Here is a 72089-nt window from a genome sequence, read left to right on the forward strand (position 1 = left end):
GCAGCCAGGAGGGCAGCGTGAAGAGCGTTGAGTATGTCTCCGACAGTGGGGAAACAGAGGAAGAGTCTAGTGAGGAAGAGGAGGAAGACGAAGAGCAGGACTCGCCGCCCCCGCTGCCAGAGCACCGAACCAAGCGCCGACATGAACCTGCAGTTCCCTCGGCCCCTCCAGCATCCTCGAGTGCTCCGCCCACTGCTCCTGTGGTCCCAAGTGCTCGGAGCACCAAGAGGACCAGGGACGTTGCTGCTGAGCCTGCGGGTCAGCCTTCCAAGGTGGCCAAACCGAGCGGATCTAAACCTCAGAAGGCTTTGCCGCGGATGAGGGTCACTATTCCCGTCACCTCAACGTAAGTGCATTGTTCTTCTTCTGATATTCGATTGAACTCCTGCTTGATGGTCGAATGAATTTCACTCAACAGGGTTGCCACCTCTGCCACCTCTCCGGCGCGCCAGGAGGATGATCCCATGGACGCGGACAACGTCGTTTCGTCTCAGCCAGGTGCGTTGTAGCGATTCCGAGAGTTTTATATTATCGCATCGCGAATTCTGTCTTCGGTCTTGCCCCTTTCTTTTTCTGAGATCTCGCGCCGTTCGGTCTGGAGGGGTGATTTATGTGGATGAGGGTGACCAGGGGAGACCTGAGCAAGCTGCGGAGCCTGTCCTTGAGGTTGTGCCGCCGGTTACTGCTCTCGCCGCGGACGTGCCACCGACTGAGGTGATGCCGCCGACTGAAACGGCGCTGGTGGCTGCTGAACCGACTGGAGCGGGCCTTGGGATGCCCAAGGAGCTTCCGACGATGCCAGGCCCGTCAAATGTCGAGTTCAACGTCCAGCGCCTCCTGGAGGATCAGGTGGGAGCGGCCAAGGGGGCCATGGTGCAGGCGGAGCTGATGGCGGGAGAAGCCAAGAAAGCGTACGACTCCATCGCATCCCTGTACCAGCGAAACTTGGAGCTGCGGGACGATATCCAAGTAAGTGGGCTAGTAAGTATTTACTTTTCTCTTGTAACCCACTGGGTGTGCTCGGATACCGTATGATGTTTGCAATGGGTTCACTCTGAGTGAACCCAGTGGATGTAGTCCCCGAGACTTCTGTCGAGTGCTTGCACCGGCAGTTGTCTTTATGCATATTGTCTTTGACTTGGTCAGATCCATAAATAATGTGGTCGACTGCTAACAGTTGGGGCACTCGGAGTGCACCTACTGTAAGAGTCCCTGAGAGTAATTTTACTAAGGTCGGGTAGTATTAGCCTCAGAAGCTTAACTGTTGTCATGTAGCTCAATAGGGCTGACCTGTTTGAGTTGCATGCGAGTGGGGTCACTCTTAGTGAACCCATCGGGTGTAGTCCCCGAGACCGCTGTCGACTGCTTGCGTCGGCAGGGGTCTGAAGAACTTAGACTTGTTATTGTTGGATTTGTCTGATCGTCTCTTGACGCTGATTGGCAAAAAACTTGCGAGATGGGGACAGCATACGAGACTCTTAGGGCGGAAAAGGTTCAGTTTGCCGGTGAGCTGGATGTGGCACTGATTGCAATGGCTGGTATGAAGGAGGTTCTGGCGGAACGAGAGAAGTCGTTGGAGCAGGCTCGTGAAGCGAACAAGGCAGTGACTGCTGAAGTTGAGAAGATGGGGAAACAAAGGTCCGCTCTGACGGGACAAATGAATGTGCTGAACAAACGGTGTATAGTGCAGGAGAAATACGTCAGTGACTGGGCTCGGCAGATGATGACGCGTCTGGGTGGTAAGTCCTGTTTTTCCGAGTGCTGTTGGTATGAGCATTTCACTCGGCGCTTATTGTTTGCTTGTCCTGTGTTTGCAGATTTTTGCATGGATGCTGAAGCTGAAGCAGCTGGCGTGGAGCGGTCGATTCGCGAGAACATTCCACTCGGCGAGGACGCCAATCGAGATCTGCTCGGAGCGCACATTCGCGTGGGCAAAGTTGATCCTTTCATCGATCGACTGAGAGAAGTCGTCGGCCGGATCGACAAGGAGCTTTGGCCTGAAGATGATTCGCGGCATGAGATGGAAAATTTGATGACTCGACTGGAGGAGGTCCCAAACCGAGTGCAGTCATGGAAGAAATCCGTGGCTCGCTGTGGTGCAGACATTGCTCTGTCCCTGGTCTGAGTGCATTGCAAGGAGGTGCACGAAGAGAAGCTGAAAGCGTTGAAGGTCGCCAACACGAAGAAACTTCGATTCGAAGACTTCATGGAAACCTTCCTTGAGAGTGCCACCCGCATCGCCAATGGGATCGACCTGGACACATTCGTGGAGCCCTCCAGTCTTGGCGCCAATCCGGACGACGCGTAAGAAAACTTTTACCTCGGTATGCCGAGTGTTGGTTGTAAGAAACCTTGGCCACTTCTGTTGGCCGTCACATTCTTGGTTCAGTGCGGGTAAGCTTGATCCGCACCGAGTGAACTATCTTTAGGTGAACTTCGAATTTGAATCAAATCGTTTGCTCTTCTCTTGCAATTTTGGCTCGAGTTTTTGTTTGGCGTTTCTTGGTGAAGCCAATGGCAAACATGCGGAGCATGTAAGTGTCAGTTGTCTTGACATCTACATGTGCCTCTGAGGGTCTTGCGGGGTCTCCGAGTGGATCTGTAGGATACACTCGAAGGCAATAAAGTACTTAGGCGATTCATGATCGCGGCTAAGTCGTCGAGTGCGTCGGACAGGCCTCACTCGAAGCGAGTTGGTACTCATGTAATTGTCAGTGGTCTTGACATCCACATGAGCCTCGATGAGGGTCTGCTACTCATGTAATTGTCAGTGGTCTTGACATCCACATGAGCCTCAATGAGGGTCTGCTGAGTCTCCGAGTGGATCTGTAGGGCACACTCGAAGGTCAAAGAATACTTGGGCAATACGGGATCGCAGCTAGGTTGTCGAGTGCGACTATCAGCTCGCGCTCAGGGCGATTTGTTAGTCATGTAGTTGTCAGTTGTTTTGACATCCACATGAGCCTCAATGAGGGTCTGCTAGTCATGTAGTTATGAGTTGTTTTGACATCCACATGAGCCTCAATGAGGGTCTGCTACTCATGTAGTTAGGCGATTCTGGATCGCAGCTAAGTCCCCGAGTGTGACGTTAAGTGCACACTCGAAGAAAGTTAATACTTAGGCGATTCTGGATCGCAGCTAAGTCCCTGAGTGTGACGTTAAGTGCACACTCGAAGAAGATTAGTACTTAGGCGATTCTTGATCGCAACTAAGTCCCCGAGTGTGACGTTAAGTGCACACTCGAAGCAGATTAGTACTTAGGCGATTCTTGATCGCAGCTAAGTCCCCGAGTGCTACGTTTAGTGCACACTCGGAGAAAGTTATTACTTAGGCGATTCTGGATCGCAGCTAAGTCCCCGAGTGTGACGTTTAGTGCACACTCGGAGGAAGTTAGTACTTAGGCGATTCTTGATCGCAACTAAGTCCCCGAGCGCGACGTTTAGTGCACACTCGTATAAAGTTATTACTTAGGCGATTCTGGATCGCAGCTAAGTCCCCGAGTGCGACGTTTAGTGCACACTCGGAGAAAGTTAATACTTAGGCGATTCTGGATCGCAGCTAAGTCCCCGAGTGTGACGTTTAGTGCATACTCGGAGAAAGTTATTACTTAGGCGATTCCGGATCGCAGCTAAGTTTTTTTTTGAGACCGGAGTCTGCGATCGCGGAAGAATTTTGAATCTGCAAAAGCTCAATCTGCTTTATATTATTTCATCGATACTTGTTCTTTACATTGCTTCAGTCGACGGTCACGTGTAGAAGCGCTTTAGGAGATCTCCGTTCCATGCTCGTGGCTCGTCTGTCTCCCTGTCGATGTTGTAGAGTCTGTATGCTCCGTTGTTCAGCACCTTGGAGATGATGAAGGGTCCTTCCCAAGCAGGAGCCAACTTGTGAGGTCTTTGCTGATCCACTCGGAGCACCAGGTCGCCTGCTTGGAACGTGCGACTCCTGACGTGTCGTGCGTGAAAACGCCGTAGATCTTGTTGATAAATGGTTGAGCGAGTCAGTGTCATCTCGCGCTCCTCCTCTAGAAGGTCCACTCCGTCTTGCCTTGCTTGTTCTCCTTCAGCTTCGGAGAAGAGTTCGACTCGTGGAGCATTATGAAGCAAGTCACTCGGAAGGACTGCTTCTGCTCCGTAAACGAGAAAGAACGGTGATCGTCCTGTAGATCTGTTCGGGGTTGTGCGGAGACCTCAAAGCACTGAAGGTAGCTCGATGACCCATGCGCCAGCGACATGCCCCACCTCTCGCAGGAGTCGGGGCTTCAAACCTTACAGAATAAGTCCATTCGCCTGCTCTGCTTGTCCATTGGATTGAGGATGCGCCACGGAAGCAAAATCCACTCGGATACCTTGGCTTTCACAGAAACCTTTGAATCTGTCCGAGTCAAAGTTTGTCTCGTTGTCCGTGATTATGCTGTGAGGCACACCGAATCTGGAGATGATGTCCCTGACAAACTTGATGGCTGTTAGGGCGTCGAGCTTCTTGATGGGCTTGGCTTCAATCCATTTTGTGAACTTGTCGACTGCCACCAACATATGTGTGTATCCTCCTTGGCCCGTCCTGAATGGACCGACTGTATCTAATCCCCATACTGCAAACGGCCACACCAGAGGGATAGTCTTCAATGCAGATGTTGGCTTGTGGGACTTGTTGGAGTAGAACTGACAGCCCTCACATCGGTCGACCATATCTTTAGCCATTTCGTTTGCCTGCAGCCAGAAGAAACCAGCTCTGAATGCTTTGGCGATGATTGCTCTCGAAGAGGCGTGATGACCGTAGGTTCCCGAGTGAATTTCTTCCAGGATTAGCTGCCCCTCCTCTGGAGAGATGCATCGTTGAAGAACGCCTGAAACGCTTTCCTTGTACAACTGGCCATCAACGACAGTGAATGATTTTGACCTGTGGACTATCTGCCTGGCCTGGACTTCGTCTTCTGGCAATTCCTGCCTCAGGATATATGCAATGATCGGCACAGTCCAATCGGGGATGACAGCAAGAATCTCCATGATCAGATCGACCACAGCAGGTACGTCGACTTCAGTCGGATCTGTCGAACTCTTTGGTTGTACTGGTTCCTCTGTGAAAGGATCTTCTTTGACTGAGGGAAGGTGGAGGTGCTCGAGGCAGACGTCACTCGGGACTGGTCTCCGAGTGGATCCGAGTTTTGCCAACTCATCAGCTTCTTGGTTCTTCAGTCACGGAACATGGTGGAGTTCTAGACCTTCAAACTTCTTCTCGAGCTTCCTCACTGCATTGCAGTATGTGGTCATGGTGGGGTTCCTGACGTCCCACTCTTTCATCACTTGATTAACCACCAAATCTGAATCGCCATAGACCATCAGGCGACGGACGCCGAGTGCGATGGCCATACGCAGTCCATAAAGGAGAGCTTCATACTCTGCCTCATTGTTGGAGGAATCAAAGTGTATCTGCAACACATATTTGAGTTTGTCGCCCTTTGGCGATACGATCACAACGCCAGCGCCGGAGCCATTCAACATCTTGGACCCATCAAAGAACATTGTCCAATGAGCCGAGTAGATGTGGGTCGGTTGCTGTTGTTCTACCCATTCTGCTATGAAGTCAGCCAAGGCTTGAGACTTTACAGCTTTCTTGGCCTCGAACTTGATATCGCAGTACAACATCTCCATTGCCCACTTCGCCACTCGGCCTGATGCGTCCCGATTGTGGAGGATTTCCGACAACGGGGCATCAGAAACAACAGATACCGAGTGGTCTTGGAAATAATGGGCTACCTTCTTCGCAATCATGTAAATTCCATATATGAGTTTTTGATAGTGGGGATACCTCTGCTTGGAAGGAGTCAGGACTTTGAAGACGTAATACACTGGCTGCTGAACTTTGTATGCTTTGCCTCCTTCTTCTTGTTCGACTGTAAGAACAGTGCTGACGACTTGATTTGTAGCCGCGATATACAGAAGAAGGGGATCTTTCCTAAGCGGAGCAGTAAGAACCGGCTGGGTGGAAAGTAGGACTTTGAGGTCGTCGAATGCGACTTGGGCTTCGTCTGTCCACTCGAAAGTATCTGATTTCTTCATGAGTCGGTACAGAGGAAGTGCTTTCTCGCCGAGTCGACTGATGAAGCTGCTCAAAGCCGCTAGGCAACCTGTGAGCCGTTGAACATCGTGTATTCTGACCAGCCTCTCCATTTGGACGATGGTCCCGATCTTTTCGGGGTTGACATCGATCCCTCGTTCGGAAACGAAGAAACCGAGTAACTTTCCGCTGGGAACGCCGAATGAACATTTGGCGGGGTTGAGCTTGATATCGTACCTTCGAAGGTTGGTGAATGTTTCTGCCAAGTCAGTCAGCAGGTCGGAACCTTTGCGTGACTTGACTATGATATCATCCATATACGCCTCCACATTCCGACCGATCTGGTCGAGGAGGCATTTTTGGATCATGCGCATAAAGGTAGCTCCTACATTCTTCAAACCGAATGGCATAGTGATGTAGCAGAAGCACCCGAATGGGGTGATGAAGGCTGTTTTTAATTCATCGGGGCCATACAGACGGATCTGATGATAGCCCGAGTAGGCATCAAGAAATGACAAACGTTCGCAGCCCGCAGTCGAATCGACAATTTGATCGATGCGGGGGAGCGGAAAATGGTCTTTCGGGCAGACCTTATTGAGGTGCTTGAAGTCGATGCACATTCGGAGCGACTTGTCCTTCTTGGGAACCATGACAACATTGGCGAGCCACTCGGAGTGGTGAACCTCGCGAATGAAGTTGGCTGCCAAAAGCTTGGCTACCTCTTCTCCGATTGCCTTCCTCTTGTGCGGGGCGGACCGTCGCAGGCGTTCTCAGACAGGCTGAGCGGTGGGATCCACATGCAGTCGGTGCTCAGCTAACTCCCTGGGTACACCTGGCATGTCAGAGGGTTTCCATGCGAAGATGTCCCAGTTCTCACGGAGGAATTGGGTGAGCTCGACTTCCTATTTAGAATCGAGGGTGGTGGAGATGTTCGTCGGGGCAGCAGTGTCGTCCGTCGGGTGGATGTTGACCTTCTTCGTCTCTCCCGCCGACTGGAATGCAGATTCCGAAGCTGGCTTCTTCGAACGCATCAAGTCATGGGGGTCGACTGTTTTCTTGTACTCGTCAAGCTCGAGGACGGCCATCTGCTGGTCGGCGATTCTTGATCCCTGCTGCAGACACTCTTCGGCCCGCTGTCGATTGCCCGTGATGGTGATCACACCTTTCGGGCCCGGCATCTTCAGCTTCAGGTATACGTAACACGGACGGGCCATGAAACGCGCATACGCTGGGCGGCCCAGAATTGCGTGGCAAGCGCTCTGGAAGTCCAGCACTTCGAACGTAAGCTTTTCCTTGCGGAAGTTCTCGTCGGAGCCGAAAACGACGTCCAACGCGATCTGGCCGAGTGACTTGGCCTTTCGTCGAGGGACGACTCCATGGAACTCCATGCTGCTCTCGCTGAGTTTGGACATCGGAATGCCCATCCCCTTGAGAGTGTCGGCGTACATGATGTTCAAGCCGCTGTCGCCGTCCATGAGGACTTTGCGCAGTCGGACTCCTTCCACCACCGGGCCGACGACCAGAGCCTGTCTCCCTGGGGTGGGTACGTGTGCTGGATGATCCGACTGGTCAAAGGTGATCGCAATCTGAGACCATTTGAGGAACTTGGGGTTGGTAGGGGTGGCCATGTTCACCTCCCTGTTCACCAGCTTCAGTCGATTCTTGCTCTCAACGTCAGCAAAAATCATCAGTGTTGCATGGACTTGGGGGAACGGATCCTCCTTATCCTCCTCATCCTGTTCATTGTCCTTTTCACTCGGTTGTCCTTCGCCGAACCCCTAGATCAGGAGGCGACACTGTCGAGTGGTATGCTTCGGATATATGGGGTTGCCCTCTTCATCCATCTTCGTATGAACCGGACATGGCTGGTCCAGGATGGGATTATTGAACTGCTTCTTCTTGGGGATAAACTGAGCCTTCCCTTTGCCCTTGAACTTGGCATTGGTTACGGCTGCAACTTCTGCCTGCGGAGTGGACGGAGCTTTCTGCTTCTGCTTCCGAGTGTTACTCCCATCTCCATCGCCGACTGTCTTGTGCTTGCCGCTTCGGATGCAGTCCTATTCTTCGCCATTTGCATAGCGTGCTGCTATCTCCATCATCTTGCTCATGGAGATGTCACCTGTTCGGCCGAACTTTAGGTACAGATCCCTGTACCGCACGCCTGCCTTGAAGGCGCAGACTGCTTGATGCTCTGTGACGTTCTCCACCGTGTGGTAGAGAGTTGTCCAACGCTGAATGAAATCACGCAGGGGCTCATTCTGCTTCTGGACGCAATGCTGGAGCTCCACGAGGCCCGCAGGGCGCTTGCACGTCCCTTCGAAGGTCCTGATGAACACTCGGGCCAGATCTGCCCAACTGTAGATGCTTGAGGGGGCCAACTGATTCAGCCACGCTCGCGCCGAACCGTCGAGCATCAGAGGGAGGTGCTTCATGATGACATGGTCGTCTCCTCCTCCGATCTGGACCGCTACTCGGTAATCATGTAATCATCCAGCCACGTTTCTGGCTTGGACTCTCCTGTAAACTTGCTGATTCCCGTCGCCAATCGGAAGTCTTGAGGGATGTCAGCCGAATGGATGGCTCGACTGAAACACTCGGGACGAGAAACGATGGTCCTGCTTCCACTCGGACGGTCAATATTGTAACCATCGCGGTGGGCTCGGCCCCTGTCGACCCTCTGCTGGGCGATACGCCCTCTCGCGTCGGGCCTTGGGTCGTAAGTGTCACCGACTGAACGCCGATCATCATGATGTCGGGGCCCTTAGGGCCCACCCCGCGGAGGGGTGCGTGAACGGCGACGATCTTCGGGATTTATGGAACGGCTGCCTCCCATGTGTCACTGATGAGAACCAGGGTTGTGAACTGACCGATGCGTATTCGCATGGACAGAACTATTGTGGATCCTGTTGTGCGACTGGGAGACAACCTAATTTTGCTGCTGCGCCGTGTGCAACAAGGCACGGATTTGCTCGATCCCCCTGCCAGCCTCTGAATCAGTCGGCTGAAGGGAATCGGCTATCTTGGCAGCCGCAGCCAAGTTGAGGAGGGGTGTGCGGAACAACTCCACGTTGCTCCGCCGAGTGCGCCGACTGGCAGAACGGCGAGGCGGACGACGCGCGCCGGACGTTTCGCCGATCTCGTGCTCGTTCCGGCCAGCTTGACGGGGATCTTCATGGGAGTTGGCCATATGTACTTCTGCTGTAGGCCCGCGATCCGTGTACTCGGAAGGAAACTTAGTCGGAACCGAGTTCGAGCGCTGGGACGGCGGGGCAACCACAACTGACTCTAGAACCGCTACTTGTGAAGACGCATTCTGGCGCGCCTAGGCATGTTGCACCCAACGCTGGAGCCGCGGACGGCGGGACCGCTTGTTGCGGCGCGTGACGGCGGTGTAGGTCGACACCGGAGCCGACTGCTGGAGAAGAAGAATGTCGCGGGCGCCGGCACGGAAGTGCGTAGCCCCGCGGCGGGGAAGCGCCTCGACGTCGAGAGGGGCGTACCGAAGCCATGCCGAATCGTCAACGATGAAGGAGAGAGCGCCGAAGAAGATCTCGTGGCCCATGCTCGAATCTTCACCGGACGACATGACGGAATGAAGTAGTCGCAAACTCGCCGGAAGTCGCTTAGACGCCTGTCCCACGGTGGACGCCAACTGTCGTGGGTATAAGCCTGACAGTAGATGTGTAGGGTACGAAAGGATGGGCAGAGCCTTAGCTACGACGAGGTTGTATGAGTTCAGGCCCCTCTGCGGTGGAGGTAATAGCCCTACGCCTCAGTGCTCTGGGAGCTTGTTGTCGAGTGGAATATGGAATACAATGATTTTCTAACCCCCTGCACCAGTGGGGGAGGGTGGCTTATATAAAGTGTGCTGCCCTCCACAACTGTTCGGTGCACAGGGGTGGAGTAGTGGTGAATAAATGCCTACGTTATAGGTAACGTACGTCTTAAATGCTAATAAAGGCACATGGAAACGTATGACCGTTTCCCTTCAGGGGGGTTACGACGCACAGAGTGGAATCCAGTCGGTTAATTCTAGCTTTCTCCGAATGCTAGTCTCCGACTGGATGGTCGAGGACCTGTTACCGACTGGACGATGGGAACTCCTTAGTTCAGTCGGAACTAACTAAGGGCCTTGTCCCTTATGAGGGGTAGTCCTTGGGTAGGACCTACAGGGCTGGCCTATGACCCTACCCTAGGACTATAACTCCATCACCGAATGAAAATTAAGCTACAACCACTTACTATTGAATCAAGAAACAAGATCAATTAGGTAGATTTAGGTAGCTAGGTTTCAGAGATTGAATCAATCACTGTTGTGTAGTGTTTTTTTTAGTACAGGGTGCAGAGTATTCTTTTAGTAGGAAAGCCTTGAGATATTTTTTGCCCGGTGCAACGCACGGGCATTTGTACTAGTCTTTAAAAAAAATTATATTTAGTAACGGATGGAGTAGCTAATTGTTCTCCATTCATCGCTAATTGTTCTCCATTCATCCTTCCCTTCAATTCATAATATGCACTGTACAGCTCTAACTTTGCTACATGTGCACGAGAAGATAGACAATCATCATTTGTCCTCCCCAAACTCGAACCTTCTGTACGGCTGTTGTGCCCCCATACTAAGACGGCTGGCCATAGGGATTGAGCCCGGATGTGACCGCCTCAGATCCTATGGGTTCACACGACCCGGCCAAAACACCAAGCGGAAGCAAGCCAGCACAGGCAACCGGCGAATCTGCACACAAGCCTTTCGGATGAACAGAAGACAACGTTCATACGACGCCGGGGAGTACGGCGGGGTCGGCTGCGGCGGAGACGACGCGGTGGGTGCAACCGGGGCAGGCGCGACAGGGCAAGGTTGGCTCGGACGCGAGGCGAGGCGAGGCTGGCTCGGACGCGAGGCGAGGCTGGCTCAGACGCAGCGGCGGAGGCGGGCGCAGCTGGGCGCGGCAGGGCGAGGCTGACCCGGACGTGAGACGAGGCAAGGCCGTGGTGTTTGGGGTGGAACCTGTGTAGCACAGCAGCGAGGCGACGAGCGGAGCGGAGGCGGCTCAGCAATGGGCGAACAGAGCTAGGGCGAGACGATGGCGGCTCGAGGCGAGGCGAGGCGAGGATGAGTCTGAGACAGGCAAGGTGCAGCGGACGTGGCGCGGACGGCGGCTCAAGGCGGGGATGGGTGGCTCGCGCGGGCATGGAGCGGGGAGTGTGGCCGCGATGGCGCAATGGCGCACCGAGGCAGGACGAGGCGAGGGCAACTCGGATGCGCGCGGGAGGGTGTAGGTGTGCTGCGAGGGAGTAGGTGCGTGGCGACGTGGAAAGGCCGGCGAGGCGGCCGGCGGCTCGCGCGGATGCGGAGATGACGGAGTGGGCGCAGGGCGACCGCGGCGGGCCGGCTCGATGAGATGGCGGCGGTGGACAGCGGTGAGTCGTGGCGAAGGCACGACGTCTTATGCCATGGCGGAGGCAGCTTGAAGCGAGATGGTATGAGGCGAGGCCAGCTGTGGAGGCTAAGTGAGAGCATCTCCAACACGCGCGCTTCGCCCGGCGTCCAAAAAACTTCGCCCGGCGTCCAAAAAACTTATATATAGTACGTCTATCGTTAGGTTTAGCGCGGCGTGCAGCGCTGGGTCCAGCAACCGCGTTAAAATACAGCGCGTGCGAGCAGCCAGCGCCTCACATTTCTTGTAATTTGGACACAAATTTCACACATTTCCTCAGCACAAAGCTTCTTCCTCGACGCCTTCGAGGTGCCGGAGCCGCCCACCACCTTGTTCTTGTTCGCGGATGTCTTGTCCTTCTTCGGCCGCGCCGCATTTGGGAGGTTTGAGGGCTTCATCACGGCGGGCGCCGGCACCGGCGCGACAGTGCCAGCCGCCAAGGTCATCCGCGGCGACATGAAGAGGCCGCGCGCGAGGCTGATGATCGAAGGAGCTCCGATGGAGGCGGAGGCGAGGCAAACGCTCCCAGCGCTAGGGTTTGCGACAGTGGCGGTGGGTTCGCGGCTGTAGGATGGGGTGATGGGGGAGCCGGCGCGCGCGTCCATCGGGTCAGTTCGCCGGTGCCGGCGCGTGCGGGGACGAAGGTGGAGGGGTGGGAGAGAGTGCGGCGTGAGCGCTCGTGTGTGCCGCGCGCTGAAGCGGACGTCCCAAATACGCAACGCGCGATGGGGATTCGGACCGCGGGCCTAACCCTGTATGCCATGCGCGTGGTTATTACACGTGCGCTTGAGACATTTTTCGGATTGTGCGTGTTAAAATGGATAAATTTGTGGCGCGGCGTTTGTTTAGCACGGATGTTGGAGATGCTCTGAGTCGGTTGATGCTTGCGTCCGTTTCCACCTTGCCATCCTGGTTTGCACGTGAGACTTGAGGATCGTTACCCAGATTTGACAGCTAGATCGTGATCCACCCCAAAGTGATTCAACTCGTATTGGCCTTCCACCGCGTACCCTAGCAGATCGGCCTTCTCGACATGCCTTACAGTGCGTTCATGGAGGGTGGTGTCCATCAGGGTGATGGCGCGCTCGTGAACGACATCCGGTGGGCCGCAGTTTCTGGCGCCGTATGATTGGAGTAGTAGCAAAAAATCATGTCGATCTTGGCTACGCATAATAGCAACCCTAAAAAAGATCTCCTGACAAGTTTCAATAGATTGCGCCGCATCTGGCGTGCCGAGCGGCAAACACTAATTCAGATTGGACAAATCTCCAACTCTTCTTTATCTGAACAATCCTGAGCTCTTTGATCCCTAGAAATCTTCCTTCAATAACACAATGCCACCATGCGATCAGCCCCATGATGGACACCAAATGTCGTGGTTTCTATCATGACATATGTCCTTGAGCAAGGACTTAGGTGTGGAGCCATCGCAACTATGTGGCGGCTTGAGAGGGGTTGATCGGAATCGATAGACACGAGTTTACCCAGGTCCGGCCCCTCCGATGGAGGTAAAAGCCTACGTCGTGCTTGTGTTTCATTGATGAAGATGATGATCTCGATTACAAAGGTGCAGAATCACTACCTCTAATCTCGAGGGTGTCTAATTTGTCTATCTCTAATGACTTGGACCTCTTCCTCTTGGGGAGCCTTACCCCTCCTTAATAAGTGGAAGGGGTAGGTTTACATGTAGAGTCCTACTAGGGCCTTCTCTGTGAGCTGGCCCTCCCATGAGCCGCCTTCTGGGTCGTTGAGTCTTTTAGTTTGTGTGACTCGCCTGCCGGGTCATATATGAGTCGTCTGACGGGTCGCTAACAAGTCGCCAAACTCGTCCGGGTTCCAGTGACTCGCCAAGTCTCAGTCGGGTCATACTTCATGCCGGGTTATATCGTGGGGTATATCCATGGAATTTCTGTCTAGTCATGTTCATCATATTAAGTTAATTCACGTTCACTACTACGATAATTTGATATGTGGGGGACCGGTGCTAAGGTGATGTTCTTACCTGAACAAACAACCAACTTATGATCACCCTCTCTCGCAAGCATCCACAACTGCAAAAGAAGAATTAAGATAAACCTAACCATAGCATTAAACTTGTGGATCCAAATCAGCCCCTCATGAAGCAACGCATAACCTGGGTTTTAAGTTTTTGTCACTCTTGCAACCCATCAACTACTTATTACTCCACAATGACTTCCCTTAGGCTCATAACCTTGTGAAGTGTCATGTAGTCGACGTTCTCATGACACTACTAAGTGAAGTAACAACATACATATAATCAAAATATTGAAGGAATACCAACTTTAAATGACTACTTATAACACGACTTCTCCCATGTCCTCAAGAACAATAGTTACTACTCACACCTCACCAACATGTTCAAGATCAGAGGTGTACTAATAACAATTATTGACTTGAACATAATATCTTCCACCAAGTAATCCAACAAGCATCAACTTCAAGATGTAATTAACACAACTAGTAACCCATAGGTACCAGTCTGAGGGTTGAGACAAATATTGAATACAAGAGATGAAATAGACTTGGATATGAGATGGTGTTGGTGAAGATGTTGATGAAGATTGGTCCTCCCACGAAGGACTAAGAGTTGGTGGTGATAATGGCTTCGATTTCCCCTCTCGGAGGGAAGTTTCCCTGGCAGAATCTCTTTGACGGAGAGCAAAAGGGCCTCTGCCCAACTTTCTGCCTTGAGACGGCGAAGATTCATCCTGAAAGGTTGCTTATGATTTTCTAGGTCAAAACACATCATATAGGAGAAGCGGGACATCAGAGGGCTAGCAGGCACAACACAAGGCATCAGGACGTAGCCAAGGGGGTTCCACGCCCTGTTGCCTTGTGGCCAATAGGTGGCCCTCCTATGGTATATTTTTGTCCCCGTAATTCTTTAATATGCCAGAAAAATGCGTTGAGAAATTTCAGGTCATTTTGATCATGTTGACTTTTGTGCCATTTTCTTGGTTTCTCGGTCCAGAATTCCAGTTAGCCTTAAACTTTGTTCATGCCCATGGAAACTTTGTGAATCTTGATTAAAGAAAATTTTAAATTTTTTTTATCTGCTTGTACAAATCCATTGTATTATAAAAATAATGTGCCAAGTAAAGCCTTTGGGATGATTTGGATAATAGTAGATTTGATCATGTGCAAAAACAGAAACTTTGGCGTCCATTGCAGAATTTCTTTGGTTTTACTGAACATCTTTTTGATATGTATTTTTTTACACAACATTAATATACAAATTCCACAGGTACTCCGAAGTTTTCAGGATTGTTTGAGTTATACAAGTTTGGTATTTGTGCTGATCATTACAGATTGTTCTGTTTTAGACAGATTCTGTCTTTGCTTACATAGTTTGCTTGTTTTGATGATGCTATGGATTGTATCGGTGGGTATAAGCCATTGAGAAGTTATAATACAGTACCTTATGCAATAATTAAATATGAATCAATTTATAGCAGTGCCCAAACTTTATGATTTGCCTATTATACTAACAGATCTCACGAGGTTTCTGTTAAGTTTTATGCGATTGAAGTTTTTACGTTTTGGGTGATATATCTGTCGTGGGTATAAGCCTGACAGTAGATGTGTAGGGTACGAAAAGGATGGGCAGAGTCCTAGCTACGGCGAGGATGTATGAGTTCAGGCCCCTCTGCGGTGGAGGTAATAGCTCTACGTCTCGGTGCTTAGGGAGCTTGTTGTCGAGTGGAATAGGGAGTACAATGAGTTGCTAACCCCTTTACCAGCGGGGGAGGGTGGCTTATATAGAGTGCGCTGCCCTCCACAACGGTTCCGGTACAGGGGTGGAGTAGTGGCGATTGAATGTGTACGTTACAGGTAACGTATGCCCTAAATGCTAATAAATGCACCTGGATACGTACGACCGTTTCCCTCCAGGGGGGTTACGATGTACCGAGTGGTATCTAGTCGGTTAGTTTGATATGCTCCGAATGCTAGTCTCCGACTGTATGATCGAGGGTACGTTACCAACTGGATGACAGGGACTCCTTAATTCAGTCGGAGCTGACTAAGGGTTTAGTCCTTTGCGAGGGGTAGTCCTTGGGTAGGACGTACAGGGCAGGCCTATGACCCTACCCTAGGACTATAACCCCATCATTAGTCCCCGAATGGATTGGGGTTGGAACGACGAAGTGATGTTTGAAGTTTGGATCCGACTGGAACGGACTTGGCTTGGGCGTTGTTTGCCTCGATCCATTTTGACTTTTCTGATTGACGATCCGAGTGGAAGTACTCGTGAAACAGACTGTCGGGAGCCGAGTGCTTCTGCGGCATCTTTTGACGCGACCGGTCAACTGACAGCGGCGGATTTTCCGGGATCCTCAAATTTCGGTTTCCGCACGCTCAGCGGGGATGACGCCATCGCGCTCGAGTAGCACCTGACGCCTCGATTCTCGCGCCTTCAACCTCTCCACTAATATCGCCGCGGTGGGTCGGGGGAATAAGGTTTCGAGGCCACCTGCCAGTGACCCAGTCGGAACCCTATTTAAATCTCGGTGGCGAGGCTTCTTCGTTACGCTTGCCGAATCTCTCGCTCTTGCCTGCTCCGCCCTTCTCGCCACCTCCAGCGCTTCTACACTCCTTCCTTCTCCTTCCTTCCGATGGCTCGTCGTTGCCGCCATGACCAAGGGTCAGACCAGCAAGATGGAGCGAGGAAGAAGAAGGGGAAGGCGGCGGCTCCTGCTCAGCGGCGGCAGCGGCCGCTGCCGGCGGGGTGGATTCAGGGCGACTTCCTCCCCTCCACGGTGACGGAGGGGGATCTGCTGCAGCTGGTGGAGCACGGGATGATCATGCACAAGTCCTGGAGGCTGCCGGCGGAGAATGAGGTTGAGCCGGCGCCCCGGGAGGGGGAGCGCGTCTTGCTGCTCAGCCACGTCCATCGAGGTTTCTCCTTGCCCCCGCATACTTTCTTCAAGGGCATCATGAATCACTTTGGGGCACAACTTCACCACTTTCCCCCGAATGCCATTGCCCATCTCTCTGCCTTTATAGTTCTTTGTGAGTGTTTCATCGGTTGCCCTCCTCACTGGGGGCTGTTCAAGCACATATTTTCCGGTAGATCCCAAACCATCAAACGACTCAGCCAGTCGGATGATAAGACACATCTCCTCTAGCTCTGTGGGGGCTTAGGTTTCCAGAAAAAGAGTCGGAGTAGTTATCCTGCTCTTCAGTTAAGTGAGTCGGTCAGGAACTGGCAGTCGACGTGGTTCTACTGCAAGGATATCGCCTGTCCGAATGCGTCGACTGGGCTGCCTCCCTTTAGTTTAGATCGGCCTAAGCAGCTCGCGCTCACGAAGGCGGAGAAGAACGACATCCAGCCTTTGGTTGAGGCACTCGTAGATGTCGTCAGGAGGGGGGTTACTGGCATAGACTTGCTGGAGGTCTTCCTCGGTCGGCGTATCCAGCCTCTGCAGGCTCGCGACCATGCCATGTGGCATTACACGAGGCCCGAAGACTCCACTCGGACCAACGTGGTGGGCGTGACTGAGGAGAAGGTGACCTCGTGGGTACTCCAGATCACAGACCCCTGCGAGAATCCCAAAGGATCTCGGCGAGTGAAGCCTTACTGCGCGGATCATCCTCCTCCGAATCAGGTGAGTAACACTTGTCGAGTGCACTTAACTGTCTTAATTTCTGTCGTTTGTTTGAATCTCTGCGTGATGTCTGATGTTGCCGACTGAAATTTATGCAGAAGTGGACCAACTGGTTCTCCCCCGTCTCGAACGGGAATCCGGCCGAGGAGGAGGAGGAAGGCAGCCAGGAGGGCAGCATGGAGAGCTCTGAGTATGTCTCCGACAGCGGGGAATCGGAGGAGGAGACTAGCGAGGAGGAGGAGGAATACGAAGAACAGGACTCGTCGCCTCCGCAATTAGAGCATCGGACCAAACGCCGACACGACCCCGCCGTTCGCTCGGCTCCTCCTGCGTCTTCGAGTGCTCCGCCCACTGTTCCGGTGGTCCTGAGTGTTCGAAGTGCTAAGAGGGCCAGGGACGCCGCTGCTGAGCCTGCGGGTCAGTCTTCTAAGGCGGCCAAACCGAGTGGGCCTAAGCCTCGGAAGGCTCTACCGCAAATGAGGGTTGCTGTCCCTGTCACCTCCACGTAAGTGTATCCATCTTCCAATTCCTTCTGATATCCGAGTGAACTCCTGTTTACTGGTCGAATGGATTTTACTCAACAGAGTCGCTACTTCTGCCACCTCTCCGGCACGCCAGGAAGATGATCCCATGGACACGGACAACGTCGTCTCGTCCCAGCCAGGTGCGTTGTAGTGACGCCGAGTGTTTTATACTATCGCGTCTCGAATTCTATCATAGGTCCTGCTTCTTTCTTTTTCTGAGACCTTGTGTCATTCGGCCTGTCAGGGGCGATTTGCCTGGACGAGGGCGATCAGGGGAGAGCCGAACCAGCTGCGGAGCCTGTTCTTGAGGCTGCTCCACCTGCTGCTGCTCTCGCCGCCGACGTGCTGCCGACTGAGGCGCTGCCACAGACTGAACCGGTGCTGGTGGATGAGGAGTCGACTAGAGCGGACCTTGGGATGCCTCGGGAACTTCTGACGCTGCCAGGCTCGTCGAATGTCGAGTTCAACATCCAGCATCTCCCGGAGGAGCAGGTGGGAGCGTCCAAGGGAGCTATGGTGCAGGCGGAGCTGATGGCTGGAGAAGCCAAGAGGGCCTACGACTCCGTTGCGTCCTTGTACCAGCGGAGCTTGGAGCTGCGGGATGATATCCGAGTAAGTGGGCTAGTAAGTAATTACTTTTCTCTTGTAACCCACTCGGTGTTCTTGGATAGCATCGGTTGTTTGCAATGGGTTCACTCTGAGTGAACCCAGTGGGTGTAGTCCCCGAGACTTCTGTCGAGTGCTTGCACCGACAGTTGTCTTTATACATATTGTCTTTACTTTGGTCGGGTCTGTAAATAATATAACCGACTGCGAGCAGTTGTGGCACTCGGAGTGCACTTACTGTAAGAGTCCCCGAGAGTAAGTTGTACTCAGGTCGGGTAGTATTGGCCTCGTAGGCGTAGGTGAAAACATGCATCTCAATAGGGCGGGCCTGCTTGAGTTGCATGCCAGTGGGGTCACTCTTAGTGAACCCACTGGATGTAGTCGCCGAGACCGCTGTCGACTGCTTGCGTCGGCAGGGCTCTGAAGAACTTAGACTTTTATTCGTTGAACTTTCTAATTGTCCCTTGGTGTTTGTTGGCAGAAAACCTGTGAAATGGGGACGACCTATGAGACTCTCAGGGCGGAGAGGAATCAGTTCGCTGGTGAGCTTGATTCGGCCATGCTCGCAATGGCTGGCATGAAGGATGCTCTGGAGGGACGAGAGAAGTCATTGGAGCAGGCTCGTGAAGCGAACAAGGTGTTGACTGAGGAAGTGGAAAATATGGGGAAACAGAGGACTGCTCTCATGGGTCAGATGGACGTGCTGAATAAACGATGCATAGCTCACGAGAAGTATGTCAGGGACTGGGCTCGGCAGATGATGACGCGTCTGGCTGGTAAGTCCTGTTTTTTGCCGAGTGTTTGTCCTATGTACGTCACACTCGGCGCTTATTGCTTGCTTGTCCTTGTGTTGCAGATTTTTGCGTTGATGCTGAAGTTGAAGCAGCGGACGCGGAGCGATCGATCCGCGACAACGTGCCACTCGGCGAGGACGCCAATCAGGATTTGCTCCGGGCGCACATCCGCGTGGGCAAAGTTGGCCCTTTCATCGGTCGACTGAGAGAAGTCGTCGGCCGAATCGACAAGGAGCTTTGGCCAGAAGATGAGTCGCGGCAGGAGATGGAGAACCTGATGGCACGACTGGAGGAGATTCCGAACCGAGTGCAGTCGTGGAAGAAATCTGCAGCTCGTTGTGGTGCAGATGTTGCTCTGTCCTTGGTCCGAGTCCATTGCAAGTAGGTGCGCGAGGAGAAGCTGAAGACATTGAAGGTCACCAATACGAAGAAACTTTCCTTGAGAGCGTTACCCGCATCGCCGACGGTATTGATCTCGACACGTTCGTAGAGCCCTCCAGTCCTGGCGTTAATTCGGATGATGCGTAAGAACACTTTTATCCTCGGTATGCCGAGTGTTTATCTGTAAGGTACTTTGGCCACTGCTGTTAGCCGTCACATTCTTAGATCGGTGCGGGTAAGCTTGATCCGCATCGAGTGAGCTATCTTTGCTAGAACTTTTGAATCTGAATCAAAGCGTTTGCTCTTGTGTTGCAATGTTGTTTCGAGTGCGACATTTAGTGCACACTCGGAGAAAACGATTACTTAGGTGATCCTTGATCATAGCGAAGTCCTCGAGTGCGACGTCTAGTGCACACTCGGAGGAAGTTATTACTTAGGTGATTCTTGATCACAGCTAAGTCCCCGAGTGCGGCGTTTAGCGCACACTCGAAGGAAGTTATTACTTAGGTGATCCTTGATCACAACTAAGTCCTCGAGTGCGACGTTTAGTGCACACTCGGAGGAAGTTATTACTTAGGTGATCCTTGATCACAGCTAAGTCCCCGAGTGCGGCATTTAGCGCACACTCGGAGGAAGTTATTACTTAGGTGATCCTTGATCACAGCTAAGTCTCCGAGTGCGACGTTTTAGTGCACAGTCGGAGGAAGTTATTACTTAGGTGATCCTTGATCACACCTAAGTCCCCGAGTGCGGCGTTTAGCGCACACTCGGATGAAGTTATTACTTAGGTGATTCTTGATCACAACTAAGTTCCCGAGTGCGACGCTTAGTGCACACTCGGAGGAAGTTATTACTTAGGTGATTCTTGATCACGGCTAAGTCCCCGAGTGCAACGCTTAGTGCACACTCGGAGGAAGTTATTACTTAGGTGATTCTTGATCACACCTAAGTCCCCGAGTGCGACGTTTAGCGCACACTCGGAGAAAGTTATTACTTAGGTGATTCTTGATCACAGCCAAGTCCCCGAGTGCGACGTTTAGCGCACACTCGGAGAAAGTTATTACTTAGGTGATTCTTGATCACAGCTAAGTCCCCGAGTGCGACGTTTAGTGCACACTCGGAGAAAGATATTACTTAGGTGATTCTTGATCACAGCTAAGTCCCCGAGTGCGACATTTAGTGCACACTCGGAGAAAGTTATTACTTAGGTGATTCTTGATCACAGCTAAGTCCCCGAGTGCGACGTTTAGTGCACACTCGGAGAAAGTTAGAACTTAGGCGATTCTGGATCGCAACTAAGTTTTTTTTGTGTGACCGGAGTCTGTGACCGCGGAAGAACTCTGAATCTGCAAAAACTGAATCTGCTTTATATTATTTCATCAATACTTGTTCTTTACACTGCTTCAGTCGACGATCACGTGTAGAAGCGCTTCAGAAGGTCCACTCCATCTTGCCTTGCTTGTTCTGCTTCAGCTTCGGAGAAGAGTTCGACTCGTGGCGCATTATGAAGCAAGTCACTCGGAAGGACCGCTTCTGCTCCAGGAACGAGGAAGAATGGTGATCGCCCTGTAGATCTGTTCGGGGTTGTGCGAAGACCCCAAAGTACTGAAGGTAACTCGGTGACCCTTGCGCCAGTGGCGTGTCCCACCTCTCGCAGGAGTCGGGGCTTCAAACCTTGAAGAATAAGCCCATTCGCCCGCTCTGCTTGTCCATTGGATTGAGGATGTGCTACGGAAGCAAAATCTACTCGGATACCTTGGCTTGCACAGAAACTTTTGAATCTGTCTGAGTCGAAGTTTGTCCCGTTATCCGTGATTATGCTGTGAGGTACACCGAATCTGGAGATGATGTCCCTGACAAACTTGACGGCTATTGAGGCGTCGAGTTTCTTGATGGGCTTAGCATCGATCCATTTCGTGAACTTGTCCACTGCCACCAACAGATGTGTGTATCCCCCTGGCCTGTCTTGAATGGTCCGACTATGTCTAATCCCCAAACCGCAAACGGCCACACGAGCGGGACTGTCTTCAACGCAGATGTCGGCTTGTGGGACTTGTTGGAGTAGAACTGACAGCCCTCACATCGGTCGACCATATCTTTAGCCATCTCGTTCACCTGCAGCCAGAAAAAACCAGCCCTGAATGCCTTGGCGACGATTGCTCTCGAAGAGGCGTGATGACCTCAGGTCCTCGAGTGAATATCTTCCAGGATCAACTGCCCCTCCTCTAGGGAGATGCAACGTTGGAGAACGCCTGAAACGCTTTCCTTATACAATTGGCCATCAATGACAGTGAACGACTTCGATCGGCGGACTATCTGCCTGGCCTGGACTTCGTCTTGTGGTAGTTCCTGTCTCAGGATATATGCAATGATCGGCACAGTCCAATCGGGGATGACAGTAAGAATCTCCACGACCAGATCAACCACAGCAGGTACGTCGACTTCAGTCGGATCTGTTGAACTCTTGGGTTGTACTGGTTCTTCTGTAAAAGGATCTTCTTTGACCGAAGGGAGGTGAAGGTGCTCGAGGCAGACGTCACTCGGGACTGGTCTCCGAGTGGATCCGAGTTTCGCCAATTCATCTGCTGCTTGGTTTTTCAGCCGCGGAACATGGTGGAGTTCCAGACCTTCAAACTTTTTCTCGAGCTTACTCACTGCATTGCAGTATGTGGTCATGGTGGGGTTCCTGACATTCCACTCTTTCATCACTTGATTGACCACCAAATCCGAATCACCGTAGACCATCAGGCGACAGACACCGAGTGAGATGGCCATGCGCAATCCGTAGAGGAGAGCTTCATACTCTGCCTCATTGTTGGAGGAATCGAAGTGTATCTGCAGCACGTACTTGAGTTTGTCGCCCTTTGGCGATATGATCACAACGCCAGCGCAGGAGCCATTCAACATCTTGGACCCATCAAAGAACATTGTCCAATGGGCCGAGTAGATGTGGGTCGATTGCTGTTGTTCTACCCATTCTGCTATGAAGTCAGCCAGGGCTTGAGACTTAATATCTTTCTTGGCCTCAAACTTGATATCACAGTACAACATCTCCATTGCCCACTTCGCCACTCGGCCTGACGCGTCTCGATTGTGGAGAATTTCCGACAACGGAGCATCAGAAACGACAGACACTGAGTGGTCTTGGAAATAATGAGCCACCTTCTTCGCAGTCATGTAAATCCCGTAGATAAGTTTTTGATAGTGGGGATACCTCTGCTTGGAAGGAGTCAGGACCTCGGAGACGTAGTACACTGGCCGCTGAACTTTGTATGCTTTGCCTTCTTCTTCTCGTTCGACTGTAAGAACAGTACTGACGACTTGATTTGTAGCCGCGATATACAGAAGAAGGGGCTCTATACTGAGCGGAGCAGTAAGAACCGACTGGGTGGAAAGTAGGACTTTGAGGTCGTCGAATGCGACTTGGGCTTCGTCTGTCCACTCGAAAGTATCTGATTTCTTCATGACTCGGTAGAGAGGAAGTTCTTTCTCGCCGAGTCGACTGATAAACCTCCTCAAAGCCGCTAGGCAACCTGTGAGCTGTTGAACATCGTGTATTCTGACCGGCCTCTCCATTCGAACGATGGTCCCGATCTTTTCGGGGTTGACATCGATCCCTCGTTCGGAAACGAAGAAACCGAGTAACTTTCCGATGGGAACGCCGAATGAACATTTGGCGGGGTTGAGCTTGATATTGTACCTACGAAGGTTGGTGAATGTTTCTGCCAAGTCAGTCAGCAGGTCGGAACCTTTGCGTGACTTGACCATTATATCATCCATATATGCCTCCACATTCCGACCGATCTGGTCGAGAAGGCATTTTTGGATCATGCGCATAAAGGTAGCTCCTGCATTCTTCAAACCAAATGGCATAGTGATGTAGCAGAAGCACCCGGATGGGGTGATAAAGGCTGTCTTTATTTCATCGGGACCATACAGACGGATCTGATGATAGCCCGAGTAGGCATCAAGAAATGACAAACGTTCGCACCCCGCAGTCGAATCGACAATTTGATCTATGCGGGGGAGCGGAAAATGGTCCTTCGGGCAGACCTTATAGAGGTGCTTGAAGTCGATGCACATTCGGAGTGACTTGTCCTTCTTGGGCACCATGACGACATTGGCGAGCCACTCGGAGTGGTGAACCTCACGAATGAAATTGGCCACGAGCAGCTTGGCCACCTCCTCTCCAATTGCTTTCCTCTTGTGCGCGGCGGACCGGCGCAAGCGCTCTCGGACGGGCCGAGCGACAGGGTCCACATGCAGTCGGTGCTCAGCCAACTCCCTGGGTACACCTGGCATGTCAGAGGGTTTCCATGCAAAGATGTCCCAGTTCTCACGGAGGAATTGGGTGAGCTCGGCTTCCTATTTAGGATCGAGGGTGGTGGAGATGTTCATCGGGGCAGCAGTGTCGTCCGTCGGGTGGATGCTGACCTTCTTCGTCTCTCATGCCGACTGGAATGCGGATTCTGAAGCTGGCTTCTTCGAGCGCATCAGGTCGGCGGGGTCGACTGTTTTCTTGTACTCGTCGAGCTCGAGGACGGCCATCTGCTGGTCGGGGATTCTCGATCCTTGCTGCAAGCACTCTTCGGCTCGCTGCCGATTGCCTGTGATGGTGATCACGCCTTTTGGGCCTGGCATCTTCAGCTTCAAGTATACGTAGCATGGACGGGCTATGAAACTCACATACGCTGGGCGGCCCAGGATTGCGTGGTAAGCGCTCTGGAAATCCACCACCTCAAATGTGAGCTTTTCCTTGCGAAAGTTCTTGTCGGAGCCGAAAACGACGTCCATCGCGATCTGGCCGAGTGACTTGGCCTTCCGTCCAGGGACGACTCCATGGAACTGCATACTGCTCTCGCTGAGTTTGGACATCGGAATGCCCATCCCCTTGAGAGTGTCAGCGTACATGATGTTCAAACCGCTGCCGCCGTCCATAAGGACTTTGCGCAGTCGGACTCCTTCCACCACCGGGTCGACGACCAGAGCTTGTCTTCTGGGGTGGGAACATGCGCTGGATGATCCGACTGGTCAAAGGTGATCGCAGTCTGAGACCATTTAAGGAACTTGGGGCTGGTTGGAGTGGCCATGTTAACCTCCCTGTTCACCAGCTTCAGTCGACTCTTGCTTTCGACGTGAGCAAAAATCATGAGTGTCGCATGGACTTGGGGGAACGGATCCTCCTTATCCTCCTCATCTTGTTCATTGACCTTCTCACTCGGTTGCCCTTCGCCGAACCCCTGGATCAGGAGGCGGCACTGCCGACTGGTATGCTTCGGATATATGGGGTTGCCCTCTTCGTCCATCTTCGTATGAACCGGGCATGGTTGGTCCAGGATGGGATTATTGAACGGCTTCTTCTTGGGGATAAACTGCGCCTTCCCTTTGCCCTTGAACTTGGCATTGGTCACGACTGCAGCTTCTGCCTACGGAGTGGATGGAGCTTTTTTGCTTTTGCTTCCGAGTGTTGCTTCCATCTCCGTCGTCGACTGTCTTGTGCTTGCCGCTTCGGATGCGGTCCTCTTCTTCACCATTTGCGTAATGAGCTGCTATGTCCATCATCTTGCTCATGGAGATGTCACCTGTTCGACTGAACTTCAGTACAACTCTCTGTACCGCACGCCTGCCTTGAAGGCGCAGACTGCTTGATGCTCGGTGACGTTCTCCACCGTGTGGTAGAGAGTTGTCCAACGCTGGATGAAGTCGTGCAGGGGCTCATTCGGCTTCTGGACGCAATGCTCGAGCTCCACGAGGCCCGCAGGGCGCTTGCACGTCCCTTCGAAGGTCCTGATGAACACTCGGGCCAGATCCGCCCAACTGTAGATGCTCGAGGGGGCCAACTGATTCAGCCACGCTCGCGCCGAGCCGTCGAGCATCAGAGGGAGGTGCTTCATGGCGACATGGTCGTCCCCTCCTCCGATCTGGATTGCCACTCGGTAGTCATCTAGCCATGTTTCCGGCTTGGACTCTCCTGTAAACTTACTGATTCCCGCCGCCAATCGAAAGTTGGGCGGGATGTCAGCCGAGCGGATGGCTCGACTAAAACAATCGGGACCAGACACGATAGTCCTGCTTCCACTTGGACGGTCCATATCGTGACCATCACGATGGGCTCAGCCCGTGTCGACTCTTCGCTGGGCGATACGCCCTCTTGCGTCGGGTCTTGGGTCGTAAGTGTCACCGACTGAACGCCGATCATCATGATGCCGGGACCCATAGGGCCCACCCCGCGGAGGGGTGCGTGAGCGGCGGCGATCTTCGTGATTCGTGGAACGACTGCCTCCCCTGCGGCGCTGATGAGAACTAGGGCTATGAACCGACCGATGCGTATTCGCATGAACGGAACTGTTATGGATCCTGTTGTGTGACTGGGAGACCGCCGAATTCTGCTGCTGCGCCGTGTGCAACAGGGCTCGGATCTGCTCGATCCCTCTTCCTGCCTCTGAATCAGTCGGCTGGAGGGAATCGGCTATCTTGGCAGCCGCAGCCAAGTTGAGGAGGGGTGTGCAGAACAACTCTACGTTGCTCCGCCGAGTGTGCCGACTAGCAGAACGGCGAGGTGGACAGTGCGCGCCGGACGTTTCGCCGACCTCGCGCTCGCTTCGGCCAGCTTGACGGGGATCTTCATGGGAGTTGGCCATGTATACTTCTGCTGCGGGCCCGCGGCCCGCATACTCGGAAGGAAACTCAGTCGGAACCGAGTCCGAGTGCTGGGACAACGGGGCAACCACAACGGACTCTAGAACCGCCACTTGTGAAGATGCGTTCTGGTGCGCCTGGGCGTGTTGCACCCAACGCTGGAGCCGCGGACGGCGAGACCGCTTGCTGTGGCGCGTGACGGCGGTGCGGGTCGACACCGAAGTCGACTGTTGGAGAAGAAGAATGCCGCGGGCGCCGGCATGGAAGTGCGTAGCCCCACGACGGGGAAGCGCCTCGACGTCGAGAGGAGCATCCCGTAGCCACGCCGAATCGTCGACGATGAAGGAGAGAGCGCCGAAGAAGATCTGGTGAGCCATGCTCGAACCTCCACCGGACAACATGACGAAAGGAAGTAGTCGCAAACTCGCCGGAAGTCGCTTAGACGCCTGCCCCACGGTGGGCGCCAACTGTCGGGAAGTATTTGTGAAACGAACTATCGGGAACCGAGTGCTTCCGTGGTATCTTCTGATGTGACCAGTCAACTGACAGCGGCGGATTTTCCGGGATCCTCAAATTTCGGTTGTCGCGCGCTCAGCGGGGATGACGACATCGCACTCGAGTAGTACCTGACGCCTCGATTCCCGCGCCTTCATCTTCTCCACTGATATCGCTGCGACCGGTCGGGGGATAAGATTTCGGGGCCACTTGCCAGTGACCCAGTCGGAACCTTATTTAAACCTCAGCGGCGAGGGTTTTTTCGTTACACTCGCCGGATATCTTGCACTTGCCCCGCTTCTCTCGCCATCTCCTGCGCATCCCAAGCTCCTTCCTTCTTCTTCTCCCTCGCGGATCCGCAACCTCCGCCATGACAAAGGGGCAGACTAGCAAGCTAGAGGCGAAGAAGAAGAAGGGGAAGGCGGCGGCTCCTGCTCAGCGGCGGCAGCGAACGCTACCGGCGGGGTGGATCCAGGGGGATTTCCTCCCCTCCACGGTGACGGAGGAGAACCTGCTGGAGTTGGTGGAGCATGGGATGATTGCGCACAAGTCGTGCAGGTTGCCGTCGGAAGGCGAGACCGAGCCGGCGCCCCGGGAGGGGGAGCGCGTCTTGCTGCTGAGCCACGTGCACCGAGGTTTCTCTCTGCCTCCTCATCCCTTCTTCAATGGTATCCTGAACCACTTCGCGGCGCAGCTCCACCATTTTCCTCCCAATGACATAGCTCATCTCTCTGCCTTCATCGTGTTGTGCGAGTGTTTCATCGGTTGTCCTCCCCATTGGGGGCTTTTCAAACACATCTTCTCTGCTAGATCCCAGACCATCAAACGACTTAGCCAGTCGGATGACAAAACCCACCTTCTCCAGCTCTGCGGAGGCTTAGGCTTCCAAAAGAAAAGTAAAAGTAGCTATCCTGCTCTTCAGCTGAGTGAATCTGTTAGGAACTGGCAGTCGACATGGTTCTACTGCCAGGACGTTGCCTGCCCGAATGCCACAACATGATTGCCCCCTTTTAGCTTAGACCGACCGGCTCCGCCTAAGAAGCTCGTGCTCACGAAGGCGGAGAAGATCCATATCCAGCCTCTGGTCGACGCACTCGTAGATGTCGTCCGAAGGGGAGTCACCGACATAGATTTGCTCGAGGTTTTCCTGGGCCGACGCATCCAGCCTCTGCAGGCTTGACACCACGCCATGTGGCACTACACGGGGCCTGAGGACTCCACTCGGACCAACGTCGAGTGCGTGACCGGGGAGACGGTGGCGTCGTGGGTCCTCAACATCACAGGCGCCTGCGAAAACCCCAGAGGGGCCCGGCGAGTGAAGGCCTTCCGCGCGGACAACCCTCCTCCGAATGAGGTGAGTACAACTTGTCGAGTGCACGCGACTGTCTTAGATTTATCGCTTTCTTGAATCACTGTCTGACGTCTGATGTTGTCGACTGTATCTTGTGCAGGCGTGGACTAACTGGTTTTCTCCTGTCTCGAACGGGAATCCGGCCGAGGAGGAGGAAGGCAGCCAGGAGGGCAGCGTGGAGAGCGTCGAGTACGTCTCCGACAGTGGGGAGACGGATGAGGAGGAGTCCGCAGAAGAAGAAGAGGCAGACAAGGAGCAGAACTCGCCACCTCCACCACCAGATCTTCGAACTAAGCGCCGTCACGAACCTGCGGCTCCTTCGGCCCCTCCAGCATCCTCGAGTGCGCCGCCAGCTGCTCCTGTGGTACTAAGTGCCTCGCCAGCCATTCCCGTGGCTCCGAGTGCTCGGAGCACAAAGAGGACCAGGGACTCTGCTGCTGAGCCTGCGGGTCAGCCCTCTAAGGTGGCCAAACCGAGTGGATCTAAGCCTCGGAAGGCTTTACCGCGGATGAGGGTCACAGTTCCCGTCACCTCCACGTAAGTGCATTGTTCTTCTATCTTCTTTCAGTATTTGATTGAACTCCTGCTTATTGGTTGAATGAATTTTACTCAACAGAGTTGCCACCTCTGCTACCTCTCCGACATGCCTGGGGGACGATCCCATGGACATGGACAACGTTTCCACATCCCAGCCAGGTGCGTCGTAGCGACTCCGAGAGTCTATGTTATTGCGTCACGAATTCTGTCTTTGGTCTTGCCTTTTTCCTGTGGTCTCACGCCGTTTGGTCGGGTTTCCCTCAGGGGTGATTTATGTGGAGGAGGAAGACCAGGGGAGGTCTGAGCAAGCTGCGGTGCCTGTCCTTGAGGCTGTTCCGCCGGTTACTACTCTCGCTATGGACGCGCCGCCGACTGAGGCGATGCCGTCGACTGAAACGACGCTGATCGCTGCTGAACTGACTGGAGCAGGCCTTGGGATGTCCAAGGAGCCTTCTACGATGCCAGACCCGTCGACTGTGGAGTACAACATCCAGCGCCTCCCAGAAGATCAGGTGGGAGCTGCCAAGGGGGCCATGGTGCAGGCGGAGCTGATGGCGGGAGAGGCCAAGAAAGCGTACGACTCCATCACGTCCGTGTACAAGCGAAGATTGGAACTGCGGGACGATATCCGAGTAAGTGGGCAAGTAAGTATTTACTTTCCTCTTGTAACCCACTGGGTGTTTGAGCAATGCACTCGGATATTTTACGATTATTTTGCAGTGGGTTCACTCTTAGTGAACCCAATGGGTGTAGTCCCCGAGACTTCTGTCGAGTGCTTGCACCGGCAGTTGTCTTTATGCTTTTTGTTTAACTTGATCAGATCAAAAACTAATCTGCTCGAATGTTAGCAGTGGGGGCACTCCGAGTGCGCCTACTGGATGAGTCCTCGAGAGTAATTTTACTCAGGTCAGGTAGAGGTAACCTCATAGGCTTGTTTTTTGTCATGTACCTCAATAGGGCGGACCTGTTTGAGGTTCATGCCAGTGGGGTCACTCTTAGTGAACCCACTGGGTGTAGTCCCCGAGACCGCTGTCGATTGCTTGCGTCGGCAGGGGTCTGAAGAACTTAGGTTTTTTATTGTTGTCCTTGTTGAATCTGTCTGATCATCTCTTGGCACTGACTTGCAGAAAACTTGCGAGATGGGAGCAGCGTACGAGACTCTGAGGGCTGAAAAGGGTTAGTTTGCTGGGGAACTGGATGCAGCAATGGTTGCAATGGCTGGTATGAAGGATGTTCTGGCGGAACGAGAAAAGTCCTTGGAGCAGGCCCGTGAGGCAAACAAGGCATTGACTGCTGAAGTGGAGAAAATGGGGAAACAAGGGACCGAGCCGATGGGACAGATGAAAGTGTTGAACAGGCGGTGCATAGCACAGGAAAATTACGTCAGTGACTGGGCCCGGAAGATGATATCGCTTCTCTATGGTAAGTTCTGTTTTTCCGAGTGCTTGTGGGCTGTGCATTTCATTCTGCGCTTATTGTTTGCTCGTCCTGTCGTTGCAGATCTTTGCATGGACGCTGAGGTTGAAGCAACTGACGTTGAGCGGTCGATTCTTGAGAACGTTCCACTCGGCGAGGACGCCAATCGAGATCTGCTCCGAGCTCACATTCGCCTGGGCAAAGTTGGACCTTTCATTGGTCGACTGAGAGAGGTCGTCGGCCGAATCGACAAGGAGCTTTGGCCTGGAGATGAGTCTCGACACGAGATGGAAGGCTTGATGACTCGGCTGGAGGAGGTCCCGAACCGAGTGCAGGCGTGGAAGAAGTCTGCGGCTCGCTGTGGTGCGGACGTTGCTCTGTCTCTGGTCCGAGTGCAATGCAAGGAGGCTCGCGAAGAGAAGCTGAAGACGTTGCAGGTCGCAAACACGAAAAAGCTTTGATTCGAAGACTTCATGGATACCTTCCTTGAGAGCGCCACTCGAATCGCCGACGGGATCGACCTCGACACATTCATGGAGCGTGCTAGTCCCAGTGCCAGTCCTGACGACGTTTAAGAAAACTGTTACCTCGGTATGCCGAGTGTTGGTTGTAATAAACTTTGGCCACTGATGTTGGCCGTCACATTCGTGGTTCGGTGTGGATAAGCTTGATCTACACCGAGCCAACTATCTTTAGGCGAACTTTGAATTTGAATCGAATCTTTTTCTCTTCTTTTGCCAAAGAGTTGTTGATACGATTTTTGCTCGTGGTGTTTGTTTGGCGTTTCTTGGTGAAGCCAATGGCAAACATGCGGAGCATGTAATTGTCAGTTGTCTTGACATCTGCATGAGCCTCAATGAGGGTCTGCTGAGTCTCCGAGTGGATCTGTAGGATACACTCGAAGGCAATAGAGTACCTAGGCGATTTGGGACCGCGGCTAAGTCTTCGAGTGCGACTGTCAGGTCGTACTCGGAGCGAGTTGTTACTCATGTAATTGTCAGTGCTCTTGACATCTACATGAGCCTCAATGAGGTTCTTCAACTCATGTAATTGTCAGTGGTCTTGACATCTACATGAGCCTCAATGAGGGTCTGCTAAGCCTCCGAGTGGATCTGTGGGGTACACTCGAAGGCAATAGATTACTTAGGCGATTCGGGATCGCGGCTAAGTCTTCGAGTGCGACTGTCAGGTCGTACTCGGAGCGAGTTGTTACTCAGGTAATTGTCAGTGGTCTTGACATCTACATGAGCCTCAATGAGGTTCTTCTACTCATGTAATTGTCAGTGGTCTTGACATCTACATGAGCCTCAATGAGGGTCTGCTAAGCCTCCGAGTGGATCTGTGAGATACACTCGAAGGAAGCTTTCTATTTAAGTGATTCTTGATCACAGACAAGCCCCCGAGTGCGACGTTAAGTGCACACTCGGAGAAATTGTGTAGTTAGGCGATTCGTGATCGCAGCTAAGTCCCCGAGTGCGACGCTTAGTGCACACTCGGAGAAAGTTTGTACTTAGGCGATTCTTGATCGCAGCTAAGTCCCCGAGTGCGACGTTTAGTGCACACTCGGAGATAATTAGTACTTAGGCAATTCTGGATCGCAGCTAAGTCCCCGAGTGCGACGTTTAATGCACGCTCGAAGATAGTTTGTACTTAGGCGATTCTTGATCACAGCTAAGTCCCCGAGTGCGACGTTAAGTGCACACTCGGAGAAAGTTAGTACTTAGGCGAGTCTGGATCGCAGCTAAGTCCCCGAGTGCGACGTTTAGTGCACACTCGGAGATAATTAGTACTTAGGCGATTCTGGATCGCAGCTAAGTCCCCGAGTGCGATGTTAAGTGCACACTCGGAGAAAATTAGTACTTAGGCGATTCTGGATCGCAGCTAAGTCGCCGAGTGCGACGTTAAGTGCACACTCAGAGAAAGTTAGTACTTAGGCGATTCTGGATCGCAGCTAAGTCCCCGAGTGCAACGTTAATTGCACACTCTGAGAAAGTTAGTACTTAGGCGATTCTGGATCGCAGCTAAGTTTTTTTTTTGAGACCGGAGTCTACGACCGCGGAAGAATTTTGAATCTGCAAAAACTCAATCTGCTTTGTATTATTTCACCAATACTTGTTCTTTACATTGCTTCAGTCGACGGTCACGTGTAGAAGCGCTTCAGGAGATCTCCGTTCGATGCTCGCGGCTGGTCCGTTTCCCTATCGATGTTGTAGAGTTTGTATGCTCCGTTGTTCAGCACCTTGGAGATGATGAAGGGTCCTTCCCAGGCGGGAGCCAACTTGTGAGGTCTTTGCTGATCCACTCGGAGCACCAGGTCACCTGCTTGGAATGTACGACTCCTGACGTGTCGCGCGTGAAAATGCAGCAGATCTTGTTGATAAATGGTTGAGCGAGTCAGTGCCATCTCGCGCTCCTCCTCTAGAAGGTCCACTCCATATTGCCTTGCTTGTTCAGCTTCAGCTTCGGAGAAGAGTTCAACTCGTGGAGCGTTGTGAAGCAAGTCACTCGGAAGGACCGCTTCTGATCCGTAAACGAGGAAGAACGGGGATCGCCCTGTAGATCTATTCGGGGTTGTGCGGAGACCCCAAAGCACCGAAGGTAGCTCGGTGACCCATGCGCCAGCGGCATGTCCCACCTCTCGCAGGAGTCGAGGCTTCAAACCTTGCAGAATAAGTCCGTTCGCCCGCTCTGCTTGTCCGTTTGTTTGGGGATGCGCCACAGATGCAAAATCCACTCGGATACCTTGGCCTGCACAGAAACCTTTGAATCTGTCCGAGTCAAAGTTTGTTCCGTTGTACGTGATTATGCTGTGAGGTACCCCGAATCTGGAGATGATGTCCCTGACAAACTTGATGGCCGTTAGGGCGTCGAGCTTCTTGATGGGCTTGGCTTCAATCCATTTTGTGAACTTGTCGACTGCCACCAACAGATGTGTGTACCCCCTTGGCCTGTCCTGAATGGACCGACTGTATCTAATCCCCATACTGCAAACGGCCAAACAAGAGGGATTGTCTTCAACGCAGATGTTGGCTTGTGGGACTTGTTGGAGTAGAACTGACAGCCTTCACATCGGTCGACCATATCTTTAGCTATTGCATTCGCCTGCAGCCAGAAGAAGCCAGCTCTGAATGCTTTGGCGACGATTGCTCTTGAAGAGGCGTGATGACCGCAGGTTCCTGAGTGAATTTCTTCCAGGATTAACTGTCCCTCCTCAGGGCAGATGCATCGTTGAAGAACGCCTGAAATGCTTTCCTTGTACAACTGGCCATCAATGACAGTGAACGACTTTGACCCGCGGACGATCTGTCTGGCTTGGACTTCGTCTTCTGGTAATTCTTGCCTCAGGATGTATGCAATGATCGACACAGTCCAATCGGGGATGACAGCAAGAATCTCCATGATCGAATCAAGCACAGCAGGTACGTCGACTTCAGTCGGATCTGTCGAGCTCTTTGGTTGTACTGGTTCCTTTGTGAAAGGATCTTCTTTAACTGAGGGAAGGTGGAGGTGCGCGAGGCAAACGTCACTCGGGACTGGTCTCTGAGTGGATCCGAGTTTTGCCAACTCATCAGCTGCTTGGTTCTTCAGTCTCGGAACATGGTGGAGTTCTAGACCTTCAAACTTTTTCTCGAGCTTCCTCACTGCATTACAGTATGTGGTCATGGAGGGATCCTGACGTCCCACTCCTTCATCACTTGATTAACTACCAAATCTGAATCGCCATAGACCATCAGGCGACGGACGCCGAGTGCGATGGCCATGCGCAGTCCATAAAGGAGAGCTTCATACTCTGCCTCATTGTTGGAGGAATCAAAGTGTATCTGTAGCACATACTTGAGTTTGTCGCCCTTTGGCGATACGATCACAACGCCAGCGCCGGAGCCATTCAACATCTTGGACCCATCGAAGAACATTGTCCAATGAGCCGAGTAGATGTGGGTCGGTTGCTGTTGTTCTACCCATTCTGCTATGAAGTCAGCCAGAGCTTGAGACTTTATAGCTTTCTTGGCCTCGAACTTGATGTCGCAGTACAACATCTCCATTGCCCACTTCGCCACTCAGCCCGATGCGTCCCGATTGTGGAGGATTTCTGACAACGGACCATCAGAAACGACAGACACCGAGTGGTCTTGGAAATAATGAGCCACCTTCTTCGCAGTCATGTAAATACCGTAGATAAGTTTTTGATAGTGGGGATACCTCTGCTTGGAAGGAGTCAGGACTTCGGAGACGTAATACACTGGCCGCTGAACTTTGTATGCTTTGCCTTCTTCTTCTCGTTCGACTGTGAGAACAATGCTGACGACTTGATTTGTAGCCGCGATGTACAGAAGAAGGGCTCTTTACTGAGCGGAGCAGCAAGAACCGGCTGGGTGGAAAGTAGGACTTTGAGGTTGTCGAATGCAACTTGGGCTTCGTCTGTCCACTCGAAAGTATCTAATTTCTTCATGAGTCGGTACAGAGGAAGTTCTTTCTCGCCGAGTCGACTTATAAACCTGCTCAAAGCCGCTAGGCAACCTGTGAGCCTTTGAACATCGTGTATTCTGACCGGCCGCTCCATTCGGACGATCGTCCCGATCTTTTCGGGGTTGACATCGATCCCTCGTTCGGAAACGAAGAAACCGAGTAACTTTCCGCTGGGAACGCCGAATGAACACTTGGCGGGGTTGAGCTTGATATCGTACCTACGAAGGTTGGCGAATGTTTCTGCCAAGTCAGTCAGCAGGTCGGAACCTTTGCGTGACTTGACTACGATATCATCCATATACGCCTCCACATTCCGATCGATCTGGTCGAGGAGGCATTTTTGGATCATGCGCATAAAGGTTGCTCCTGCATTCTTCAAACCAAATGGTATAGTGATGTAGCAGAAGCACCCGAATGGGGTGATGAAGGCGGTTTTTAATTCATGAGGGCCATACAGACGGATCTGATGATAGCCTGAGTAGGCATCGAGAAATGACAAACGCTCGCAACCTGCAGTCGAATCGACAATTTGATCGATGCGGGGGAGCGGAAAATGGTCTTTTGGGCAGACCTTATTGAGATGCTTGAAGTCGATGCACATTCGGAGCGACTTGTCCTTCTTGGGCACCATGACAACATTGGCGAGCCACTCGAAGTGGTGTACCTCACGAATGAAGTTGGCTGCCAGAAGCTTGGCCACTTCTTCTCCGATTGCCTTCCTCTTGTGCGCGGCGGACCGACATAGGCGTTCTCGGACAGGACGAGCGGTGGGATCCACATGCAGTCGGTGCTCAACCAACTCCCTGGGTGAGCTCGGCTTCCTATTTAGGATCGAGGGTGGTGGAGATGTTCGTCGGGGCAGCGGTGTCGTCCGTCGGGTGGATGCTGACCTTCTTCGTCTCTCCCGCCGACTGGAATGCAGACTCTGAAGCTGGCTTCTTCGCACGCATCAAGTCAGCAGGGTCGACTGTTTTCTTGTACTCGTCAAGCTCGAGGACAACCATCTGCTGATCGGCGATCCTTGATCCCTGCTGCAGACACTCTTCGGCCCGCTGTCGATTGCCTATGATAGTGATCACACCTTTTGGGCCTGGCATCTTTAGCTTCAGGTACACGTAACATGGACGGGCCGTGAAACGTGCATACGCCGGGCGGCCCAGAAGTGCGTGGTACGCGCTCTGGAAGTCCAGCACCTCGAACATCAGCTTTTCCTTGCAGAAGTTCTTGTCGGAGCCGAAAACGACGTCCAATGCGATCTGGCCGAGTGACTTGGCCTTTCGTCCAGGGACGACTCCATGGAACTGCATGCTGCTCTAGCTGAGTTTGGACATCGGAATGCCCATCCCCTTGAGAGTGTCGACGTACATGATGTTCAAGCCACTGTCGCCGTCCATGAGGACTTTGCGCAGTCGGACTCCTTCCACCACCGGGTCGACGACCAGAGCCTATCTCCCTGGGGTGGGTACGTGTGCTGGATGATCCGACTGGTCAAAGGTGATCGCAGTCTGAGACCATTTGAGGAACTTGGGGTTGGTAGGCGTGGCCATGTTCACCTCCCTGTTCACCAGCTTCAGTCGACTCTTGCTCTCAACGTCAGCAAAAATCATCAGTGTTGCATGGACTTGGGGGAACGGATCCTCCTTGTCCTCCTCATCCTGTTCATTGCCCTTGTCACTCGGTTGCCCTTCGCCAAACCCCTGGAGCAGGAGGCGACATTGCCGAGTGGTATGCTTCGGATATATGGCGTTTCCCTCTTCATCGATCTTCGTGTGAATCGGACATGGCTGGTCCAGGATGAGGTTGTTGAACTGCTTCTTCTTGGGGGTGAACTCACCCTTCCCCTTGCCCTTGAACTTGGCATTGGTAACAGCTGCGGCTTCTGCCTGCGGAGTGGACGGAGCTTTCTGCTTCTGCTTCCGAGTGTTATTCCCATCCCCATCGGCGACTGTTTTGTGTTTGCCACTATGGATGCGGTCCTCTTCTTCGACATTTGCATAGCGTGCCGCTATCTCCATCATCTTGCTCATGGAGATGTCGCCTGTTCGACCGAACTTCAGGTACAGATCTCTGTAACGCACGCCTGCCTTGAAGGTGCACACTGCTTGGTGCTCTGTGACGTTCTCCACCGAGTGGTAGAGGGCCATCCAATGCTGAATGAAATCGCGCAGGGGCTCATTCTGCTTCTGGACACAGTGCTGGAGCTCCACGAGGCCAGCAGGGCACTTGCAGGTTCCTTCGAAGGTCCTGATGAACATTCGGGCCAGATCTGCCCAGCTGTAGATGCTTGAGGGGGCCAATTGGTTCAACCACGCTCGCGCCGAGCCGTCGAGCATCAGAGGGAGGTGCTTCATGGCGACGTGGTCGTCCCCTCCTCCGATATGGACTGCCACTCGGTAGTCATCCAACAACGTTTCTGGCTTGGACTCTCCTGTAAACTTGCTGGTCCCCGTCGCCAATCGGAAGTTGGGAGGTATGTCAGCCGAACGGATGGCTCGACTGAAACACTCGGGACGAGAAACGATGGTCCTGCTTCCACTCGGACGGTCAATATCGTGACCATCGCGGTGGGCTCGGCCCCTATCAACCCTCCCCTCGGTGATATGCCCTCTCGCGTCGGGCCTTGGATCGTAAGTGTCACCGACTGAACGCCGATCATCATGATGTCGGGGCCCGTAGGGCCCACCCCGCGGAGGGGTGCGTGAACGGCGACGTTCTTCAGGATTTATGGAGCGGCTGCCTCCCCTATGTCGCTGATGAGAACCAGGGCTGTGAACTGACTGATGCGTGTTCGCATGAACATAACTATTGTGGATCCTGTTGTGCGACTGGGAGACCGCCAAATTTTGCTGCTGTGCCATGTGCAGCAGGGCGCGGATTTGCTCGATCCCTCTGCCAGCCTTTGAATCAGTCGGCTGAAGGGAATCGGCTATCTTGGCGGCGGCAGCCAAGTTGAGGATGGGTGTGCGGAACAACTCCACGTTGCTCCGTCGGGTGTGCCGACTGGCAGAACGGCGAGGTGGACGGCGAGCGCCGGATGTTTCACCAATCTCGTGCTCGTTCCGGCCAGTTTGGCGGGGACTTTCATGGGAGTTGGCCATGTGTACTTCTGCTGCAGGCCCGCGACCCAAGTACTTGGAAGGAAACTTAGTCGGAACCGAGTCCGAGCGCTGGGACGGCGGGGCAACCACAACCGACTCTAGGACCGCCACTTGTGAAGACGCGTTCTGGCGCGCCAAGGCGTGTTGCACCCAGTGCTGGAGCCACGGACGGCGGGACCGCTTGTTGCGGCGCGTGACGGCGGTGTAGGTCGACACCGGAGCCGACTGCTGGAGAAGAAGAATGCCGCGGGCGCCGGCACGGAAGTGCCTAGCTCCGTGACGGGGGAGCGCCTCGACGTCGAGAGGGGCGTCCCGAAGCCATGCCGAATCGTCGACGATGAAGGAGAGAGCGCCGAAGAGGATCTCGTGACCCATGCTCGAATCTCCACCGGATGACATGACGAAAAGATGTAGTCGCAAACTCGCCGGGAGTCGCTTAGACGCGTGCCCCACGGTGGGCGCCAACTATCGTGGGTATAAGTCTGACATTAGATGTGTAGGGTACGAAAGGATGGGCAGAACCTTAGCTCCGGCGAGGTTGTATGAGTTCAGGCCCCTCTACGGTGGAGGTAATAGCCCTACGTCTCAGTGCTCTGGGAGCTTGTTGTCGAGTGGAATATGGATTACAGTGAATTGCTAACCCTTGCACCAGTGGGGAAGGGCGGCTTATATAGAGTGCGCTACCCTCCACAACGGTTCGGTGCACAGGGGTGGAGTAGTGGCGAATAAATGCCTACGTTACAGGTAACGTATGTCTTAAATACTAATAAAGGCACATGGAAACGTACGACCGTTTTCCTCCACGGGGGTTAAGATGCATAGAGTGGAATCCAGTCGTTTAGTTCGATACACTCCGAATGCTCATATCCGACTGGATGGTGGAGGATTCGTTACCGACTGGATGATGGGAAGTCCTTAATTCAGTCGGAACTGACTAAGGGTCTTATCCCTTATGAAGGGTAGTCCTTGGGTAGGACTTATAGGGCAGGCCTATGACCCTATCCTAGGACTATAACCCCATCAATCGGTATATCTTACTTGGAGCTATATTTTTATTCATCACATAATATGTGTTCTTCTTGGAGAATCATTTTATTTTGCTTTTATTTGTTATATGTTATTCATAATCTTGTTTTTCAACAAAAAAATCCAAGAATTACCTTTAGGATGTATGAATTGCTTGTTTGTATGTGATGTGCAAAAACAGAAACTTTGGGTCTAGTGTTTGATTTTTAATATTTTACTGGAACATAAAGAAAATATGAAATTTTTACAAAATACTGTAATATAAATTATTAATCACGTAATAATTTTTCAGAATTTTTAAAGTTACAGAAGTACACGTTTCATCTGCATCTTTCCAGACTGTCCTGTTTTTGACAGATTGTTGTTATAATTGCTTTGCGTGCTTATGTTCTGAATTCTTGTTGAACCCCATTGACTTGGGAGACATAGAATTATGATAGTATATAGTGGGTAATGTTACATTATAATCATACAATATTTTCTGGCAGTACATGATGAGATTTGATGTTATATGAACTAACCTCTCTAATAAAAGTTCTGTCAAGTTTTGTGTGTATGAAGTGTTCGAAAATCGAGGATGTATTGATATGAGAAGAATAAGGAAATTCAAGAGCTCAAGCTTGGGGATGCCCAAGGCACCCCAAGTAATTATTCAAGGAGACTCAAGCGTCTAAGCTTGGGGATGCCCCGGAAGGCATCCCATCTTTCTTCTTCAACAACTATCGGTATGTTTCGGTTTTTGTTTTGTTCACATGATATGCGTAAATTCTTGGAGCGCCATGTGTCTTTTGTTTTCCTTTTATAAATGCACCATGATGTTTTGGAAAATTCCATGGTTGATTTATAGAATGATCTTTGCACTTCACTTATATCTTTTGAGTATGGCTTTATAAAATGCTTCATGTGCTTCACTGATATCGTTTGAAGTTGGATGCTTGTTTCTGTACATATAGAAAACTATTATTTGTAGAATGCTCCTTTGCAGCACTTATATTTATTAGAGCATGTACAATTATTTTTGGAAAGAATGAAACTCTCGTTCTTCACTTATATTTCTCTGAAAGTTAATAAACAACGACGATAATTTGCATGGGTTATAAGGCTAGTCCAAAAATAATAGGTATTCAAGGAGTGATAATCAAAACCTTCATGTAGCACATTAAGAGAAATTATGGATCTATGATATTGATTTGGTAATGTAAAAGGGTGTGAGTGCATCATTGTTTATTCGTAGAAGTGTCGGTATTAAGAGGTGTTGAACTTCTTGTTCATCTAAAAGTTGAAAGGGCATGGTGATGATGTGTGAGCATTTCTATTGTTCGTTGAAATTCTGGTGTTGTTTCGAGTCAGAGTGGCGCGATGGTTAATTCCTTCCAACCCTATCCCTCGGGGCATGCGACTAGAACTTTGATTTGTGATAAAACTAATAAAACTTTGCAATAAGTATATGAGTTTTTTATGACTAATGTTACACCATGGACATACGCAATCTCACATCCTCATATTTGCTAGCCTCTTCAGTACCGTGCATTGCCTATTCTCACCTCGAGGATTGGTGCAACTTTCTCGGGTGCATTCAAACCTCGTGACATGATATGCTCTGTTGCACATAAGCCTCATTCTATCTTCCTCAAAACAGCCACCATACCTACCTATCATGGCATTTCCATGGTCATTCCAAGATATATTGTCATGCAACTTCGAGTGTCACTTCATATGACATGTACTTCCATTGTCATATTTCGTTGCATGATCTTGAGATATCTAGAATGATACTTACATGGCTTGTCCGTTTTTAATATCTTTTGCTACAGTAGATCATTGTACATCCTAATACATTGCGAGAGGCATTCATATAGAGTTATATCATCCTATCAGTTTTTCATATCGAGTTGTAAGTAAACAAAATGTGATGATCATCATTATTAGAGCATTGTACCAGTGAGGAAATAAAAACGGGGGAGGCCAAATGAGCCCACCTTAAAAAATAAAACATAAACGGAGGAGGCAAAAAAGGAAAAAAGCCCACCATGAAAAAAAATAATAAAAAAATAAATGAGAGAAAAAGAGAGAAGGGACTTTGCTACTATCCTTTGCCACACATGTGCCTCAAAGTGGCACCATGTTCTTCATATAGAGAGTCTCTTGTTTTGTCACTTCCATATGCTAGTGGGAATTTTTCATTATAGAACTTGGCTTGTATATTCCAATGACGGGCGTCCTCAAATGCCCGAGTTCTTCATGAGCAAGCAAGTTGGATGCACACCCACTTAGCTTCAGTCGAGCTCTCATACACTTATATCTCTAGTGCATCTGTTGCATGGCAATCCCTACTCCTCGCATTGATATATATTGATGGTCATATCCATAGCCCGTTGATACACCGAGTTGATGCGAGACTTTCTTCTCCACCTTTACCCCTTTGAAACCTACCACCATATTCTATTCCACCTTTATACTATGTCCATGGTTCACCCTCATGTATTGCGCGAAGAATAAAAAGTTGATGCATATAAAAAAAGTATGATCCAATTGCTTGACTTGGGCACCGTGGTGCTTGATATTTGTATTAATGTGGTGAAGATGGAGCCATGCCTTGCTAATATAATAACATGAATGGGGGTAAACATTCTTTGAGGATCGTATACTATGTAAATGTTTGTTAATTCATCGTTTTGTTGCTTGTGCTTATAAGTATTACTATGTAAATGTTTGTTAATTCATCGTTTCTCAATGAGCATACATGCAAAATATTACATATTGGGTAGCATGTCACATCAAACAATCTGTTTTTATCATTTACCTACTCGAGGACGAGCATGAATTAAGCTTGGGGATGCTTGATATGTCTCCAAAGTATCTATACTTTTTTATTGTCCCCTGCTATTATGATATCATTCTAGGATACTTTTTATGTAACTATTTACCAATTTATATATTTTAGAGCACTAACCTATTGACCCAGTGCCTAGTGTCATTTCCTGTCTTCTGTTTATTTTTTACTCACAAAAACTCCATATCAAACGGACTCCAAACGCGATAAAAATTTAAGGAGATTTTTTTGTAATATATGTGAATTTCTGGAGTAGAAATGAACGCAAGACAGTGCCCGAGGGCCCCACAAGCCAACAGGACAGGGCTAGGGGGTGGGGTCGCGTCCTGATGGCTTGTGGCCAACCCTTAAGTCGGTTGGAGCTCTCATTTTGAAACAAAAAGATAATTTCCCGATAAAAATCCCCTCAAAATCTTAGCCCGATCGGAGTTCTGGATCTTCGAATGTTTAAGAAATGGCGAAGGGCCAGAAAACAGGTCATGAAAACATGAGAGAAAGAGAGAGAGATCCAATTCCGAAGGGGCTACTGCCCTCGGGTTCCATGGCGGCCATGGACCAGAGGAGAAACCCTCCTGCCACCTAGGGAGGAGGCCAAGGAAGAAGAAGGAGGGGGGCTCTCTCCCCCTCTCTTTCGGTGGCGCCGGTGAGCCACCGGGGCAACCATTGTGAGGGCGATCTACACCAACAACTTCGCCGCCGTCACGACCAAGTCTCTCCTTCTCTATGCAACAGTGTAAAATCTCTCTTCCCCGCTGCAATCTCTACTTGAACATGGTGCTTAATGCTATATATTACAATGATGTGTGGCTATCCGATGATGTTTGAGTAGATTTCTTTTGTCCTACGACTTAACTGTGATATGATGTTATTGATATGAATTGTGTGTTGATATGGTGTTGCCCTAAGGTGCCTTCAGGTGAGGCGCACACGTGAAAGATTAACACTGGAGGGTTTGCAATATGTTCATGATTCGCTTATAGTGGGAGGCTAGAGTGACAGAAGCTTAGAACCGAGTAAGGGAGTTGTGTGCGTATGTGAGTAAAGAGGATTTGATGTTTAATGCTACGGTTTGGTTTACCATAATAATTTCTAGTAGTTGTGGATGCTTGGTACAGGTCCAATCATAAGTGCATATGATCCAAGTATGTAAAGTGTGTTAGCGTATGCCTCTCCCTCATTGCATATGATAAGTATCTACCATGTTATATTCAATTACCTATGGACAATGTTTCTCTTGCCTTACAAAAAAAACTTTCTACTAAACAACCCCTAACTTTTATTTCCACGCTCTTTATTTTCTTGCAAAATAGCAACTAACTTTTATTTCCACGCTCTTCATTTTTTTGCAAAATATCAACTAACTTTTATTTCCATGCTCTTTATTTTTTTGCAAAACTATCTATTACACCTACTAAGTACTTCTAGTTCACTACCCGCAAGATAGTTTCATACTTGTTCTAGGTAAAGTAAGCGTTGTATCGGTGGTCGATAGAACTTGAGGGAATATTAATTCTACCTTTAACTCCTTGTTGGGTTGGACACTGTTTCTTATCGAAAAATGCTAGAAATGATCCCCTACACTTGTGGGTTGTCGACAGCCACTGTTCATCATTATGTACATGTTATGCTAGATCATTGCACATCCTGGTACATTGCAGAGGCATTCATATAGATTCATGTTGTTTAGTAGTTTTTCATATCGAGTTGTAAGTAGATAGAAGTGTGATGTTTATCATTATTAGAGCACTATCTCAGTGAGGAAAGGATGATGGAGACTATGATACCCCCACAAGTCGGCATGAGACTCCGGACAAAAAATAAAGAAAAAGAAAGAAAGAAAGAAAACGAATAAAAAATAAAAAAGGAAATAAATGAGAAAAAAGAGAAGGGTCAGTGCTACCACCTTTTTCCACACTTGTGCTAAGTGAAAGCACCATGTTTTTCATATCAAGAGTCTCATGTTTTGTCATTTTCATATGCTAATGGGAATTTTTCATTATAGAACTTGGCTTCTATAGTCTGATGATGGGTCCCTCAAATGCCTGAGGTTTTGATGAGCAAGCAAGTTGGATGCATATACACTTAGCTTTTGTTGAGCTTTCTTACACTTATAGTTGTAATGCATCTGTTGCATGGCAATCCCTACTCCTCACATTGATATCGATTGATCGGCATCTCCATAGCCGGCTGGTATGCCTAGTTGATGCAAGACTTTTTTCTCCACTTTTACTCCTTTGATATCTACCACTATATTCTTCTCCAACTATATACTATATCCATGGTTCACGCTCATGTATTGAGTGAGGTTTAAAATGTTGAAGCTCATTAAGAAGTACTATCCAATTGTCTGGATTAACACCATGGTGCTTGGAATTTGTATTTATGTGGTGAAGACGGAGCCCTGCCATGCTAATATGATAAAATGAATAGGGGAGTAACATTCTTTTGGGATTGTATATTTTTGACAATTGATTATTGTGTTATTTATGTTCATGGATATTACTATGTTGATGTTTATTTGTTCATATTTTCTCAACGATCATACCTAAAAAAGATAACATATTAGGTAGCATGCCACATAAAAAGTCCTATTTTTATCATTTACCTCCTCAAGGACAGGCAGGAATTAAACTTGGGGATGCTCATACGTCTCCAACGTACCTATACTTTTTTACTGTTCCATGCAATTATATTATCATTCCTGTATGCTTTATATGCTTTTTTATATAATTTTTGGAAACTAACCTATTGACCCAGTGCGAGTTGCATTTTTTTGTGTGTTTTTAGCTTTTCAGGAAATCAGTATCAAACAAAGTTCAAATGCAACGAATTTTTTTGATGATTTTTTAAATAAAAAAGACATGGAAGCTTCGAAGGGAGACTGGACGCCACACGAGGTGGCGCCAAGCCAACAGGGCGCGCCTGGGGGGTGGCCGCGCCTTGATGGCTTGGAACCACCTCTCAACGCCTATTCACCTAACTCCGCTCCTGTAAATCCTAATATTTTAGGAAAACACCAGAGAGCCATCCGGAACACTTTTTCCACCGTCGTAAGCTTCTACTCCGCCGTGATCCCATATGGAGCCCCTTTCCGGTGTCTTGCCGGAGGGGGGATCAATCACACATGGCCTCTACATTCACCTTGCTTCTCCCATGGTGATGTGTGAGTAGTCTACCACAGACCTACGGGTCCATAATTAGTATCTAAATGGTTATCTCTCTCTCTCTCTATCTTCTTCAATGCAAAGATCACTGCGATTCGCTCGGTGATCTATCCTATGTAATCCTCTTTATGGTGTGTTTGTTGGGATCCTATGAATTGTGGATCTGTGTTCATTTTATTCATGAAAACTATTTTAGTCATCTCTGAATTCTTATATGCATGATTATGATAGCTTTGTATTTCTCACCGATCTATCGGTTTGGTTTGGCCAACTAGATTCATTTATCTTCAGTGGGAGTGGTGCGTTGTGATGGGTTCAATCTTGTGGTGCTCAATCCGAGTGACAGAATGGGACACGACACGTATTGTATTGCTGCCATTAAGGGTAAAACGATGTGGTTTATTCATATTAGTTGAGTTTACTTTGTCTACATCATGTCATCTTGCTTCAATCATTACTCTGTTTTTACTTAATACTCTAGATGCATGTTGGATAACGGTCAATGAGTGGAGTAATAATAGTAGATGCAAGCAGGAGTGTGTCTACTTACTTATGGATGTGATGCCTATATGTGTGATCATTGCCGTGAATAAATATTACATAACTATGCGTTTTTCTATTAGTTGCCCAACATTAATTTGTTTACCCACCGTATGCTATCTTCGAGAGAGAAACCTCTCGCAAAAACTATGGGCCTTATGGTCCTCACAAATTGATATTAGTAAAATCCTAAAAGTATTGCAACACTTGTATTTCTATTATTTTATTTTATATTTATATTATCTATCTATTATTACTTAATACTTGCAAGTAACGAGTTTAAGGGGCTTAACAATCCTCTTGCCCACTTTGGGTGGAAGTGTTTGCTATTTTGTGTGTGGGTGCCGACGACGAGCATTTGTGTGTTCCTCGTATTGGTTCGATAACCATGGTTCTCACCAAAGAAAATACTTATCTCTACTGTGTAGCATCTCCTCTCCTCTTCGAGGAAAAAATCCAACGTAGTTTGCGAGTAGCACCACACCACAGGATTGAACCTACTACTATGCACCACTTCCTTTGAAGATGTACTCATCAACTGGCCAAAGTAACCCTATAGATCGAAAGGCATACATAGCTATTTGAAATTACACATAATAAATCTCAAAATAGACTAATTAATTTTAATGAATAATCTGATCATAAACTCACATTCATCGGATCACAACAAATACACCGCAAAGATTACATCGAATAGGTCTTCGAAGAGATCATTTTATTGAAGATCAAATGAGAGAGAGAGAGAGGGAGCCATCTATCTACTGCTATGGACCCATAGGTCTTGGTGAAACTACTCACACATCACTGGGGTCCCCCTCTGACAGAGTATGAGAAAAGACCTCCTCCTGGAATCACGGAAGAATAGAGGCTTGCGGCGGTGGAAAATTTATTTCTAGAGCTCCTCGAAAGGTTTCTCAATGTATGTGAATTTATAGGCCAGCGAATGGGGCGAAAGGAGCCACGTGGGCCTCAAAAGGGGACACGACGCACCTACGCCCCAGGATGCACCCTACTTTGTTGTTGTTGCCTCGTCCGGCATCTAGAGTCATCTCGAAGCTTTCAGGAACCTCTTTGGTCCAGAAAAAATCGTAAAAAAATTTCATCGTGTTTGGTACAATTTTTCTAGAAAAACAAAAGTAAGCAAAAAACATGGGGGATCTACGATTATCGGCCAGGACCACGAGCGACCACGACCTCGGGAGCAATCCTATCGTCGTTGAGGTCGATGTTGTCCGCATGGGCGTTGTAGTCATCGGCCAGGACCAGTGTCGACGCGGTGGTGCTAGACTTGGCATGCAATAACTCGCCATCACCGCGCACATGGGCGTAGGCTTGGGTCCATGCACCTGGGGCATGTTGGTAGACTCTATTAGGCTCAGCGTGACCCGCTGGATGCAATTTTGGGACGTTTGGTTGCCTGAGTTCCATCGAAATCTTGGCCCACCCGAACCTTAAATCATCTATGGGCATGGCTCTAATTTGATATATCAATGATTGGACTTTAATTTGATATGTTGTTGATTATGTGTGTTGTGATTCGGGAAAGTTTAAATTATCATGTCATGTTTTAATATGTATGCAATTGTGAAGCAAAAAATGCCAAAAATTTAGGACACTAGCTTTTACATCATGTGTTAAGGCAGAAAACTTTCTCGTGCCCAAAAGATTTAATCCTTAAAAAATGTATGCCTAGTAGTTTCTCTCCCGAGCACTAAAATTCACATCATTCATTGAATTGGAGATGCTCTAAGACTTATTTAGAACTAATTCTCATTAAGGACAGTAAAACTGCACCTAATCCCTTCCCTCACAGTGATTTGCATTCTCGGCCGTCCGTTTTCATGATTGAAGAGTTTTTGGCCGTCAGATTTAGTGTCTAAGATGATCTGTTTAGCAATCTCTTTAAACTGGCCCAACTGTCCTTTGATGGCTGCTCCAGGGGCTAAAACGGAGGCCTCTCGTGCATTGGGCCTTCGTGAGCCGCCAACCCAGTTGAATGAGGGAGGCCTACGAGCGACCGCGTTGGCCACTCGCGAACCCTAATCTAATCCCGATGGAGGCTAAGCCGATGAGAGGAGCGAGACCGCATCGACTCCACGAAGCAGAATCCATCGGAGTTGCGGGCGCGCGTTGGGATCGAATGGGGGCACATGATCCTGGTCCAGCCTAGGGCGCGACGCGGGATACAGAGGAGCGAGCGGTTTGTGTCGATCGAGTGGAGGCACCGGATCCAGCTGAGGCGCTTGAGCAGGGAGGCACGGGAGGACGATGCCCTTCCCTTTGTGCCCCCACTCCCGGCGTCGCCGCCGCCGGCCACATATAGCCGCCACCGAACTCCTGGCCCCCACGTTGCTTGAGCTGCTCGGTAAGACCAATCCACTTTTGTTTGTTCCAGAGGTCCACGTTGCATTGTAGTGATTCTTTATTTTAAGATCATGTCGCCATTCCCGTGCGTCTACAGGTCAAAACTAACGACACCTCCGAATTGGAGCTCAAGCGTCGTCCCCATGTACATCTCGATCCCCGTCGCCAGGTTGCTGCGCTTGCTCCACACCACCACTACCGGAGGGGATCCAAACACACTTGATGCGAGGCGACGCAAGCAGTCTACGAGGGGATCCAGCCAACGAGGGTGACGTGGGCTATAGGTTTTCTGAGCGGATCCAGCCGGCGCGCTCGAGGGGATCCATCTTCTTTAAACAAGAACCCTATTTTAGTCTAGAGAGATTTGCCCGACAGTTTGATGTTTGTACCACTTAATTAACAAACAAGTCAGAGGAGTTTGTTTTCTTAAGAAAGAAAGGAAAACTGCAAACATCAAGATTTCCTTCTCCCATGAAGATAAAATAGTAAAACCTTTAAGCTTGTGATTTTTAAATCCCTCTAATGCAGCATGTAGACGTCCCCATCCCTTCAGCAAGAGGAATGAGGCCCTGTTGAAACTACAAGATGCAACCATCAATCCAGTTGACCGAAAGATACAAAAAGGGGACTTGCGACCTTTTATCCCAGGTAACTAACCTAATTCATAGTGTCACTGTGTGGATGCTAGACATTTTCTATCAATCATGAGTTTTTTCTGCAGATCTTCTATGTAGAGAGCAAAATAGCACCAAGGATATCTTTCAACCTTGCTATGTTATGAGAAGGTTATTTAATCATGGTTGTCTTTCGGTCTTGCTATGTTATTTTGTTCTTCACCTTTAACAACTATCTAGGATGTCTCTTGCATGATAATTAGCTTATGGTAAAGATAGTGTGCGCCGTGTGTGTGTATTGCTCAATTCGTCAAACAACTTGTTGATGGCTGAATCTTTACTGCGCCTTTTCCTGCAGTGTCTGATGTTGCACGAGTAGTTGTTGATGTTGGTCCTAGAGCGAAAGTTCTCACAGCGGGTGGTCGCCATGTTGAACTATTTTGTGAGTGAACCTCACTCACGACAACATATTTCCATTGTTGTCATCTTCATACTTAGAAAAGAAGATTATTTCAGAACAAATCCTCTTATTTTTTGCTGTAAGCTCATGGATGTGACAATATATTTGCTGCTACAGAAGGGAGGTGGACTCTCAAAAGGCCAGCTGAGGTTTCTGCAGCTGAGGGTGATGGGCTTCCCATTGCTGCATGCACAACACTACATGCATTGAGGTCCATTGGTGCCAAGTTTACCGGCATCGGCAAGCCATTAAACGTGTTGGTCACCACTGCTTCTCGCGGCGTAGGCCTATATGCGGTGCAGCCTGCAAAGCTAGCAACCTTCATGATACCGCCACCTGCAACGCCCGCAACATAACTACGCCTCTCACTACCCGAAGCCAAAGTCTTCGTTGATTTCGTTTCAGAAGAAAAGTCTCCCTGGATACCCTCATTGCTCTAATTAGAGACCACCGAGGTCGGGAATGACTCTCCATGGAACCAAGTGGTGAGTCGATTGGACACCTTCCTCTCCTCAATTTTGTGCTCCTTCTCTGGTCTGTGCCCACCTCTTTTTTGCCTCCTGTATTCCCCAGCTGGAAGCATGATTCGTGCATATCCTTTCTTATTCTGATTGATATTGTCCATGTTGTCCTGCTACTACTGATATTTTGTAATATTACAAAGAACATATGTAAGCCTATTTGTATTGCTCAAAAGTGCCACTGGATGACAACCAATTACTCATCAGAAAAACAAACACGGAAAGCAAATGATTTCTTAATGTGATATTCTAACCGTATTGGTGAATTAATTCATATATTTGCACTTAAATATTTGGCATTAGGGTTTTATGAATTATACAATGTTTGACGCCATGCCCTCCCTTAGGCATTGATCAAAGTATGTGTTTTGGTATATAACCTTTTTATTTGGTTATGTCGTTATCACTCGAATGTTCCTGATCTTTCTTGAACAATGCTATTAATATACAATTTTTCGTGCATGCGTAGATTTAATTTGCACACTGCACCAAATTTCATATTTAATTTTAATTGTACTGTGCACTAAATAACAACAAAATTTCTATCATTCGATACAATTCTACGGGCGCGGCAACGCGCGTCTGTCACGATCTAGTTTAGGTGACATCATGCATGTATTTCTTCTGTCTGAAAATACTTGTCGTAACAATGGATATATTTAGGTATATATTTTTTCTAGATACATTCATTTATATCCATTTTTATGACAAGTAATTCCAGACAGAAGGATTTTTTTAAACAAGTGGAAGGATTAGTTATGTATGACCTCCAGTTGGATTGGTAGCCAGCAATCGCATACCCGAGTAAACATTACACTAGCTACACACACATATACGGGCCAACCCAAGTAAGCATTTCGGGTAAACTCCTTAGTCCGGTTTTAGGAAGGTTCAAGTACCTTCCCAGATCTGGGTTTTCCTGTGATGTTTCTGTTTTTTTATTTTTCTTTGTTATTTGTTCTTTTTTTTCTTTCCGTTTCATGAATTGTTTTTTCAAATTGACGAACATTTTTCCAGCCATAGGCATCAATTTAAAAAAAAATCATCGAATTCAGAAAATGTTAATTGTTTCAAAATTTGTTCATCAAATACAAAAAACTACCAGCATATTAAAAATGTTCATGACTTTCCAAAAGTATTCCTCATATTCAGCAATATTCATCCATTTCAAAACACATTTATCCAATTCAAAAACTATCCATGAATTCAAAATTTGATCATCAAATTTCAAAAAAATGTTTACCTAATAAAAAATGTTCATGTTTTGAAATTGTGAACATTGTTTGAGATTCATAACTTTTTTGAAATCTCAGACATTTGTTTGTAAAAAATTTATTTGTGAACATTTTTTTGAAGTTAAAAAAGCAAAAAAAAATGTAAAACAAGGAAAACAAGGGCAACCTGCCCTGCATTTGGGATGGCCGAATGTACGCTGCGAGAAGGTGGTGGTGCGTGTTTGGGTGTTTTCCTACTCGTACGACGTTGAATATGAGATATGCGTTCTTTTAACACAGTATAGACGCAAGCGTTTATATACATACATACATTTATCACTATAAACATACACATGCACATTCTGTTTTTATGAGTATCTCCAAAAGACTGAGTCGGTATATCATCTTGAGATTGATGAATTCTTCATAGACGCCTCGTAGTCGACGGGAATGCCTCTTCTTACTGAATCCGCTTCATCAAAAATTCTGAAATTAATTCAATTATTATTTTTGAAACGGAGGTAAAACATTTGCCTTATATATTAATTAAGAGAGGTGGAATGTTTGTTACACACGGATAACATATGCACGGCATGCGGGGACTACTCGCGGTGAAAAGGATGTCCACTTTTTTTGCCCGTGCACTAATCCAGAGATTTGGCTCATGATCAACGTCGTTGAAAGGAGGGAGGTGGGCACTCTTGTGATGGAAGACCCAAGCATTTCTCTCATTTCACGCTGTTCATGAGACAAGCACGACGAGAGAAGACATTGCCTTCCTGTTGGGGACTCCCGAGCCGGTCCTACGAACCCACCCAGTTCAGCATAGAAAGCATTTCTCTCATTTCACGCTGTTCATGAGACAAGCACGACGAGAGAAGACATTGCCTTCCTGTTGGGGACTCCCGAGCCGGTCCTACGAACCCACCCAGTTCAGCATAGAATCCTCGAGGTGCCAGGTCGAGATATCAAGGTGATGGAGACCAAACTTCTGCCTGACCAGGTTCCGAAGCCTCGGTGTGTAGCAACATTTGAAGAGTAGGTGTGGACCACGTTCTTGCTCATGCTTGCAAAGGATGCAGAGTCCACAGTTTGCTCAACCCTTTTTGGCCAGTCTGTCCGCGGTTCAAATACGATCCTGGATAGCCAGCCACGCGAAGAACTTGGCTTTCGGTGGCGCCCAACCCTCCACACCATATTCTCCATGGGGGAGAAGACCAAGCCAAGGAATTGTGTTGGGGAACATAGTAATTTCAAAAAAAATCCTACGCCAAATAAGGATATATCTATGGAGAAACCAACAACTAGTAATGGGGTAGAGCATCTTCATACCTTTGAAGATCGCTAAGCGGAAGCGTTACTAGACGCGATGGATGGAGTCGTACTCGCAACGATTCAGATCGCGGTCTGATTCCGATATACGTGCAGAACCACGGCACCCCCGCGTTCAACACACGTACAGCCCGGCGACGTCTCCCGCACCTTGATCCAGCAAGGGGGAGGGAGAGGTTGAAGGAGAGCTCCAGCAGATCATCGGCGCGGTGGCGGTGGAGCTACGAGGGATTCCGGCGGAGCTTCTCCAAGCCGCGCAGAAGAGGAGGAAGAACTGGGCTGCGTGGAGAGGGAGGAAACGATTTCTGTGTGTGCTCCAAAGGCCAAAACCCTCCACTATATATAGGGGGAGAGGGAAGGGGGTACCCCCTTTAGGGTTCCCACCCCCAAGGGGTGCGGGAGCCCCATCTAGGGCTGGTGGTGGCGGACAGGAAGGGAGGAGGGGGTGTGGCGCACCCCACATGGGCCTTGGGCCCATCTACTTTAGGGTTCCCCCCCTTCCCTCTCAACCTGCGCCTTGGGCCTTGGTGGGAGGCGCACCAGCCCACTCTCGGCTGGTTCCCTTCCACCTTTTGGTCCATGTCACCCTTTGGGGCTGGTGGCCCCTCCCGGTGGACCCCCGGAACCCTTCCGGTGGTCCCAACACGTTACCGGTGACGCTCAAAACATTTCCGGTGTCCAAAACCCCTCATCCTATATATCAATCTTCACCTCTGGACCATTCTGGAGCTCCTCGTGACATCTGGGATCTCATACGGGACTCCGAACAACCTTCGGTAACCTCGTACACTATTCCCATATTACCCTAGCGTCATCGAACCTTAAGTGTGTAGACCCTACGGGTTCGGGAAGCAGGCAGACATGACCGAGACAGTCTCCGGTCAATAACCAACAACGGGGTCTGGATATCCATGTTGGTTCCCACATTTTCCACGATGATTTCATCAGATGAACCACGATGTCAAGGATTCACTTAATCCTGTATGCAGTTCCCTTTGTCTATCGGTATGATACTTCCCCGAGATTCTATCGTCGGTATCCCCATACCTTGTTCAATCTCGTTACCAGCAAGTCTCTTTACTCGTTCCGTAGCACATCATCTCGTGGCTAACTCCTTAGTCACACTGAGCTCATTATGATGATGTTCTACCGAGTGGGCCAGAGATACCTCTCCGTTCACACGGAGTGACAAATCCCGCTCTCGATTTGTGCCAACCCAACAGACACTTTCGGAGATACCCGTAGTGCACCTTTATGGTCACCCAGTTATGTTGTGACGTTTGATACACCCAAAGCACTCCTACAGTATCCGGGAGTTGCACAATCTTACGGTCTAAGCAAAAGATCCTTGACATTAGAAAAGCTTTAGCATACGAACAACATGATCTGGTGCTATGCTTAGGGTTGGGTCTTGTCCATCACATCATTCTCTTAATGATGTGATCCCGTTATCAATGACATCCAATGTCCATGATCAGGAAACCATGAACATCCATTGATCAACGAGCTAGCCAACTAGAGGCTCACTAGGGACACATTGTGATCTATGTATTCACACATGTATTACGGTTTCTGGTTAATACACTTATAGCATGAATAACAAACAATTATCATGAACTAGAAATATAATAATAACCATTTTATTATTGCCTCTAGGGCACATTTCCAACAGTCTCCCACTTGCACTAGAGTCAATAATGTAGTTCACATCACTATGTGATTGCAATGAATCCAACACCCATACAGTTCTAGGGTTCGATCATGTCTTGCTTGTGAGAGAGGTTTATTAGTCAATGGGCATGAACCTTTCAGATCCATGTGTGCTTTACAAATCTCTATGTCTCCATATAGATACTGCTACCATGTACCATTTGGAAGTATTCCAAATGACTGCTCCACTATACGAATCCAGTTTACTACTCAGAGTCATCTGGATTAGTGACAAAGCTTGCATCGACCTAACTCCTTTACGACGAACTCTTTAATCACCTCCATAATTGAGAAAAATTCCTTAGTCCATTAGTTACTAAGGATAACTTTGACTGCTGTCCAGTGATCCATTCCTGGATCACTCTTGTACCCTTTGACCGACTCATGGCAAGGCACACTTTAGGTGCGGTACACATCATAGCATACTTATAGATCCTACGGCTGATGCATAGGGGACGACATTCGTCCTTTCTCTTTCTTCTATCGTGGTCAGGCTTTTGAGTCTTACTGAAAATTCACACCTTATAACACAGCCAAGAACTCCTTCTTTTGCCGATCAATTTTGAACACTTTCAAAAACATGTCAAGGCGTGCATTTTGTTGAAAGTTCTATTAAGCACTTTGATCTATCTCCATAGATCTTGATGCTCACTGTTCAAGTTTATTATCCAGGTTTTTTCCTTTGAAAAACTACTTTAAAACAACCCTTTTATGCTTTCCAGAAATTCTACATTATTTTCGATCAACAATATGTCAACCACATATATTCATCATAAAGTCTACAGTACCCCACTCACTTCTTTGGAAATACAAGTTTCTCATAAACTTTGTATAAAACCAAAAACTTTGATCATCTCATCAAAGTGTATATTCCAACTCCGAGATGCTTGCTTCAGTCCATAGAAGGATCACTGGAGCTTTGCATACTTCTTAGCACCCTTTAAGATCGACAAAATCTTCTGGTTGTATCACATACAACCTTTCCTCAAGGAAACCGTCGAGGAAACAATATTTTGACATCCTATCTGCAAGATTTCATAAATGATGCAACAGCTGGTAACATAATTCCAACAGACTTTCAGCATCGCTACGAGTGAGAAAGTCTCATCGTAGTCAACTCTTTGAACTTTGTCGAAAACATCTTTGCGACAAGTCAAACTTTCTTAATGGTGACTTTTCACCATCATTGTGTGTCTTCCTTTTAGAGACCCATCCATAGTTAATAGTCTTACGACCATCAAGTAGTTCTTCCAAAGTCTACACTTTGTTTTCATACATGGATCCTCCTCTCAGATTTCATGACTCCAGCCATTTGTCGGAATCTCGGCCCACCATCGCTTCTCCATTGCTCGTAGGTTCATTGTTGTACAACAACATGACCTCTAAGACAGGGTTGTCGTACCACTCTGTAGCAGCAGTACGTGACCTTGTCGACCTACGAGGTTTGTAGTGACTTCATCCGAAGTTGCATGATCGCTATCATTAGCTTCCACTTCAATTGATGTAGGCTCACACAGGAATAACTTCCTGCGCCATGCTACACACACTAGTTGAAGTGATGGTTCAATAACATCATGAAGTCTCCACCATACTCCCACTCAATTCTTTCGAGAGAAACTTTTCCTCGAGAAAGGACCCGTTTCTATAAACAAACACATTTGCTTCCGGATCTGAGATAGAGGTATACCCAACAGTTTTTGGTGTCCTATGAAGACGTGTTCATCCGCTTTGGGTTCGAGCTTATCAGGCTGAGACTCTTTCACATAAGCATCACAGACCCAAAATTTTAAGAAACGACAGCTTACGTTTCTCTAAACCATAATTCATATGGTGTCATCTCAATGGATTTAAGTGGTGCCATGTTTTAAAGTGAATGCGGTTGTCTCTAATGCCTAACCCATAAATGATAGTGGTAATTTGATAAGAGATATCATAGTATGCACCATATCTAATAGGGCACGACTATGACATATGGACACACCATCAGACTATGGTTTTCCAGGTGGCATGAGTTGTGAAACAATTTTCACGTGAAACAATTTTCACATTGTCTTAAATGTTTACCAAACTCGTAACTCAGATATATATGTTTACCTCCACGATCACATCGTAGACATATTAATCTTTTTGTCAGGATGATCTTCAACTTCACTATGAAATTACTTGAACCTTTCAATAATCCAGACTTGTATTTCATCAAGTAAATACACTAGTATCTACACAAATTATCTGTGAAGTAAGAACATAATGATATCCACTGCGTGCCTCAACACTCATTGGACTGCATACGTAAAAATGTATTACTTCCAACAAGTTACTTTCTTGTTCCATATCACTGGAAAACGAGGTCTTCAGTCATCTTGCCCATGTGGTATGATTTGCATGTCTCAAGTGATTCAAAAAATCAAGTGAGTCCAAATGATCCATCCGCATGGAGTTTCTTCATGCGTTTATACCATCACGCATGGTTTGCATGTCTCAAACGTTTAACAAAATGAGTGAGTACAAAGATCCATCAGCATGGAGCTTCTTCATGCATTTTATACCAATATGACTTAAGTAGTAGCACCACAAGTAAGTGGTACTATCATTACTACTTTGTATCTTTTGGCACAATATTATGAACATGTGCACCACTATGATCGAGATTCAATAAACCATTCATTTTAGGTGCAAGACCATTGAAGGTATTATTCAAGTAAACATAATAACCATTATTCCTTTAAATGAATAACCGTGTTGCAATAAGCATAATCTAATCATGTCTATACTCAATGAAAACACCAAATAACAATTATTTAGGTTTAACTCTAATCCCCATGGCAGAGAGAGCGTGCGACGTTTGATCACATCAACCTTGAAAACACTTCCAACACTTATCGCCACCTCGCCTTTAGCTAGTCTCCGTTTATTCTATAGCTTTTATTTCGAGTTACTAACACTTAGCAACTGAACCGGTATCTAATACCCTGGTGCTACTAGGAGTACTAGTAAAGTACACATAAATATCATGTATATCCAATATACTTGTGTTGACTTTGCCAGCCTTCTCATCTACCAAGTATCTAGGGTAGTTTCACTTCAGTGATTGTTCCCCTCATTACAAAAGCACTTAGTCTCGGGTTTGGGTTCAACCTTGCGTCTCTTCACTAGAGCAGCAACTGGTTTGCTATTTCATGAAGTATCCCTTCTTGCCCTTGCCCTTCTTGAGACTAGTGGTTTTAGGAACCATCAACAATTGATGTTCCTTTTGATTTCTACTTTCGCAGTGTCAAACATTCGAATAACTCAAGGATCATCATATGCATCCCTGATATTTTTAAGTTTCATCACGAAGCTCTAGCAGCTTGGTGACAGTGACTCTAGAGAACTATCACCATCTCATCTCGAAGATCAACTCCCACTCGATTCAAGCGATTGTAGTACTCAGACAATCTGTGTTGGGGAACGTTGCATGGGAAACAAAAAATTCCTACGCACACGAAGACCTATCATGGGATGCTCATGTATGAGAGGGAGATTGGATCCACATACCCTTGTAGACCTCTAAGCGGGAAGCATTAAGAAACGTGGTTGAGGTAGTGGTACAGCTTCGTGATTCAAATCACCGTCGTCCCACGATCCGTCCCGATCTAGCGCCGAACGTACGACACCTCCGCGTTCAGCACACGTACAATTCGATGACGATCTCCGGCTTCTTGATCCAGCAAGAGAGATGGGAAAGTAGATGAGTTCTCCAGTAGCGTGACGACGTACTGGTGATGGTGATGATCTATTCTTGCAGGGCTCCGCCCGAGCTCCGCAGAAAACTGATCTAGAGGAAGAACTATGAAGTAGAGGTTTAGGGTTGCAAGTGGCAAAGTTGTGTCTAAAAACCCTAAAACCTCTAGTATATATATAGGAGGAGGGGAGGGGCTAGCCTTGGGGCTCAAGAGAGCCCCGAGGGCACCGACCAAGAGAGGAGGAGGAGGACTCCAACTCCAATTCGGTTTGGAGAGGAGGAGTCCCCTCTTTCCTTCCCACCTCCTTCTTTTTTTGTTATTCCTTTGTTTTTTTCTTAGCCGACATAGCCCACTTGGGCTGGCCTCACCAGATCACTAAGGGATGGTGCGCTGATACGTCTCCAACGTATCTATAATTTTTGATGGTTTCATGCTATTATCTTGTCAAACTTTGGATGTTTTGTATGCCTTTTATATCTTTTTTGAGAATAACTTATTAACTCAGTGCCAAGTGCCAGTTCCTGTTTTTTTTCATGTTTTTGACCCCTTACAGAGGAGGATTTTAAACGCAGTCCAAACGGAACGAAACTGCTAAAAAGATTTTTTCTGAAACATAAAAAGATCGGGAAGCCTGAGAATCAGGGCAGGGGCCCACTAGGGACCCCACAAGCCCCCCAGCCGCGGCCAGGGGGCCCGCGCCTCCCAGGCTTGTGGGCTCCCTAGGCCACCTCTGCCCTAGGTCTTTTGCCTATAAATTCCCTAAAATCCCAGAAAAATCAGGAGATCATTGAAAGTACTTTTCCACCGCCGCAAGATTCTGTCTCCGCAAGATCCCATCTGGGGCATGTTCTGGTGCCCTGCCGGAGGGGGTATTCGGATACGGAGGGCTTCTTCATCAACACCATGACCTCTTCGATGATGCGTGAGTATTTCACCATAGACCTACGGGTCCATAGCTAGTAGCTAGATGGCTTCTTCTCTCTCTTGGATCTTCAATACAAAGTTCTCCATGATATTCATGGAGATCTATCCAATGTAATCTTCTTTTGCGGTGTGTTTGTGGAGATCCATGAATTGTGGATTTATGATTAGATTATCTATGAATCTTATTTGAGTTTCTTTTGATCTCTCTTATGCATGATTTCATATCCTTGTAATTCTCTTTGAGTTGTGGGTTTTGTTTTGCCAACTAGATCTATGATTCTTGCAATGGGAGAAGTGCTTGGTTTTGGGTTCATACCGTGCGGTGACCTCACCCAGTGATAGAAGGGGTAGTGAGGCACGCATCGTGTTGTTGCCATCAAGGGTAAAAAGATGGGGTTTTCATCATTGGTTTGAGTTTATCCCTCTACATCATGTCATCTTGCTTAAGGCGTTACTCTGTTCGTCATGAACCCAATACACTAGATGCATGCTAGATAGCGGTCGATGAGTGGAGTAATAGTAGTAGATGCAGAAAATATCGGTCTACTTGTCTCGGACGTGATGCCTATATGTATGATCATTGCCTTAGATATCGTCATGACTTTGCGCGGTTCTATCAATTGCTCGATAGTAATTTTTTCACCCACCGTAATATTTGCTATTTTGAGAGAAGCCTCTAGTGAACACTATGGCCCCCGGGTCTACTCCACACCATATTTTCAGCCTTACTCTTTTTCTTCGTTGCACTTTCCGCCTTCAGATCTCACTTGACAATCAATCTTGAAGGGATTGACAACCCCTTTATAGCGGTCGGTGCAAGCTCTTGTGTTTGCGCAGGTACTGTGGACTTGACGCGATTCTCCTACTGGATTGATACCTTGGTTCTCAAACTGAGGGAAATACTTACTGCTCCTATGCTGCATCGCCCTTTCCTCTTCAAGGGAAAAACCAACGCAAGCTCTAGAGACGATAGAAGGATTTCTGTCGCCGTAGCAGAAGAATTTCTGGCACCGTTGCCTGGGAGGATCTAGTCAAGAACTCATCCAAGTAAGTGTCGCAAACTCATCTCTTGCATTTACTTTTTTGCCTCTCTTTTTCCTCTCCCCCACTTCTAAAAAACAAAAATTTACAAAAAAATCTTTGCCTTTTTCTTTTGCCTTTTCGTTCACCCTTTTTCTCGCTTGCTCTTTGTTCGCTTGTGTGCTTTCTTGCTTGCCGAAGTCACCATGACTGAAAACACCAAACTTTGTGACTTCTCGAATACTAATAATAATGATTTTATTAGTACTTCGATTGCTCCCGCCACTAGTGCGGAGTCATACGAAATCAATGCCGCTTTGCTGAATGTTTTTATGAAAGAGCAATTTTCCGGCCTTCCTAGTTAAGATGCCGCATCCCATCTTAATACCTTAATAGAGCTTTGCGATATGCAAAAGAAGAAATATGTGGATAATGATGTGATTAAGTTGAAGCTTTTTTCCTTTCTCGTTGCGAGATCGAGCAAAAACTTGGTTTTCGTCTTTGCCCAAAAATAGTATCGATTCTTGGGATAAGTGCAAAGATGCTTATATATCCAAGTATTTTCCGCCGGCGAAGATTATCTCTGTCTGTAATGATATCATGAATTTTAAGCAACTTGATCTTGAACATGTTTCACAATCTTGGGAGAGAATGAAATTGATGATTAGAAATTGTCCCGCTCATGGCTTGAGTCTTTGGATGATTATACAAATCTTGTACCCTAGCTTGAATTTCGCTTCTAGAAATATCTTGGACTCCGCCTCAGGTGGAACGTTCATGGGAATCACGTTAGGGGAAGCCACAAAAGTCCTAGACAATATCATGACGAACTACTCTCCGTGGTACACTGAAAGGTAACCTACTAGTAAGAAGGTACACACTATAGAAGAAATTAACTCTTTGAGTGCTAAGATGGATGAGTTAATGAATTTGGTTGCTAGTAGAAGTGTTCCTTTAGATACTAATGATATGCCCTTGTCTTTTTTGATTGAGAGTAGCAACGCTAGCTTGGACGTTAATTTTGTTGGTAGGAATAATTTTGGCAACAACAATGCTTTTAGAGGAAACTATGTTCCTAGGCCTTTTCCTAGTAACTCCTCTAATAAGTTTGGCAACTCCTACAACAATACCCATGGAAATTACAATAGATTACCCTCTGATCTAGAGAGTAATATCAAAGAGTTTATCAACTCGCAAAAAAAATTCAATGCGTCCATAGAGGAAAAACTACTCAAAATTGACGATTTGGCTAAGAGCGTTGATAGAATGTCTAGTGATATTGATGCTTTGAAAGTTAGATGTGCTCCTCCCAAGATCAATATGTATGGAACTTTGAAAGCTATGCGTGTTTCCATGATTGAGAGCAAAGAAAGAACTGTCCAAATTCGTGCTAGACATGAATGGCTTAAAAAGGCATGTTCTCGTGATAAGAATCACGAAGATCTTAAAGTGCTTGGTGTGACTCCCATTGAATCTTTGTTTTCTTGTGTCAAACCTAATGATGATGGGGCTGGATATGAATCCACTTTGGTTGAAAAACGCCCCAATGATTCGGAGTCCATCTATCTTGATGCTAAAAGCATTGAAAGTGGAGTAGAAGATATTAAAACTTTGAGTAGTAATGAAATTACTACCTTGGATTTCAAGGAATTCTATTATTATAGTTGCTCCTTGATTGAATGCATTTCCTTGATGCAATCCATGCTAAACTCTCCACATGCTTATAGCCAAAACAAGGCCTTCACCGATCATATCGTCGAAGCTATGATAAAATCTCTTGAAGAGAAACTTGAATTGGAAGCCTCTATCCCTAGAAAGCTTCATGATGAGTGGGAACCTACTATCAAAATCAAAATCAAAAACTATGAGTGCAATGCTTTGTGTGATTTGGGTGCTAGTGTTTCCGCGATTCCAAACTCTTTATGTGATGTTCTGGGTTTTAATGATATTGAAGAGTGTTCTCTTAATTTGCATTTCGCGGATTCTACTGTCAAGAAACCCATGGGAAGGATCAATGATGTTCTTATTATTGCAAATAGGAACTATGTACCCATGGATTTCATTGTGCTTGACATTGATTGCAACCCTACATGCCCTATTATTCTTGGTAGACCTTTCCTAAGGACTATCGGTGCTATCATCGATATGAAGGAAGGGAATATTAGATTTCAATTTGCTTTAAAGAAGGGCATGGAGCACTTTCCTAGAAAGCAAATAAGATTGCGTTATGAATCCATGATGAGGGCCACTTATGGTTTGAGTACCAAAGACGACGATACGTGATTTTATCGCCTTATGCCTAGCTAAGGGCGTTAAACAATAGCGCTTGTTGGGAGGCAACCGAATGAATTTATCTTTTGCTTTCTGTTTTGTTGCGTCCACACCGTTATAATTCTGTTATGATTGTGTTTTTTGTGTTTCTTTTTGTGTTTGAGCCAAGCAAAACCTTTATGACTAGTCTTGGTAATGGTTGTTTGATCTTGCTGGAAAAAGACAGAAACTTTTCGCTCACGAGATGATTTTTCATTTTTATTCAGAAAGAGCTTTTGAGTTGATTCTTTTTGCTGCTGGTTGATATGCCTTTTTCCCAGGAAGTCGTAATTGTTCATAATTTTTGATGTACCTGAAGTATACGAAGTATACAGGTTGCTACAGTCTGGTATGTTTTTGACAGATTCTGTTTTTTGTTGAGTTGGTTGCTTGTTTTGATGAAACTATGGTTAGTATCGGGGGGTACTAGCCATGGAAAAGTGAGAATACAGTATCCCAACACCAATATAAATAGAAATCAAGATTGCTACACTACCTAAAGTGGTGGTAGTTTGTTTTCTTGTGCTAATGATATCACGAGTTTCGGTTTAAGTTTTGTGTTGTGAAGTTTTCAAGTTTTGGGTGATGCTCTCATGGACAAAGAGATAAGGAGTAGAAAGATCTCAAGCTTGGGGATGCCCAAGGCATCCCAAGCTAAATTAAAGGACACCAAAAAGCCTAAGCTTGGGGATGCCCCGGGAAGGCATCCCCTCTTTCGTCTTCAATCCATCGGTAACATTACTTGGAGCTATATTTTTATTCACCACATGATATGTGTTTTGCTTGGAGCGTCTTGTATCTTAGGAGTCTTTTCTTTTTGTTGTGTCACAATCATCCTTTCTGCACACCTTTAGAGAGAGACATGCACTCATCATGATTTTGCTAGAATGCTCATAGTGCTTCACTTATATCTTTTGAGCTAGATAATTTTTCTCTTTGTGCTTCACTTAGATCTTTTAGAGCACAGCGGTGGGTGACTTGGTAGTTGGCTTATTCTATGAAGGTAGTCCCAAAGGTGATAGGTACCCAAAGAGGATACAAAAACCTCCATCTTCATGTGCATTGAGTAGAACGAGAAGTCTTGATTCCTCTCAATTAGTTTTGAGACGTGGATTTAGTAATATTAAGAGCTATGTTAGTAGGGTGTTGTGAATCTAGAAATACTTGTGTTGAACTTAGTGATTCCCGTAGCATGCACGTATGGTGAACCGCTATATTAGGATGTCAGAGCATAATTGATCTATTGATTGTCATCCTTTGTGTTGAGGTCGGGATCGCGCGATGGTTAACACCTACCAACCCTTCCCCTAGGAGTATGCATTTAGCACTTTGTTTCGATTACTAATAAAAACTTTCGCAACAAGTATGTGAGTTCTTCATGACCAATGTGAGTCCATGGTATAGATGCACTTTCACCTTCCACCATTGCTAGCCTCTCTAGTGCCGCGCAACTTTCGCCAGTGCACAAACCCACCATATGCCTTCCTCAAAACAGACACCATACCTACCTACTATGGCATTTTCATAGCCATTCCGAGATATATTGCCATGCAACTCCCACCATTCCGTCTCATGACTTGTGCCGTGACTCTCATATTGCCATCGCATGATCGTAAGATAGCTAGCGAGATGTTTCAACGTCATACGCCAAGCTATATCGTTGCACATCCCGGTACACTGCCGGAGGCATTTCCTATAGAGTCATTTCTAAGCTTTGAGCTGTGAGTAAATAAAAGTGTGATGATCATCATTATTATAGCATTGTCCCATGTGAGGAAATAAAAAAAAGAGGCCAAAGAGCCCAAATTAAAAAAAGAGAGGCCTAAGAGCCCAAATAAAAAATAAAATAAAAGTATATATAAAAAAAGAGAAAAAGAGAGAAGGGACAATGCTACTATCTTTTTCCACACTTGTGCTTCGTAATAGAACCATGTTCTTCATGTTTGAGAGCCTCTCGTTTTGTCACTACCATATGCTAGTGGGAATCTTCATTATATAACTTGGCTTGTATATTCCAATGATGGGCTTCCTCAAATTGCCCTAGGTCTTCGTGAGCAAACAAGTTGGATGCACACCCACTAGTTCTCCTTTTAAGCTTTCACATACTTATAGCTCTAGTGCATCCTTTGTATGCCAATCCCTACTCATTCACCTTGATATCTATTTATGGGCATATCCATAGCCCTTTGATATGCCGAGTCAATGTGATCATCTCCTCCTTTTTGTCTCACAACCACCACCACACTATATTCCACCTATAGTGCTATATCCATGGCTCATGCTCATGTATTGCGTGATAGTTATAAAAAGTTTGAGAAAGTAAGAGTGCGAAAACAATTACTTGGCCAATACCGGGGTTGTGCATGATTTACATTAGTTGTGTGAGGATGATGGAGCATAGCCAGACTATATGATTTTGTAGGGATAACTTTCCTTGGCCTTGTTATTTTGAAAGTTCATGATTACCTTGCTAGTTTGCTTGAAGTATTATTGTTTTCATGTCAATAGCAAACTATTGTTTTGAATCTTACGGATCTGAACATTCATGTCACACGAGAGAAGTTCCAAAGGACAACTATTCTAGGAAGCATTCCACATCAAAAATTCAGTCTTTATCACTTCCCTACTCGAGGACGAGCAGGAGTTAAGCTTGGGGATGCTTGATACGTCTCCAACGTATCTATAATTTTTTATGGTTTCATGCTATTATATTGTCAAACTCTGGATGTTTTGTATGCCTTTTATATCTTTTTTGAGACTAACTTATTAACTCAGTGCCAAGTGTCAGTTCCTGTGTTTCCATGTTTTTGACCCCATTCAAAGGAGGATTTAAAACGGAGTCTAAACGGAACGAAACTGCCAAAAAGAATTTTTCTGAAACAGAAAAAGATCGGGAAGCCCGAGAATCAGGGCAGGGGGCCACCAGGGACCCCACAAGCCCCCTAGCCGTGGCAGGGGGGCCCGCGCCTCCCAGGCTTGTGGGTTCCCAGGGCCACCTCTGCCCTAGGTCTTTCGCTTATAAATTCCCTAAAATCCCAGAAAAAATCACGAGATCATCAAAAGTACTTTTTCGGCGCCGCAAGCTTCTGTCTCCGCAAGATCCCATCCGGGGCACGTTCTGGTGCCCTGCCGGAGGGGGGATTCGGATAAGGAGGGCTTCTTCATCAACACCATGACCTCTCCGATGATGCGTGAGTAGTTCACCATAGACATACGGGTCCACAGCTAGTAGCTAGATGGCTTCTTCTCTCTCATGGATCTTCAATACAAAGTTCTCCATGATCTTCATGGAGATCTATCCGATGTAATCTTCTTTTGTGGTGTGTTTGTCGAGATCCCATGTATTGTGGATTTATGATCAGATTATCTATGAATATTATTTGAGTTTCTTCTGATCTCTCTTATGCATGATTTCATATCCTTGTAATTCTCTTCGAGTTGTGGGTTTTGTGTGGCCAACTAGATCTATGATTCTTGCAATGGGAGAAGTGCTTGGTTTTGGGTTCATACCATGCGGTGACCTCACCCAGTGACAGAAGGGGTAGCGAGGCACGCATCGTGTTGTTGCCATCAAGGGTAAAAATATGGGATTTTCATCATTGGTTTGAGTTTATCCCTCTACATCATCTCATCTTGCATAAGGCGTTACTCTGTTCGTCATGAACTCAATACACTAATGCATGCTGGATAGCGGTCGATGTGTGGAGTAATAGTAGTAGATGCAGAAAGTATCGGTCTACTCGTCGAACGTGATGCCTATATGTATGATCATTGCCTTAGATATGGTCATGACTTTGCGCGGTTCTGTCAATTGCTCGACAGTAATTTGTTCACCCACCGTAATATTTGCTATTTTGAGAGAAGCCTCTAGTGAACACTATGGCCCCCGGATCTACTCCACACCATATTTTCAGCCTTACTCTTTTTCTTCGTTGCACTTTCCGCCTTGAGATCTCACTTGGCAATCAATCTTGAAGGGATTGACAACCCCTTTATAGCGTTGGGTGCAAGCTCTTTTGTTTTTGCGCAGGTACTCTAGACTTGACGCGATTCTCCTACTGGATTGATACCTTGGTTCTCAAACTGAGGGAAGTACTTACTGCTCGTGTGCTGCATCGCCCTTTCCTCTTCAAGGGAAAAAACCAACGCAAGCTCAAGAGACGACAGAAGGATTTCTGTCACCGTAGCATGCGCCACCCTTGGGATATTAGGCTCACCCCCGGGTGGGTGGGCCCCTCCCGGTAAAAACTCGGAACCCATTCGTCACTCTGTTACACTGTCGGTAATGCCCGAAATATTTCCGGAGACCAAATGAAACAATCCTATATATCAATCTTAGTTTCCGTACCATTTCGGAAACCCTCATGACGTCCGTGATCTCCTCCGGGACTCCCAACAACCTTCGGTCACCAACACCTATAACTCAACTATACTGAAACGTCACTGAACCTTAAGTGTGTAGACCCTACGGGTTCGAGAACTATGCAGACATGACCTGAGACACTCCCCGGTCAATATCCAATAGCGGGACCTGGATGTCCATATTGGATCCTACATATTCTACGAAGATCTTATCGGTTGAACCTCTGTGCCAAAGATTCTTATAATCCCGTATACCATTCCCTTTGTCCTTCGGTATGTTACTTGCTCAAGATTTGATCGTCGGTATCCCTATACCTATTTCAATGTCGTTACCGGCAAGTCACTTTACTCATTCCGTAATACAAGATCTCGTGACTAACACATTAGCCACATTGCTTGCAAGGCTTATATGTGATGTTGTATTACCGAGTGGACCCCGAGATACCTCTCCGTCACACGGAGTGACAAATCCCAGTCTTGATCCATGCTAACTCAACGGACACCTTCGTTGATACCTGTAGAGCACCTTTATAGTCACCCAGTAACATTGCGACATTTGATACACACAAGGCATTCCTCCGGTGTCAGTGAGTTACATGATCTTATGGTCATAGGAATGAATACTTGTCACGCAGAAAACAATAGCAACAAAATGACACGATCACATGCTACATTTATAGTTTGGGTCTTGTCCATCACATCATTCTCCTAATGATGTGATCCAGTCATCAAGTGACAACACTTGCATATGGTCGGAAAACCTTAACCATCCTTGATCAACTGGCTAGTCAAATAGAGGCTTACTAGGGACATTGTTTTGTCTATACATCCACACATGTATCTATGCTTTCATTCAATACAATTATAGCATGAATAGTAAACGATTATCTTCAAACAGGAAATATAATAATAACTACTTTATCATTGCCTCTAGGGCATATTTCCAACAATCTAAGCACATGCCTTTGTAGGCTAAGAATCTTGTTGGAGGTCTTATACCTGTCAACAAGGGCACGAGCATGAAATCCCAATTTCATCTCTTAGAACATCTCGTATGTCCCGCAACGTTCGAAACGTCTTTAACGCCTCAATTCTAAGCCGTTTAAGCATTGTGCACTGAACTATCATGTAGTTATCCAAAACGTGTATGTCAAGTGTTCGCAACATCCAGAGACCACGCTTGGGATTCAGCACACCGAGCCGTGCATTAAGGACGTAAGTCTTTTGATACGTCTCGAACGTATCTATAATTTTTGATGGTTCCATGCTATTATCTTGTCAACTTTGGATGTTTTGTATGCATTTTATATCTTTTTTTGGGACTAACCTATTAACTCAGTGCCAAGTGCCAGCTCCTGTTTTTTCCCGAGTTTTTGACCTTTTACATAGGAGAATATTAAACGGAGTCCAAACGGAATAAAACCTCCGGAAAGATTTTTTCCAGAACAGAAGATACGCACGGAACTTGAGAACCAAGGCAAAGGGCTTCGGGGTAGGCCACAAGCCCCCTAGCCGCAGCCTTGGGGGCGCGCGCCTAGCAGTCTTGTGGGCCCCCCGTAGCTCCTTTGCCGTACCTCTTCCGCCTATAAATCCCCAAAAAATCTGAAACCACGGGAGAGAGCCATGAAAATACTTTTCAGCCGCCGCAAGCTTCTGTCTCCGCAAGATCCCATCTGGGGCATGTTCTGGTGCCCTGCCGGAGGGGGGATTCTGACACGGAGGGCTTCTGCATCAACACCATGGCCTCTCCGATGATACGTGAGTAGATCACCACAGACCTTCGGGTCCATAGCTAGTAGCTAGATGGCTTCTTCTCTCTCTTGGATCTTCAATACAAAGTTCTCCATGATCATCATGGAGATCTATCTGATGTAATATTCTTTTGCGGTCTGTTTGTCAAGATCCGATGAATTATGGATTTATGATCAGATTATCCATGAATCTTATTTGAGTTTCCTCTGATCTCTTATATGCATGATTTCATATCCTTGTAATTCTCCTCGAGTTGTGGGTTTCGTTTGGCCAACTTGATCTATAATTCTTGCACTGGGAGAAGTGCTTGGTTTTGGGTTCATACCGTGCGGTGACCTCACCCAGTGACAGAAGGGGTAGAGAGGCACGCATCTTGTTGTTGACATTGATACGTCTCCATCGTATCTACTTTTCCAAACTCTTTTGCCCTTGTTTTGGACTCTAATTTGCATGATTTGAATGGAACTAACCTGGACTGACGCTGTTTTCAGCAGAATTGCCATTGTGTTGTTTTTGTGCAGAAATGAAAGTTCTTGGAACGTCCTAAAAATTTACAAAGAATATTTCTGGAAATATGAAAAATACCTGCGCAAAGATCCACCGGAGGGGACGGGCCAGTGGGCCACAAGCCCTGTCGCCGCGGCCACCCCCAGGCTGCGGCAACCAAGCTTGTGGGGCTCACGTGGCTCTGACGCCCCCGAACTCAGCTCTATTTATTCCCTTTCATCCCGAAAAAAATCAGAAGAGAAGATTTCATCGCGTTTGCGATACGGAGGTGCCGCCACATCCTGTTCTTCATCTGGAGGGCAGATCTGGAGTCCGTTTTGGGCTCCGGATCAAGGAGATCGTTGCCATCGTCATCATCAACCTTCTTCCCTCTCCAATTCCATGAAGCTCTTCATCGTTCGTGAGTAATCTATTCGTAGGCTCGCTGGGCGGTGATGAGTAGGATGAGATCTATCATGTAATCGAGTTAGTTTTGACGGTGCTTGATCCCTAGTATCCACTATGTTCTGACATTGATGTTGCTACTACTTTGCCATGCTTAATGCTTGTCACTAGGGCCCGAGTGCCATGATTTCAGATCTGAAATTATTATGTTGTCACCAATATATGTGTGTTTTAGATCTGATCTTGCATGTTGTAGTTACCTACTATGTGTTATGATCCGGCAACCCCAGAGTGACAATAACCGGAACCACTCCCGATGATGACCATAGTTTGAGGAGTTCATGTGTTCACCAAGTGCTAATGCGTTGGTCCGGTTCTTTATTAAAAGGAGAACCTTAATACCCCGTAGTATCCTTTTGGACCCCGCTGCCACGGGAGGGATGGACAATAGATGTCATGCAAGTTCTTTTCCCTAAGCACGTATGACGACACACAAAATGCATGCCTACATCACATTGACGAACGGGAGCTAGCCACATATCTCTCCGTGTTATAACTGTTGCATGATGAATGTCATCGGACGAATCACCGATCCATTGCCTATGAGTTTGTCCCACTGCTGTTGTTACTTGCTTTGTCCTGCTGCTCCTGCCACTACTGTCGCTACTGTTGCTACTTGCTACTGCTGTCACTACTGCTGTTCCTTGCCACTTCTGCTACTCGTTACACTGCTGCTACCTGCTACAATAATTTTCTGGCACCATTGATACAACCGTTAGGAATAGTCTGCCTTGTCAACAGATCATTTCTGGCACCGTTGCTATCATACTACTTTGTTGTTGATACTTTGCTTGCAGATACTAATCTTTCAGGAGTGGTTGAGCTGACGCCTCAACTGCTAATACTTGAGAATATTATTTCACTTCCCGTCACGCGAACCAACAAATTTGGGTTGAATACTCTACCCTCAAAAACTGCCGCGATCCCACGCGCTGGTGGGCTATTGCAAGGCAATTTCTAATTGTTGAGCAACTGGGACAAGCTCTTTTCTGGCTTCGTTGCCGTGGAGGCACCAAGTCAGTAATAGTTGCACGTCAACATCATTTTTTTGGTGCCGTTGCCGGGGAGGTATTGCTATATTCTCTGACTCACTTGGGATTTATAACTACTGATCACTATGAAGAATCTGAAAGATCCAAAAACCAAAGTCTTGCCGTCAACTACGAGGGGAGGTAAGGAACTGCCATCTAGCTCTGCACTTGATTCACCTTCAGTTATGAGTAAGTTTCCGACACCACCTCCTGCTAGAAATCTTGATATGTCGCCTGTGCTTGATGATGCTTATGATGCTACTATGCATGATACTGCTAAAGATGCTATGTCTGATACTGCTAGAGATGCTATGCCTGATACTGCTAGAGATGCTATGCCTGATATTGCTAGAGATGCTATGCCTGATACTGCTTTGCCCGATGATGCTAGAGATGCTATTTTGCCTGATGATGCTATGCTTGATACTGCTAGAGATACTACTTTGCCTGATGTGCCACTAGGGGCATTCCTTGATGCTCATATTGCTAGAGTTACTACCAATGCTCGTGATGCTTGTGAAACTGCCGATACTATTGAGATAGAACCTGCTTTTGCTCCTGCTAGATCTAGCTCTCCTAGATATGAATTGCCTGATATACCTGAGGGTTACGTTATGGAGGGAGAGATAGCTGAGGATTTTCTTGCGTGTAAGGATGCCTATGATGCTGAGAAATTACTTCTCAAGTGAAAGGAAAAAATCTCTGAAAGCTAGGATGAAATACGACCCGAAGTTTGCCACTTCACCTATCTTTATCATCGATGAGGATTATGAATTCTCTGTCGACTCTGAGATAATCTCTCTAGTCGAATCCGATCCTTTCCACGGTTATGAGTCTGAGACGGTCGTAGCCCATCTTACCAAACTACACGATATAGCCACCCTTTTCACTAGTGAGGAGAAGATCCGCTACTACTATATCCTTAAGCTGTTTCCTTTCTCTCTAAAGGATGACGCTAAAGCCTAGTTCACTTCTCTTTCTATTACTTTTGTGAGAAATATTTCCCTGCCCATAAGAAGCAAGCTGCCTTGCAGGAAATATACAACTTTGCTTAACTCAAAGAAGAGAGTCTCCCACAAGCTTGGGGGAGGCTCATCCAGCTACAGAATGCTTTGCCTGATCACCCTCTTAAGAAGAACGAGATACTTGATATCTTCTATAACGAACTTACTGATGCCTCTAGAGACCACCTAGATAGTTGTGCCAGTTGTGTTTTTAGGGAACGAACTATAGAACAAGCTGAGATTCTACTGAATAACATCTTGATCAACGATAATGCTTGGACTATTTCCGAACCACCTCCTAAGCCAACTCCGAAGAAAAGAGGTATTCTATTCCTCAGTCCTGAAGATATGCAAGAAGCCAAGAAATCTATGCAAGAGAAAGGCATTAGATCTGAAGATGTTAAAAATCTACCACCTATCAAAGAGATCCATGGTCTCGATAACCCGATACAGGTAGTAGAAGCGAATTCTCTGCGTAGGTTTGATGAGAGTGATATTCCTTTTGACAAACCTGCTAGCCTATGCTTTGATGAATTTGGCAACTTTGTTGCCAAACAACAGAGTTTCAATGATTATGTTAGCAGACATTTGGAACAAAGTACTCGTATGCTTAGTCATTTAAGTGCTTGTGTAGACAGAAATGTCAATGATCTGAAGCTTCTGAGTAAACATGCCTCTATGATTACTACTCAGGTAGAACAAGTACTTAAAGCTCAGAATGACCTGCTCAATGAATTAAATGACAACTCTGTCAGAGTCATTACTAGAGGAGGCAAAATGACTCAGGAACCTTTGTATCCTGAAGGTCATCCTAAGAGAATTGATCAAGATTCTCAAGGAATTAATGCTGATACACCGAGTCATCCTAAGAAAAAGAAGAAGGATGATAGAAACCTACATGTGAGTTCACCAAATACTGTCACACCTGAAGAACCAAATGATATTTCTGCGTCTGATGCAAAAACACAATCTGGTGATGAACATGAACCTCGTGACAATATGGACAGCAATGTTCATAATAATGCTCAACCTAGCAATAATAAGGATGTGAAGATTGAACCTACGGTTAATCCTGATAACCCACAACCTAAGAGATACGATAAGAATGACTTCACTGCTAGGAAGCATGGTAAAGAAAGGGAGCCATGGGTTCAGAGACCTATGCCCTTTCCTCGCAAACCATCCAAGAAAAAGGATGATGAGGATTTTGAGAACTTCATTGAAATGTTGAAACCCGTCTTTCTGCGGATGTGGTTAATTTATATGCTCAAAATGTCTCCATATGCCAAGTACATGAACGATATCATGACTAATAAATGGAAGATACCAGATCTTGAGATCTCCACCATGCTCGCCAATTACACTTTCAAAGGTGGAACTCCTAAGAAACTTGGTGATCCCGGAGTGCCCACTATACCTCGCTCCATTAAAGGAAACTACGTAAGAACTGCCTTATGCGACCTTGAAGCCAGTGTTAGTGTTATGCCTCTCTCTCTTTATTGTAGACTTGAACTGGATAAGTTGACACCCACTAAAATCTCTCTGCAAATGGCCGACAAATCAACTGCTTTCCCTGTCGGCATTTGCGAGGATGTGCCTGTTGTGGTTGCTAACACCACTATCTTAACAGACTTTGTTATATTGGATATTCCCGAGGACGATGCCATGGCTGTCATCCTCGGAAGACCCTTTTTAAACACTACAGGGGCTGTTATAGATTGCAACAAAGGCAATGTCACTTTCCATCTCAACGGTAATGAGCATACAATGCACTTTCCGAAGAAACGATATCAAGTACACTGCATCTG

This window comes from Hordeum vulgare, chromosome 6H, assembly GCF_904849725.1.
Source record: "Hordeum vulgare subsp. vulgare chromosome 6H, MorexV3_pseudomolecules_assembly, whole genome shotgun sequence".
Classification (NCBI taxonomy): Eukaryota; Viridiplantae; Streptophyta; class Magnoliopsida; order Poales; family Poaceae; genus Hordeum; species Hordeum vulgare.